The following is a 72,089-nucleotide window of genomic DNA, read 5'->3' as shown; positions in this document are numbered from 1 at the left end:
TACTGGCACGGCACCACAGTTAGTGATCTATACCAAGGGTTTTCAAAGTGATTGACAGGGCACCCTGGGCCTGGGGTGCCGCGACAGCAGTCCAGGGGTGCCGCGAGATGAATTGATAATATTTGAAATGTATTTGGACCCTAAAAAATATATTTAGTATCATTTTAAACTTGAAGTACAAAGTTATTTTCAGTCAGTTCTAACCAAAATGGCTATTATCTCGCTTTCCTCTCAACATAATCGCTAAAATATGCAATAAATATAAGATGCTGGGAGAGAAAATTAGGAATATAACAATATTTATAGGGGTGCCCAGAGCCAAAAAGGTTTCGGAATCCCTGATCTATACTGTATATTATGTACAGTATATTAGTCTGACTGCATTTTACCGCAGCATTCATGCTTTAAATTTATAAAAAAACAGACCTATCCATTTCTGTACATCAAAGACCTGTTCATTTCTGTACATCAGATATTAATGAGTGTGTGAAGGACCCCGACATCTGTGGACCCAATGCAAAGTGTACCAATGCAATCCCCGGTTACAGCTGCACCTGCGAGGATGGTTTTAACAACTCTCGCGGAATGACGACATTCCATCAGGGCGACAACGTTGCATGCTCAGGTGAGACAGTAATCTGTGCAGTCTGGCTGCATAGATGTAGTAGGTGTACTTTCCAAGTCCTTTACTGACATATCTCTGCTGTCGGGCCAAAACCTCCTAACTCCAAAATGTTCATTTTCGGGAAAATGAGCGCAAGTGGAGTTAGGAGGTTTTGACCGAAGTGCTTTTTACTACTTTTCTCTGGTTCAATATTATTTTAACCAACACTCCGATATAAAGGGTGTTCAATAGCCCTGATTTAGGCAAAAAAATCAAAAACCTCAAAAATGGAGCTAAGAGGTTTTGGCCAGACAGTGACGATTTGATATAGATGTATGTTATAACACATTGCAAGCATCAATTCAACAGTAATCTGCACATTTTGTCACACTGGCTGCATTAATGTAAGGCAAGGCAAATGTATGTATTTGTATAGCACATTTCAACAACAAGGCAATTCAATGTGCTTTACATAAAACATGAAACACATTATAAAAGGACATTTGAATTCCATAAAAATGGGAGAAGGACAAAGAGAGAAATTAAACACATATTTCCTTAATTTGAAACACCTGTCCAGGACACAGAGCAAAAACACAATATAAAAGTGCATTTGAATATAGATTTAAAAGCAAAAACCTTTTTTGTAATTACAGTGTATAAGAATATAAGTAAGTAAAAAACTGAAATGTTTTAGCTGTGATTAACTAAGAGTTGTGGCTGACCTGCGTCTTCAGGGAGTTTGTTCCAAAAGTGGTGCATAAAAACTAGATACTGCTTCTCCACGTTTAGTTTTGTTTCTAAGGACATAAAGCAGATCTGAGAGGTCTGGATGGTTCATGATAGCACACAAGGCCCTAAAAACCATGCAATACTTTATACAGTAGTATTATTTCCTTTGGCCTACAGGGAGCCATTGTACATTTCTAAGAACTAGAGTGATAGGCTCCACTTTCTTGGTATTAGCAAGGACTTGAGCAGCAGCATTCTGAATCAACCAAAATGTACTATTAGTTTCCTACTTACAGATTGACGTATGATGTTGCTGTATGTGTCATAACACATTGCAAGTTATGACTTCCTTTAGCATCAACAATATTCTACACTTTTGTTGTGTTTCACAGGATGTCTTCTTTTTTACCCTTGTTAGATATAGATGAGTGTCAAGATGATGGGCTTTGTGGACAGCATGCAGCATGTCATAATACAAATGGTAGTTACTACTGTGTCTGCAACACTGGGTTCAAGCTGAGATCTGGCGAATCTAGGTTTATCAAAGATAACGAAGGGCCGTGCGAAGGTGAGGGATATGACATTTACTGGATGACAGTATGCTTTAAATCATAAATGAATGATGGTAAATTGTAGTAAAGTAAATCTTTTGTTGTTTACTTCCCACCGATGTCTAAACAACTTTTTGAGTAGTATCTGTACCACAAAATATGCTATTCCATTATTGCCGGTATGAAACCTACTAAATATATTTTCCTCTTATTGATTAATTTCAAGACATATGCAAGATTGATGAGACCATCTGTGGAAATGGGACCTGCCGTCGCACAGACAGTGGCGGCCATCACTGTGCATGCTACGAAGGCTACACTAATTATGGCAAAAACGAGTCTCGTTGTGCAGGTGAGACTTCACAGATGCATCACTTAACATCATGTTAAACACCCATTCCCACTGGGCCAGATAAACAGATAAAGAATATCTGTGACAGATATTTTTATCTATCTTACCATCCACTTGAATGGAGACAGATATTTATTATCTGTTTATCTGGCCTAGTGGGAATGGGCCTTTAGCCATACTGTTTCTAGTTTCTAAACCATACTTATTTCACTAGGCACATTTTAAATGTTTACGTAATCTGATGTTACCGTTGGAAAACCCAACCAATCCTTTTGTTTCCACAGAGCTAAAGTGTGATGTGTTCGCGAGGGGAGAAAATCTCGGAAAGGTAACTATATATACTGTATACGTGACACAATTTCACCAGCAGTGTTCATACAGTATACAGTGTAATCAAACAGCTTTGTATAACTAATTAACATGAATGTGTTCATTCCCAGGAACTCCCAGTGCTGCAGGACATACTGAAACAACTGAAGGAGAGTTGTCTGGATCTGACTGAAAATGAAACTCCAACTGCAGCAGATTCCGATGCAAGCGTCCTGCTGGAGGTATTACTGCTTAAACCTGACAGATAGAAACGTGGCTTTTCTTTTTACAAGCATAGAAATCAGAGGTTGCTGCAGTGTCCACCAGTTCTGTAATGTGATGTAGAGGTGCTTAAACAAAACACTGTACTCTGTATATACATACACGGAACAGAAATAGCATGGAGACAGAAAGTCTCTGATTCTTCTGATTCTGTTTCCTGAGTTCTGTTCCTTCCGCCTAACATGTCTGCTCCTCCTCCTCTGTGCCAATAGAAACTGCTGTCTGCACTGGACAAGCTCATGTCTGGTGGCGACATCAAGGATAACAAGAAAGTGACCACCGTGTTGGACATAGTGGAGAATGCTCTGAAGATGATCGCGCCCCTGATCAAAACGCCCTACACTGAGAAATACAATACTCACACAGGTAAAACATTAAACATTAAAACACAAGACAATGAGAGATCTCTGCCAACCTACAGTAGGCCTATACGTCCTACACCTATACTTTACATCTAAATACAATGTAATTGCAGCTAACAAACAACAGCTAACAAAATTACACCCACTGCTTTGAAAACTATCCCCATAACCATTCCTATATGAAGCACCACCCTAATATTGGTTCTGCAAAGTTAAAACATTCCTCTAAATATTCTTCTCCATGCACTGTAGTTTACTCTTTTAAATTTCAAATTTAATTTCTACTTTTTTATTTTTAATCTATATTCTAATGCACATTTATATTGTGTTTTTGCTCTGTGTCTTGGACAGGTGTTTCAGTTCTTTTTTTTTTATTATTGCCTCAAAATTGTTTCCACTCAATGTTAGCAACTCTATTAAAGTTAGCTAGCTGTCATCGGACGTATCAGATTTGCTGGGTGGAGATCTCTGATTGTCTGGCTATGCAATAATATCCCTATATTCACTGAGAAATACACAGTACAATCCAGTCATAATTGTTTATTCCATTCAAAACAAAGCTTGTTCTTCCAATTGGACAGTTGTGTAACTTTTGTTTGGTTTTGTTTTTTTCAATGTGTTTCATACACTGCCCCACAATACCTTTATGTAAAGATCTGAAATCTACTTTATTGTTTTGGTGCAGAGTTGGAGATATTGATACGGAGGGGCATTGCCCCACCCCAGGGACCTCAGCGCTTGACTACTGCCCATGCCCACCTGGATATACAGTGGGAGACAGCTGCAGGAATCGCCTCCTCTTACCCAGGTCATTATAATCTTGATTTATCACTTTATTTATCACTTTTCTCCACATTATCACTACTACCGTCATAATATTTTGTTACCAGTATGAAAGAATGTCATATGTTATGCGTCGTTTACTAATTTGACATTGGACGGGGTAACAAGGATGGATACATGGTTCATGTACAGCAGTGGTCCTCAAACTTTTGGGGCTTCAGTACCCCCTTTTCCTGATTGCTGAATCCAAGTACCCCCTTTGATCGACAACAACATTTTGATTAGACAATATTACAAAAGTCCAGTTTTATGTCCATATGTTTAAAATAAAGTAGCCTTTTGTTTTCTATTCAGTAAGAGTTGTGCTAGTCCAAATTTGTTCTTAATTTGGTTTACAGAGCAACACATTTACATAAATATGTAAATGTTTTATCATTAAACATAACAGTAAAATACATGTTTCCATTCTCTCTCAAGTAGTAGTACCTCTGCGTACACGTACCCCCATTTGAGAAACACTGATGTACAGTACTAGACAGGGTGTACTGCGACAGCATAACAGGACTGTGATATTAGGTTAACAGGAGGCAAGGCTTGAGTATTCCCCCTGCTATTGGGTTGGTTTGGTAAGTCGTACAGTACGGCACTGTGACAGAGTGATAAAATATCATCGTTGTCGGGTGGAAACCTTGTATGTCCAAAACTGTTTGTTTTGTATTTATCATTTTAAAAAGGATTTAAACTAGTGAAAATAGCCAATCTACAAGCACACAACGCCTCGCGATGCAAGGCGTTGTGTGCTTGTAGAGCTGCTGTTTTCACTAGTTTTGTGCTTCAGTCTTGTATGATGATAGGGCTATACTTCACGAAAGAAACATACAAATTTGAAACTTGGAGATAGGAGGTTTCTGCCCGACAGTGGCGATATTACAATGAGTCCTCCCCATACTTTCATCAAAGACTCACTAGGGCCCCTATATGAATCCAATGATAGATGTCACCTGAATCATGTATGTTGTCATGTGTGGGATTGTTACAGGCTTTGCCGCAGTGTCTTTGCTAAGCTACAAGAACCTGGAAAACGTCACTGGGATGAAGCCAAGCGAAGGCTTCCATATCAACTCCAAAGTGGTGACCGCCTCCGTCAGTAACAGAGACACAGACCTGCTCAAAGATCCAGTGGTTTTAACCTTCAGCCACCTGACACAGGCAAGAAACATATACGCCTGGCCTTCACTGTTCAAAATGAAGGACGTGTACAGTGGTGGTAAAACCATACTCACTATTCTTTTTCTACAATGTAGTCCAGAATTCAAAATGTGCTTCAGTACAAGTACAAAAGTATTGGCATCAAAAGCAGTGCTGTGTTCTACCTAACGCACGTATACGGCGCCTGCTGTCGAAAAAAAAAATATGAATAGCTTCTGCCCTCGTGAACCTTTCAAAGTAGCGTATTTGATAGGCATTATGCACTGGAGTATGATCTGGCTGCACGAATAGCCGCGAATCATAGATTATAGTATGCCCTCAAAAAAAGTCTAGAACACACCACTGATCAAAAGTACCCATTATGCAGAATGTCCCGTTTCATGAATAAGATGTATAGGCTAAAGATATTTAGAAAATAGCAGTAGATCGTATATTTTCAAATAGCCAAAAGTTTAAAGGAGCTATAGTCAACTTTTTCTTGAAAAACGGACGCTAAAATAAAAATAATGTTTTGAAAATATTTTATAAAAAAGATTAAGTTATGTTTTTCTATTAAAATATGACATATGATATATGAAAAGTGTAAAATAATCATAAAATAATCATTTTGGCCATTGTCAGACCGACTTTGTTTATATCCCTTATCAAAAAGAATAGAAGAGGGATATAAACATGTCAGTCTGACAATGACCAAAATTATTATTTTATGCTTTTTGTGGTCATTTTTGAATAGAAACACATATATGAAGCTGAATCTTTTTTTATAAAATATTTTCGAAACATTTTTATTTTAGTGTCAGTTTTTCAAGAAAATGTTGACTATAGCTCCTTTAAATAGTGCTGAAGAGGTTCATGTATGTTTTTTAATAATAATCCAAATCTACCAAGTAACTAGTAACTAAAAGTGTTCATATTATTGTAGTGGAGTAAAAAGCACAATATTTTCCTCTGAGATGTAGTGGAGTAAAAGTATAGAAAATTGGAAATAGTCCTGTAAAGTAAAAGTACCTCAGAATTGTACTTAAAGGGGCACTCCACCACTTTTCAACCTATGTTCATATTTCATTTTTCATTTTTTGAGCGGTGGTCACACCGTCTCCATAGCGTGGCCGTGTGTGTAGGTATGTTTGTTTGTTTGTTTGTATGTGGGTCTGTATGTAGCCTCAAGCCTGTGGTGTAGTACCTTTTCTGACCACACATGTTAAGGGAGGGGCGCTGTTGTTCAGGCCAGGCCACCCACACACACACACACACACACACACACACACACACACACACACACACACACACACACACACACGGGGGGGGGGGGGGGGGGGGGACCACCGCTCAGTTCACACGGGTGTGATTTTTTTTTATCAGAGGAGGGCTGTGGGCAGGTCAGAAACCCATCGTCTTGTGACATCATCGATTGCCAATCCAGCTTATAGAAACTGCAGGCTTTCTATTCCTGAAAAGTTGTAATTTTAAAGTGGAAGCCATTGTTCTCGCGATAATACAAATCTAAAGAAAAAATTGGAAAATGATGATGCCACAAGACGATGGATTCTGAACTTCCCACAGCTCTCCTAGGAGACTTGGACTGAGTAGAAAAAAATTGTGACATTTTATCATGAACATTAGTGAGGACCTATTATATGAAGACAGGTTGAAAAGTGGTGAACTACTCCTTTAAGTACAGCACTCGAGTAGATGTACTTAGTTACTTCACACCACTGATCGATGTCTGCAGGATGACCGTAAACCCTGATAAACTGTTATGCTAACGTCTGATGTGTTTAACAGGAACATGAATTTTACCACATCTGTGTCTACTGGGATTTGACGGAGAGCGGTGGGGCCTGGTCCTCTCGTGGCTGCAGCGTTGTGAACAGCACCCCGGACTTCACTGTCTGTTCCTGCAACCATCTCAGCAGCTTCGCTGTGCTTATGGCCCTCTATGATATTAGTCCCGAGGTGCATAATTATAGTAAAATCCTGAGTGTTTATTTAATTCTGAAAGTGTAAAAATGTAACTGTTAGTATCTGGATATAGGATTGAATAGAAGTCTTTTTGATTGATGATTGAATACTTTATTAGCAGTTCGCATAGGAAAAGACGTTACAGTAGTACAATTTGGATACAATGTCTACTAATAGGATTTAAACCCAAGAAAGCACTATGGCTTGTTTACATTGGGGTCCTTTGTACTCAATTCATTGAGACATTAAATGACAGACAAATATACAGCAATGCTATACAACACAATCATATAACAGTCAGGAGTCAGAAATAAAATTAATATATCATGTTGTATTAAAGGGGTCATTACATAAAAAAAATAATGTGGTTGTAGGGAAGGGTGTATCACCTTTGATGTTACTTTCCACTGTACCATCACCATAGATTCCAATGCACCATTTACCATTTACCAGTTCAGTTGTTGCGTTCACCCTCACCTACAACCACATCCTCCCCTGGATGATGATGCGCACGTCCATGAACCCACTTTTCTGAGCCTAATTATTCCAAAAACTACAGATTACGTTGAATGTTCATTTTTTTGGGGGTGTAATTGAGGTCAGGAAACATAAAAAAGGCAGCACAAAATATATTTTTTATATATTTTTTTGATATCATGACCCCTTTAATAAAAAGTCCAGAGTTTGATCCTCGCCTATGAAGTAACCCCCTGCCCCTGTCATTCTCCCAACAGGAAACATTTAAGCTGGAGCTGATCACCTGGGTGGGACTGTCCCTGTCGTTGCTGTGCCTGTTGCTGTGCATCCTCACCTTCGCCCTCATCCGCTCCATCCAGGGTCCCCGGAACACCATCCACCTGCACCTCTGCATCAGCCTCTTCATCGCCAACCTCATCTTCCTCGCCGGCATCTCCCGCACAGAGAACCCGGTAAGTACACAGTACATCCTACTGCAGGGGTCTTCAACGTTTTCAGGCCAAGGACCCCTTAGTTGAGAGAGAGAGAGATGAAGCGGGGACCCCCACAACCTTTTCATAGATTCCATTATAGTTTCATTGTTTGGCAGCACAATCATCAGTGTATTTTGGATTCATGTCAATTTGACATGAATCCAAAAACTTGATTGCTAAATTTGACCTTTCATACTGTACTTAGTCTGCTCTTTTTCCCCTCTACGCCAAAGCTCTTTGCCGAAAATATTTTTGGCTAAAGTTCTCAGAATATGGACGCTATGGTTCAAGTGGTTAATATAAAAAAACTCAAAGATTTGGAGGACCTCCTGTAGTAACTCTGGGGAACCCCTAGGGGTCCTGGATCCCCTGTTGAAGACCCCTGTCCTACTCTATGTGTTTCTGTGTGAATCAAACAGACTGTGGAAACAGGCTGTGTGAACAGACTGTGTAAACAAATATTCCTACAGGGACGATGAAAGTCAGTGAGTGATCAGTCATTATGAAGTGTTTAGCCCTGTTTGGCCTAGCTCAGACCTACTCTAGAGTGGATACTTTTTAGTACCCTGTTTAGTACCACTTTCACACCACTCTACCCAGGTCCTTGTAGTGGAAAACCTGGCACAAGTGGGCAGTGTGGTGTGGAGTGGTGTGGAGTTGGGCCAGTGGAAAATGGGCTTAAGAACGTCACAAGGGTACTGTCAGAATGCATGTCAAACTCAGAGGGGTTGTGCACTGGTGCTGCCCTTATGTGCTCACTGTGTTTCAGGACTAGCCATAGTATCAAATGGAAGAGGGTATACAAGGAATAGAGAAGAATATTGTTTTTTGTATTAGAATACTATTTTAGAGGGGGGCATGGTGGCGCAGTCCGTAGTGCTGTCACCTTACAGCTAGCCTAGAAGGTCCTGGGTTAGATTCCTGCCGGAGACACTGTGGGCGCTGGGGGCGTGTTCTCTCCTCCGCGTCATCAATGCCCATACCCTAGGTAGGGTTGGCAAAAGGGCCTTTCTGTGTGGAGTTTGCATTTTCTCCCTGTGTCTCCCGCAGTAGGTACCCTCACAAACATGCAGTAATCCTGGTCTCTATACTGCCTCCCTCTGGCCATCTGGGGTGCCTGATGGAGGGGAAAGGAACTGGTTGGAATAATGTGTTCCTTACACCCACTTTGTCAGTTGAAAAGAAGTGACTTGGACTCCTCATACATATAAGGAAGCGTGAGGTCAGTCCGTCGTCTCCCCAGGTTGGCAGAGGGAGTGTAGCAACCAAGATTACATTAGATAATTGACACCGGGTGAATAATGGGCTACAAAAGTCGTGGGATAAAAATTAATACTATTTCAGCAGCATCAATTTCAATGTCATAATAAAACACAAATAACTGGTAAGTATATGTTTAGAAAAACAAAATAAGTATAGGCTAATTAGTGAATGGTAGACAATCTGTTGCATTTAGTGTCAAACTTGAAAATAAAACCATAAATAACAGAGTTTCTAAAGGAAGTGTGTTACTTACGTTGACAGAATAACTGTAACTGATTTCTAATATTATTATACAATGGGTTGCCTGCCTCCAATTACTGTAAGTAAACAGCACAGCAAAAAGCACTCTTTGGTTTCTGTCTCAGTATGTTTTGTTTCTCCTGACCACCTCTCTCCTCTCAACCTCAGGCTGGCTGTGCTGTGGTAGCAGGTCTTCTGCATTTCTTCTACCTGGCAGCACTGTGCTGGATGTGTCTGGAGGGGATACAGCTCTACAGAATGGTGGTCCTGGTCTTTAACACAGAGTTCAAGCGCCTCTACATGATGGCGGGAGGTTATGGAGTCCCTGCCGTGATTGTCATTATCTCTGCCATAGCAAATGCCGAAGGATACGGGACTAAGGAATAGTGAGTTTCCAATACTGACACCTGTTTGATACATTTTTTCCTCTGCATGGCATTTAGCTTCTGTCCCAGCACCAATGTGGTGAATTCTCCATGTGTTTTACAGCTGCTGGTTAAACTGGAAAACTGGAGTTATCTGGGGTTTCTTTGGCCCTGCCTGTGCCATCATTATGGTGAGTAAATAAAAACATACGCCAAATTGAATAACCACGCAATTAAAGCTCTATCTTGTGCCAGAAATCGTTGCTATAGCGTGTTTGTTCAGTAGCAGCCTAGGGTTTCTCTTGCTGCCTCTCCACATCTTAAGAAAAAAAAAGAAAAACATTTTCAGGTCGAGATATCTATTTGATCTAATCAGGAGAGAGAACCCCCACAAAGATATCGGTTAGCATTTTTGTGTTGCAAATTTGTAATTACTTTTTGGTTTGTTTAATTTACAGTTTCACTTGTGTAAATAGCAATGATTACTACCAGAATAGAGAGCAACTTTACACTTATGACTGTTTCTTAAATAATCTTGTCAAACCTTTCAGATCAACGTCTTCTTCTTCCTCGTCACTGTGTGGAAACTGGCACAAAAGTTCTCCAGTTTGAACCCTGACCTCGACAAGTTACACAAAATTAAGTGAGTTTGCAATGAAAAGGCCCAGTCATTTTTAGATGGCAGTTGCCTCATTGTTCCTGGAACAAAGTATCATGCAACGTGTTGCTCAACAAAGATCATCGAAGTTATTTTTGTCAAAGGACACATTGCACAACACACAGGGACGTGCTGGGCCCCTGATTCAGCCAGGGAAAAAGAGTTGGAGAGGCCCTCATTTTTTTTTCTTTTTTTTTCTTTTGAGTTATATTTCGTCGTTGTCGGGTGGAAACCTTGTATGTCCAAAACCGTTTGTTTTGTATTTATCATTTAAAAAATGATTTAAACTAGTGAAAACAGCCGATCTACAAGCACACAACGCCTCGCATCGCGAGGCGTTGTGTGCTTGCAGATCTGCTGTTTTCACTACTTTTGAAACTTGGAGATGCTAGGTTTCTGCCCGACAGTGACGATTTACTTTGTTGGCCGCACAGCCCCGAAAATGGAACGAAGGCCGACATTTTATTATTATTTTTTTCCTAATGGCCAGCCTGGACTTCATTCCCGGCCGTTCGGGAGTTGTCCCGCTTTTCCCAATGGCCAGCACGTCCCTGACAACACATCACTGAAGCATACAGTAAATGAGACTTTCTTGTACCGTTTCCTCCTGCAGGGCCTTCCTCATCACTGCAGTGGCTCAACTGTTTGTGCTGGGCACCATGTGGATCTTTGGATGTTTCCAATTCGACGAGAGCACGATAGCTATGTCGTACCTGTTCACCCTCTTCAACGTCCTGCAGGGCTTTCTGCTGTTCGTCATGCACTGCCTGGTCTCTAAACAGGTTTGGCACACACTTAATCCGAAACAATTGAAAAGCACTTTGGTTTGACAAGCAATGAGCTGTGCAGTGACTGGTGATGATGTCAAACCATGAATGCAGATTCATTAGTGTGCTCGATTCTGCCCCCTGTAGGTGAGAGAGGAGTATGGGAAGTTAATGCCCAGCATCAGTTCACCCCAGAAGAAGTACTCAGATTTCACCAACTCCCAGTCAAGCAAGGCACAGGTAAGCAACCTGACAAGATTAATATTATGAATCACAAAGCTCAAATTTCTGAAACATTCATATTTATATTTAGAATGACAAATAACTTGGATAATCCACAAAGTAATCCAACAGCACCATATTAACCACTTACACCCTATATACTTTGTTGACTGGGGTCCCTTAGGGGTCTATACTTGGCCCCTTCTTTATTCTCTCTACACCAAATCTATTCAGCAGAAATAGCCAACCTACAAGCGTACAACGCGTCGTAGCACTGTTATCTTATAGAGTAGACTGACTATTTTCACTGAATGTCCACCTAACATGCCCAGAATAGGGATCCCAGCCAGCACGCCCACGTGGGTCCCATATGGTTTCAAGGCGGGCTAACTATATGGGCCCCAAGTGGGCAAGTCATATGGAGCAACTCGTTTCTCAGTGTCTCAGCACAGCCAAATCTGCATCACAAATGAACAAGGAATGAGCCCTTTTATACCTTCTTTAATCCACAGTCATCCAAGAGTGCAGGTCAGAACACGGGTGAGTCTAATATCTGAAGAGCCATAGACCTACAAGGTGTTGTGACCCAAGAAACATCCTCAAGGTTCAAGAAGACGAATTCCCTGACATGAGATCTCCAGGAAGAATTATGATTAATTACTGTTCTCAGCTTTTCATTACAGATGCTTAGTACTGTCTTTTACTGTAAGCTGGCCTTTACGTTAGAAGCTAAGGAAAGAAATAACTGTTTACTGTAATATTTTACATATCTTTTGTTGTAATTTTAAGTTGAAAAGGACCACTGGGACGATATTACCACAACCTGCTTGAATCGGGTGCACTTAGCATGGCTTGTTGAATCATTCAGGTACTGAAAGACAATCCTTAAGGCTATCCATCAATGCAGCACCTTTCCTCTATCTGTAGATTCTGTACAGTATGTCTTATGTTTTTGTCCATGTTGTGTATATTGTTATGCTGTATTTAATATATAGTATTTAACCATCACAGAAGGAAATGTATTAGATGGATTTAATGTGTACATTTTTGTTTATAATGCTGCGTATTTCTTCATGAAGCTGAGCTAGAGCCTTGCCTTTAAGCGTGTTAGTATGAGTATACTGTGTATAGTAAGAGTAATGTTAACTCGTTACAGTAATATTTTCTTTGAAGCCTGTGTCTATGATGCATTACAAATATATAATGCAATATAATCTACTCATGATCCTTGACCCTATATGGTCAAGTATTATGACACTTGAGCTGAGTAATTATATAAAGCATTATAATGTGTTATGGTTATTTTTTTTAAAAAGCATTTGGTTTATTTATGAGTGCTTTTTAACTATAATTACACAGTGATATTGTGTTTAGAAGGCATTTATAGACATGGGCTTCATAAAAAGTGTTATCCATGAGGGGGAAATAAATGTGTCAACAGCCTTTGATACATACAATGTAATTAGAGGTTGAGACTTTTGAATGTTCAAAACTACTGTTATTATGACTTTTAGAAGATTGCTCAAAACAATCCTCTGCTAGGCATTCCATATACTGTACATCTGTACTTAGAGTTGTTATTTGTTATACGTTTTTATAATGCATACTTTTTATAAGCTGTTTGAATAAAACATTTTAAGTAAGTTGCTGTTTTTCAACTTAGACTGAGCCTTCAAATTCTTGAAAAGATTAAACTTTTTCATAGATTTCATAGATACTGTAATTTCACCTACTATCGGTCTTGTGTAAACCCTCTTCTATTTTCTGCTAATATTAACCCTCAGAATATACTCCAGTATCTGGCCTATACTCCTGTTCGCAATTTGGGGTGAGGGGAGTTTCTCACCTGAACTGAGTCATGGGTCCCTAGACATGAAAAATCACCGAGGTGCTCGTCCACCATAGTGCCACGAATGGCGCAATGGCCACATCAAATATGGCCACCATCGGCTATGATAAAAATCCAACTTTTCTGTTTCTGGGTGTATATGCACATGTAATACCTCCATCTGGACTAATTTGGGTGTGGGGAATTCATTTCTGATATTGCTTTGACCATTTTGGGTGATTTGGACCTTGAAAGGTCATGGTCAAGGTCATTTTGTAATTCCGAAGACCATGGCCACAACTTGGCCATTGTTAGGAGTAAAAACAGGTGCTGTAGGTCTAAATCAACTCATTCTGACATGTATAATTCATTTCTGGTATTGTTTTGACCATTAAGGATCATCTTGTCTTTGAAATATCAATGTCAATGCCATTTTTCAAAAACGATTTTGTCTTTACTAGCACTTTTATTTTATTTTTTTATAATAGTTTGTTTTGTTTATAACAAAATACATACTAGTGAGAAATACAAGAAGTAAAAATCCCCATTTAACTTTAAAGAGGGACTTTAAATGGGTGATTAAATTAGCAAATAAGACTATTTAAGAATACAAATGACAAATAAAATCACAGAACAAAAATCACACAACAAAATCACACACAAAATTAAATATCAATTTCCCTCAAAGTGCACCATATTGTGATTCTATGTATGCAAGTTAGTGTGATGTGCTTTTACAGGATGGATTTGCCATTGTTCCATCACAAAATATGATGCACAGAACTCCATCAGCAAGGCAGCCATAACGTTGAGTGTCACGCTTCAGACATGGCAGGACTCGGAGTGTACTAAAGCCAAAGTGTTCCTTCCATCCATCAGGGCTTGACATTGACTTTTTGAGGCACTTGTCCTGTGGACAAGACATTTCCCATTCACTTGTCCGGGCACAAAAGTCACGGATAAACAAATAACATTTCTTTCTTTATTGCATGCATAGGAGTCAGACATTGAAATAGAATGAATAATAAAAGGACTGCTAATGACCCTCCTTGCTCCCTCCACTCCATAGTATGGGCAGTCTATAGTCTGCATACAGGACAATAATATTATGAACCAGTAAGACTCCCTAATCGGCGATTGGTCGCTTATCTCCACCAGTAAGACTCCCTAATCGGGAGATAAGCGACCGTTGGTCGCTTATCTCCACAAATAGGCCAAAAGTTTGTTTTACCAATTATTACACTCTATGTGAACATTTACATCAACAAATCCCAAGTACTATGCAGAACGACCCATTTCAAGTTTTTAATGTACAACAATATTTAGAAAATAGGTCTACAAGCTGACAGTCCTCGTCCCTTATATTCCCATAGGTTATATGGAGATCTCAGTGTTTGTCAGTCCTTGTTCATTTATGCCCATATATGGACATCTCTATATCTACTGTAACAGTCCTTGTCCCTTTATGCCCATATATGGAGATCTCTTAACTGTAAGTCCTTGTCCCTTTTATGCCCATATATGGATATTCCTGATGTCATCAGTATATGAACATATATGGGCTTTCTGATATGCCCATATATGGAGATCTCTTAACTGTAAGCCCTTGTCCCTTTTATGCCCATATATGGATATCCCTGATGTCATCCGTATATGCCCATATATGGGCTTTCTAATATGCCCATATATGGAGATCTCTGTATCTCCATATATGGGTATAAAAGGATACTTCAGGTCTGACATCAGGTTTGTTTATATTGGGTTGCTAGGTTTGACATCACAAACTCTATGGGCCATCTGACCTAGAAATCTATATTTGGGCATAGATGACTCATCGTGACCTCATCACACGTCGACCGTACGTGTGACGTGCGGTCGACCGCACGTGTGACCGACGGACGGCCGGTGGAGGTTTTCATACTAAACTGCGACCTTACGGTCGCAATAATGTTATGACCTGATCCATGTTCTATTGGTTCTAGTCTTTCCGCAGGTTCCTTGGCTGTTGCAAGCAGGTGGCAAGAAATGCACTAGAAAGGTGCCTTGTTGGTCTCAGCAGTTGTACTTCTCTACAACCAATGATGTGTCTTGTTCTGTCAAAGTCTTTGCCTCTCAGTCTCCAAAGTTTGTTAGATATATTGTACTCGGTCAGAAGCCATAACTGCATGTTTAATCCCCACCTGGCCCATGCAGTCATATCCAGTCTCCAAGGCATATGTGCCTTGATCACTGTCTTAGCTTGTGGTGCTACAAGATGAGAGACTGCTCGATGCAGTGGAAGCGTATTCCAATTCTCACCAGTGCCATACTGCAGCCAGTGCTTGTAAATATGGGGTATAGTATAGCAGTTACGCGAAAGAGACAACAACTCTCTGGGGTCTGCCATAATTCCGACATCCCATTATTCAGACCATTAGGTTAGTGAAGGTTAGGGTTGGTTATAATGGAGTCAGTACATGCACCATGTGTCAGCCTCCTCAATCCTATTCAAGATGTCTGGGATCTCTACTCCACCTTTGTCATCTTCATCAGAGACAATGGTAAATGGACTGCATTTACAGTATATAGTGCTTTTCTCCAAAGCACTTTACAATTCACCCATTAACACACACATTCACACACCATGAAACCGTGCAAGGTTCCAACCTGCTCATCGGGAGCTGTAAGGGATTCAGTGTCTTGCTCAAGGACACTTCGACACATAACCAGGAAGAGCTGGGAATCGAACCTGGAACCTTCAGATTTCAATGCAGGTGCTCTATACTGAGCCACTGTCGTCCGACAATGATGGTAACATTGCCACAGGCTTGATTGGACACCATATTCCGAACACAGCTGGAGAACTGTTTGTTCTCCTCAGACACCCAGAATCTGGAAAGTTGCTGAGGGATGGGGGTGCCCTAAAGGGTGAGGTCGTGCCAATTCTTGGCCATCTGGCCAGTGATGTAAATGGGACCAGTTACTCATATATGGAGACCCCTGCATGATAGTCAACAATGTTATGTCAAAACATGCCCATATATGGGCATTACCAAATATGGGCATTCCCAGATATGTCCTTAATATTGATGACATTGGGACAGGGATCTCCATATAGATTGAGGAGGCTAGTGTTACATGTGGAGTCAATTGGCCCCATTATAACTAAACCTATCCATAACCCTAACGTCAGGATTATGAGCAGACCCCATAGAGTTGTCGTAGTCTCCTTCGCATTAATGCTATACAAACATCCAAGCACTGGGGATGAAGGAGATCTGGCTGCAGAATGGCACTAGAGGTGCACTATGGCACATGCTTCCACTGCATCAAGCAGTCTCTCATCTTGGAGCACCACAAGACAGTGATCAAGGCACATATGCCTTGGAGACTGGAGATGACTGCATGAGCCAGGTGGGGACTAAACATGCAGCTATGGCTTCTGACAGAGTACAGTACAATATCTTGAAAACTTTGGAGAAGCAAAGACCTTGACAGAACATGATAGCAGAGAAGTACAGTACAACTGCTGAGACCAACAATGGCACCTTCCTAGTGCATTTCTTGCCACCTGCTTGCAACAGCCAAGGAATCAGAGGAAAGGAAGAAACACTTTGACTTTAGTACACTCCCATGTCTAAAGCGTGACACTCGTCGATATGGTTGCTGGGCTGGTGGAATTGATGGGTAGCTATGCCCCTCCCAAAAAGCTTTTGTCCAATGCTAGCTTAGCACCCGGCAGCTTGCCAAGGCTGTTGCCAAGGCAAGCCTTGGCAAGCAGGAAGTTATTCTAAGCTAGCATTGGACAAACGTTTTTTGGGAGGGGCATAGCTACCCATCAATTCTGTGCATCATATTTTGCCATGGAACAATGGCAAACACATCATACTAACTTGCATCATAATACACAACCACAATATGGTGCACTTTGAGGGAAATTGTTATTTGCTTTTGTTATGTGATCTTATTTGTCACTTTTATTCATAAATAGTCTTATTTGCTCATTTAAAACCCCCCTTTAAAGTTAACTCATTCTGTGCCTATCCCGAACATGTTCGGGATATGTTCAATCCAAAACATTTTTTTTTTTATTAATTGACTTACCCTGAGCTGCTTGTATAGTCGTGGGTGGTCCTGGCTCGTCCTACGCTAGCCAGCTAGCCATTTTACATGGTCCGACGATATATTCCATTAAAAATGGTTTAAAATAAATTTTTGAGACCCCCAATGTTCACCAAATGTTCAGCGCCGCTTCCGGAACGTAGTCCAGTGTGCCTATCCCGAACATGTTCGGGATATTTAATGAAATGAATAAAATGATCCGAGGCCTTCTGAAGCCTGGGCCTAAATGTAAAATCCAGTGGTCAAAATCCTGGGGAAGCCATGCCGGCCGTGAGCCGCGAACGTAGCCGCGAATCGCCGCCGAATCCAATGAAAAACCACATCTTTGGAGGCCCATATCTCTGGATTGTGTTTTTAGGGATGTGGCGCGAGGTTTATTTACGGCGAAATCGCCTAAAAATGATCTTTAAAATGACTAGATGGGAATAGCTATTCTGTTAACATTAACATCCGGGACCTTTCCATGATGTGCACGAACGTGAGCACGCGCGTCACTGCAACGTGAGCCCCTGGATGCTGAAGCGCTCGCCTATGGGAGAAAGTCTGGCATTCCAACGGCGCCATCTAGGGGCTGGCACTGGAAGCGTTAAATGGGGATGTTTACTTGTGCTATTTCTCACTAGTATGTATTTTGTTACAAACAAAACAAACTATTAAGAAAAATTAAATAAAAGTGCTAGTAAAGACACAATCGTTTTTGAAAAATGGCATTGACATTGATATTTCAAAGACAAGATGATCCTTAATGGTCAAAAACAAATACCAGAAATGAATTATACATGTCGGAATTAGTTGGTTTAGACCCACAGCACCTGTTTTTACTCCTAACAATGGCCAAGTTGTGGCCATGGTCTTCGGAATTACAAAATGACCTTGACCATGACCTTTCAAGGTCCAAATCACCCAAAATGGTCAAAACAATATCAGAAATGAATTCCCCACACCTAAATTAGTCCAAATGGAGGTATTACATGTGCATATACACCCAGAAACAGAAAAGTTGGATTTTTATCATAGCCGATGGTGGCCATATTTGATGTGGCAATTGCGCCATTCGTGGCACTATGGCGGACGAGCACCTCGGTGATTTTTCATGTCTAGGGACCCACTGACTCAGTTCAGGTGAGAAACTCCCCTCACCCCAAATTGCGAACAGGAGTATAGGCCAGATACTGGAGTAATAGGGATGCTAGGGTTCAAATGTTAATGTAAAAATAATAATAATAATAATCCTATCCACAATGCTTAGTTTTAGTTTAGTTTCTATTAGTTTTAGTGTTAGTTTTAGTCTTTTATGTAATATGGGGTATTTGTCAGGAGTGAGATTAAAAAAGCTCCGGAAAAAGTATTGTCTAATAAAGAAAATCAACAAAACATCATCTTGTTGAGAGAGGCATGAATGTTGAGACATACAACTTCTCTCTTTGACCTCACCAACTGGTGTTTTTTATGTTTTATTTCCACAAAAGACGAAAACTAAGGAGATTTTCTCCGTAATTTTAGTTTATTTTAGTTAGTTTTGTAAACACACAATACCGTTTCAGTTAGTTTTAGTTTTTTTAAAAAGCTTAGTTTTTATTTTTATTTCAGTTAACTAAAATGTTTTTCCATTCTAGTTTTCGTTTTTTAGTTAGTTTTCGTTTACTATAATAACCTTGCCTAGGGGTCCCGTGCCCCCTGTTGCAGACCCCTGCACTACTGCATCTATGACCCTCAGTAATCCATTTTTCATTCATCATCAGCTCCCTCTGCTGTTGAGCTCAGCTCACCCCCTACCCTAGTTACAAAAGTAAAAATAAGGTTCTGCCTTCATTACCACACCACATATCAGAAGTGACATCCCACCCTAATTTTTGGCCTGTATCTCATCTGTTGGGATGTGGGAGGATTGGGGCGGTGGGGTGCCCTGTGGCTTCTGTTGGTTCCACTGTGGGGTTGTGATGCCTCGTCCCACAGTACTGGCCATAAGACTTGTGCCCTGTGGTGTGGGCCGAGGTTTTTTGGTGTCTCCAGACCGTCATGGTGGGGGGCTGCAGGGGCAGGGGGCCCTCCTCGCTGAACTGTGACCCTCTCATCGGGGCGGGGTGGTGGGATCTGGGATAGGGGTTTTGCTGGGTCCGCCCCAGTGCCCCTCCCCCATTTCTGAAGCTTTTACCACTTGATTATTTTGTGTATGTACATTGTATGTACTGTAGGTTTGAGTCTTATTGCACTCTCTTTGAGTTGAGTGCAATAAGTATAAATAAGTCAGTGAAAATAAGTTAGTGCAGGTACTGCAGGTCAGACAAGTTATCAGCACTGCCCAGAGGCAGAGAGAAAGAATGACTGGTTTGCCTTGAGCCTTGATCTGAGAGGTGGGATATGTTCCAGATTCAAGATTTCTTATTGTTCATCATTAGACAAGTACAAAAAAATAATTTTGGTTGTACAACTGTTGCAGCAATAATAGCTAGTAAGACGCCTCAGGGCCAATTCTTGGCCACCTGGCCAGTGATGTATATTATTGGACCAGTTACCCATATATGGAGACCACTGGTACATATATGGAGATCCATGTACTGTATATGGATCCATATACCTATACCTCCATATACCACTGTATTTGGAGATATGCTGTGAGAGCCCAAACATGCTTTTTTTTATTAAACATGCTTTAGTTATTCGTTATGTGAAAGTCCTATGATGTCTATGACATCTGACATCATACCCTTCATCATAACTAAGACATAAGTAATAGTAGCAAACTACTAAGACAAAGAAATAAATTAGTCACAGTATAATGAAGTGCTTGAAGGTGTTGGTGCATTGTTCCTATTTCTAAATATTAACTTTATGTGCTAACTGCACAGTATATATGTGTATACCGGTAACTGTATGTATCTATTGACCTGTAGATGTGTGTCCATTTATGTGTGCATATGTTTGTGTGGTGTAGTTAATGTGCAAAGTGTCATGAGCCAGTATGTAAATACTGAGGTAGGGATGTTGTGTGCGTAAATATTTGCGTAGATATGTGCAATGTGCGTAGATATGTTCCTTAATGCAAGTGAATTTACTTCCCTTTTACTGAAAGCACATTTTGTCCAAATGTGGTGTTTGTACAGTATAATGACACACAGTGCCATGGTGTCCTTGAAGGGGTTCCAGGAGGTCCAAAGCACATTTTGTCCAAATGTGGAATGTGTCCAAATAATGAGACCTCACACAGTGCCATGGAGGGGCTCCAGGAGGTCCCCAGAGCAAAAATAGTTAATATAGCATCAAAGTCTGTTTTTAATCCACTTGGCAAGGGCTACACAACTTAAGATGGCTCAGGGGCCACTCAGCAAAAAACAAAAAGTCCAAGGGCCGCAAGCTAAAAATTACGGCCCTATTTTGGAAAATGATTTTGTAACACACTACAGTACATGAGTAGTTTGAAAATTAAGGAAACACACTTGAAAACAGCCACATTTCCATCTGTAAGGCCAAACCTCATTTAACAAAAAAATTATCATGGAATGATTAATGATGAAAAGATGTTTTCTTCTTTTGGGACAAACAAAATAGCCAAACAATTCTTGTATAAAGACTTGAAATAAACAGTTTCCTAACGGTTTGGGAGAGAAACAATTACAGAAAGTATTTGTCCACACTGAAAGTAAACAAAATATATTTTTATTGGTATGAACATGACGGGCTGCGTATACATGCCGCAGGGGCCGCATGCGGCCCCCGTGCCACAGGTTGAATAGCGCTGCAGCTGCACTTGGCTATTCAAAGATGTAGCTGCTATGAGCTGCTGTTTTCGAAACATCTGTAATAATCTTTTCTTATCTTATCTGGATCCCTCGCACAATGCAAACAATATTTTCAGAGGGGTGTCCTAAATACATATCAATTTGAAGGTCCTCTACATGATTTTTTTTTAGAACCACTGGTCAAGATCATGCACCGATTGACCTTTTCATGACATTCTTTTCTTTTAAGTTTGTTTCCGGGACTTTATACCTTTATTGATGGGACAGTAGACTGACAGGAAATAGGGAGAGAGATGGGGAGTGACATGCAGCAAAGGTCGTCGGGATCGGGACTCGAACCCGCGACACGTCAGGCAACAGAACCTTTGTGGTATGTGTCTGACTCTGGACCACTAGGCCAGCGGGCGCCCCATGACCTCATGTACCTGTCTCCATTTCACATCGTCCAATCGACCAATTTCAAAATTGCAGGTGCTTGACTTATTGCCTGGCTTTTCTCAATGCTATTTTTTCCCCTCTATTGACAACAAGTGGGTGATGGAAAGAATCCATGGAGGGAAAACAGGTTGAAATATGGATTTATAAATCTGTCTCCGGTTACATGCCAAAGCCATTTGATTATACCTAACATCTGTCTTACATCTTTCACTTGCAAGATATAATTATGTGGAAAGAAGAAGAGGATATGTATTAATTTTCCTGGGGCCAAAACAAACAATCTGCTATTTTTACGGGTCAAAAGAAACAAAAACATATTTAATTTGCACACAAGGAAAGTATTGTGGGTCAACAGTTTTACTAAAAGGTTGAGGTGTGTCTTTAAACTAATTTATTACAGAGATTACAACACCTCATTTAACTATACTAGCCCTTACCCGTTCAAAGATATGAGCTCCAAAATGATGTGCAGTGTGTGGGTTATGGGATGTGCACTGTGCATACAGTATATGAGGGATGGAAAGTAACTTTAACTGGTGCTTGCATGATAATATGTAGGAGCATCAATGTAAGAAATACCCGTACACACCCGCCTGCCTGCACGCACACACACACACACACACACACACACACACACACACGCACACGCACACGCACACGCACACGCACACACACACACACACACACACACACACACACACACACACACACACAGAGAGCTGGTTAAACATGTTGCCTCATGCTAGATGCAGAATAGATGTGCCTCATGCTAGATGCAGAATAGATAGTAGATACACCATAAAAATGCTAATATACAGTATATGATTTGTGAAAGTGACAAACGGGCTTCACAGTTATGTTAGGTGTGTTCAAATGCTAATGGTGATGCGATTTCAGATCAATTGCTCCAGCCACTGAGGAGAAACGCTGTTTCAGATAGACAGACACTCACTCACTCACTCACTCACTCAGACATTCGTAAAATTATAGTATAGATTGTCCGCTCATTTTTCTCTCTACACCAAATCGCTTCATCAAAAATAGCCGTTCTACAAGTTCACGTGTCGCGCTGCAATTCGTTGTGCATTTGTATTTCGTATTTATTTATTAGCACACATAGTTGAAATACAAGAAAAACAATACATTTGTATAACATATTGTGCAGGAGAAGTTAAGAAGCCTAAAGGCTTATAAAGAACTTCCCCTAATTTATAAAAACAGACATAAGTATACATATTTTAAAAATAAAAATAAACTATACAGTACGTTCAATAAACATGCTTAAATATAATCTATACATACAATAAAGTACATGCATATATACTACAAACTATCTACAGACCTGTACACACAACCAAATACACATTTATCTACTACATTTTAGCTATGAGCATTTTTTTATAGTTGGCTTTAAAGACCTGTAATGAAGATCCTTTAAGCCTTGGATCGGCGGCATTCCATAACTTAGCTCCTCTGTATCTTATTTCAAACTGCCTGAGGGAAGTACGACAATAAGGTAGGCCTACCGGTATGTGAAGGTCTTTTGATTGCCGTGTAACATGAATGAATATCAGTATTGAATGAAAAGAAACTATTAAAACTATTTGGTAGATTGCGTTGATCATAGATACATTTATACACAAATATACATATCTGTAAAGAACTAACCTCGGACACAGAGAGAATGTTTAGTTTCTTGAAGAGAGGAGCAGATGGTTCAAATCGATCGGAGGATGTTGCCAGTCTAACAAATCTTTTTTGTGAGCTTGTAGATCTGCTGTTTTTGTTGCTATGTTCTGCTATTCAAGTGGATTACAGTCACTGGCTCCTTCTATTGTCCAGCAGAGATCAACTGCTCTGTTGTTTCTGGTCATTAAGGACCAGCACTGTGACCGCTGTGACATCTCCAGCCCCTCTGCTCTGGGCATCCTGGCTAGACAACAGAACAGACAATATTGGACCTGGTCTTTTCACATACTTCCCAGTTCTATAACATGCTGTGTAGTCTGGCATTATTGCATGTTATGTCATTCTTAAATTACCAAGGGTGTTGAGACAAAAGTCTGCATCATCTTTGTCATCTTTTTTGCTTGTTGGAAGTGGAAATGAGTGCAATTGGCAGTGATCGATGCAGTTGTTTTCTATATGTGACGGGGGCGCCGATCTTGTGAGTATTTCATATTTTATTGATTATTTTGGGGGTCCCCAGATGATTTGCTTAATGTGCAACATTGTTTTGTCACTCAATATAAGTGTATACAGGGTATCTGCACATTTATAAAGTGTCAATTAATAATGACTTTTAAGACCTTTTTAATACCAAATTGGCCAAATTGTCATAAGAAAGAGGCAAACATTGTGAAAATACCGATCTACAAGCTCACAAAGCCTCACAGCTTGTTGTTTGGCTATTTTCACAAAGTTTATCTTCTGCAGTGCAGAACCAAGTCAAACTAAATAGAATGCCTACAATTCCAAGTTATGCTTGTGCAGGGTGGGGGTCCCCAGTTCAAATATGGTTCTTTTGGGGGGGGTTTGGGAACCCTTGTCCTATCCTGGAATCAGAGCTTTGACCTCTGGGAGGTTGTCTGTATCCAAGACATCCTCTCAACAGCTCCTACATGTGTGCACACACAGCTTCAGTCTGCAGGCAGGGATCAAAGTCAAACCAAAATCACAACAAATAGCCTACCTAACTATGTTATATTGGACCAAAACCTCTTACATGTTGCAGAGAAGATATGATGCTAAATATACTTTCATTAATTGCATCACATGTGAGGTTCATGTAGGCTACTGTATTGCACGTGAGCCCACAATACTGGAGTAATAGATTACAACAGTGGTTTTCAACTGTGGTCCTTTAGGGGGTTCCAGGTGGTCCCCAGCTAAATGATGGAGAGTTGGTAACCAAATGGACTTTTATTTGATCTTTAACTTTTTTTCTTTTTTGATTTTCTTTTTATCCCACGATTTTTTTAACCCATTTTCACTCAGTGCCAATTGCCTATGTAATCCTGGGCTCTGCTCTCCCTCTGCCGCGCCTGGGGAGACAACGGACTGACCTCATGCTTCCTTCAATGCATGAGTAGTCCAAGTTGTTTCTTTTCACCTGACAGGGCGGATTTCCCTGGGATGGACGTAGCATGTGGAAGGAACACGTTATTCCAACCAGTTCCTTTCCCCTCCATCAGGCGCCCCGGCTGGCCAGGGGGAGGCATTATTGAGACCAGGATTACTGCATGTTTTTGTGAGGGTATCAACCCTAGGAGATACGGGGAGAACATGCAAACTCCACACAGAAAGGCCCTATCGCCAACCCCACCAGGGTGTGGGCGGCTGGGCGCTGATGCCGCGGAGGGAGGAACACGCCCCCAGCACCCACAGCGTCCCCTGGCGGGAATCGAACCCAGGACCTTCTAGCTGTGAGGCGAAGCACTAACCCCTGCCCACTGTGCCCCTTGATCTTTAACTCTTGAGAGCGTAACATGAAACCAAATGGACCTGCATTATTTCATTTACAAGAAGTCTACACATTTTAATAGAGAATGTATAAGTTTTCTTTTTTAAATTGTAATCAATATTTTCCTGTTATCTCTCCTATGGTACTACCAACACAATAGGGCCTACAGCATGGAATTGTGGACACAATCTTATTCAAAGATAACAAAATAGTTTGGGGTCTGAGAGGCTAAATCTCATCAAATGGTGGTCCTTGGCTCAAAAATGGCCATTGTCCAATAAATAACGGACCTTGATATGAAAAGGGTTGAAAACCACTGGGTTACAACAACAGATTCGGTACATGATTTCATAACCAGCATTTGGTAATGACTACATGCCTATTGCCTACTAAACTAACTATCGACAGCCAAGCATCTGCAAAGTGCAACGGCACTAGGGCGGAAACAAACGAAAGAAAGTGGGGGCGGGGGAAAACATCGTCCAATCGGAACGAACGACAGCTTGACGAGCGTTAACCGCGTCCAATGGCAACGCTCGCTGACCAGACACAAGCCCGATGTGGGCGGTGCCCCAGCCTCCAGTTGGTTAACGGGTCTAGGGGCAGTAGGTACCATTCAACATGGAGTACAGAGGATAGCCTGATTCATTCTGTTGTCAAATTCCGGGAAGATTTCGAGCACGTTTTGCTCTCTTTCGAAATTATTTTCTCCCCGTTTTTGTGGAATAATCGAATATCCGGATATCGATTAGCGAAGGGCTGATCTGTGTTTTGTGCTACGTTGTCAAATTCCCCTCGCGTGGAAGCTGTTTACAAGTTCAGCCACGGCGTTGACATAGTGCATTATCACTGAACTGTGAAACTATTGCAACACTTTTAGGAAACAAACCTTGTTGATCGAACATTAAGATTCTTCTGAAGGGTTAGGTCAGTGTAATCGTATTGTTCTCGGTCATTAAACTGCAGCCGGCAGGACGGGTTCCCTTGACTGTGGACGTGAACTTAATTACAATTACATTTTTTTTAGACGGGGTTAGTGGGTGAAAGGTGACATCGCTCTGGTCTGCTGTTGAATAGGTAAGTTGTTGTCTGCTGTACATTAGCTTGCATTTTAGATTTAACGCACTAGTACAGTACAGTACAGTCAGTCAGTGCGATACAGTGACCTGGTATGACATCCATATTATAGGCTGCTTAAATGTGAGTACTGTGTGGGGAACTGGGGATAATCTGTTCCACACAATTAAATCCTCTGTGTTAATTTATCTCAGAGTGTAACCCTGCAAGGGGTCCATTTGGTTCCTCTCTTGAGTTACCTAACTATTAAACCCTGTGGATTTTTACTGTGTGCAGTGCATGCACTCCACGTTTACACAGCTGTGTCGAAATGTTTTGAAATTATTATTTGGTTACATAATATTTTATATAATTGGTTAAATAACTTATTTAAATGTACAATATCAAATGCACCTGATTCATAATATATAGACCCAACGTGAAGCCTATATTGTTTATATGCCCTAAGAAGTCCTCTCTTTATTTTATTTCCTTTATTGCACAAGAATGCGCAATGTGGCAAGTGCATCAGTCTCTCTGGGTTCACTGGGGCTGCTGCGCCTCTTCGGGATGCCCTGGTCCTGGAGCCTGGCAGCAGGCCTCGGGGTCTACCTGGGCACAAGTAGTTGGAAGTACTTCTACATTGCACTGCGCACCGCCAAGAGAGACCTGAAGTAAGTGTTCATATTATATACCATAGTAAAGCAGGGGTGGCATGTGGGCAACCCTTTAGGCCGGGGAACCAGCTGGTTCACCTTCACCCAGCTGGACATGGTGTCCAACTCGGTGGCCCACTGGGCGAAGGGTCAGGGGTGGGCGTCCGGTGACGTGGTGGCCATCTATCTATAGCAGTGGTTCTCTGGTTCTCAAATAATGATATTTGAACTGGCGACCCCCCCTACCCTGACAATCACTTGGAATTGTAGGAGCTGAGGCATTACTTTTAGTTTAACTCGGTTCCACAGATAGAAATTGTGATAATAGCAGATCTACAAGCTCACAACACCTCGCTTTTGTTTTATATTATTTGGTATTTTCCTTTTCTTATAATTTTTTTATGGGTATAACAAGGTCTTAAAAGTCCTTAAATTGTCTTTGACTGTCATTGACCCACAGGTTGAGAACAACCTATATGGCACATGCAGGCTATAGACGGGTTTCTGGTCCACGTTACACTGATAAAACTAGATGCGTGCGCAGGGTCCGTACCAAAATTAGCCAATGAAACCAGCGCTCCCCAAAACAACATATTTGGGGATTGGACGGAATTGATTACATGATACAGTCAGCTGTGCATTTAGTCTCAATGTTTGTTAACAAGAAACCCGTCTATAGGCATCACGGCTGGCATGTTCACCCAGTGCCAGGCAACTTTTATGTCTTATTATAGGTTGCTGTTAAGAATAATACAAGCATAGAAGAATAAGTCAATCATTTAATAATAATACTTGACAAAGAATGAGTCAGTAATTTATGTAAGATACATTTTAACTTATCTGGTAAAGGTTTATGCACATCAAACAATAATGGTTAATAATAATGCTTGTTTATGATCACCTCAATAGCCCAATCTGACTGATTGACTTAGGTTTTAATATTTGTACATATCTGTCAAAAGGATAAAACAACAAAGCCGGGGAGCTCATTTCCACATTGTGATCCTTTTTTTGAGTGTAGGCCTAAGTGTGTGTCACCTGGTAGATCCAAAAGAGGTGGCTGCTCACCGACTTAAAAAATAAAAAGTGCCTTAAAAGGACTGTTCCGTGAGTGCTGGTGTTCTCTTTGAGAATGCTCTTGTAATGGTCACTCACCCCTGCAACAAGGTGTAACAATAAACCTGTAATCACGCATGTGCTTCTCTGGAACATAATGTGCCTGTTTTCATCCTTCCCAGCTGTAACCATATCTAGTGGCCTTTAGGGATGGGACGATAAGCGATATTATCGTTTATCATGATAAAAAACACTCACGATAATCGTATCATGGAGATTTAATTTATCGTGATAGATATCGTCCTCCGTCATGGGCTGGGATCAATTCACCTTTTATTTGCCGAGCTGCATATCCGGTACCACTTAAACCCTCCGTAATTGGTAAAAGGTACTTATAATATACCTACTTGATACAGTCTTTTTTTTCACTCTCTATCAAATGTCTTTGCCAAAAAAAGAGTGAGCTTGTAGATCTGCTATTTTTTTGGGCAGATGTTCCGCCCAAGGATAATGGATTTTGATTATCGCAATTTCTTTTGTCACAATAATCGTGATTATGACATTTTCATATCCTCCCATCCCTAGCGGCCTCTATGTGCTCTTGCGAGTGAAGCTGGCGTTGTGGAGACACATGCGTCGGGCCAGCAACATTCCTTCCATCTTTGCCGAGACGGTGAAGCTCCACCCGGACAAGCCGGCCCTGATCTACGAGGCCACGGGGGAGACGTGGACCTTCACCCAGCTGGACATGGTGTCCAACTCAGTGGCCCACTGGGCGAAGGGTCAGGGATGGGCGTCCGGCGACGTGGTGGCCATCTTCATGGAGAGCAGGCCGCTGCTGGTGGCCCTCTGGCTGGGCTTCGCCAAGGTGGGCATCGAGGCCGCCCTCATCAACTTCAACCTCCGCCGCGACGCGCTCCTGCACTGCATCGGCGTGTCGGCGTGTCGGGGCATCGTGTTCGGGGCAGAGCTCACCGATGGTAAGGAAGGAGAGGTTGAGATTTAAAACATTTAGGGCTACTAGGGATGGGACCATGATCGTTATTATCGTGTAAAAAACACTCAAAATAATTGTATCATGGATATTTAAATTTGTCGTGAAATTATCCTCATGCTCTGGCCCGGGATCAATTCACCTTTTATTTGCCTAGCTGCATATCCGGTACCATTTAAAGCCTCTATAATTGGTCAAACGGACCTGGAAATAACATCTTTTTTTCACTCTCTACCAAATCTCTTTGCCAAAAAAATAGCTGATCTACAAGCTCGCAACACGACTGAGCTTGTAGATCTGCTATTTTTTGTTCCGCCCCAGCATAATAGATGTTGGGGATATTTTGATTATCACGATAATATCGCAAATCGCAATTTCTTTGGTCACAATAATCGTGACATGAAATGTAATTTTCTTATCGTCCCATCCCTATTTGGGGTATGCTATTTGTGTCCATCACATGCATTCTGTGGTCAGTATTGTGTCCCATGATGTCCCACTGTCCACAGTCAGCATTCTGCCAGTCTCACACTGTATGTTGCCAACATTGTGTCTGTCATGGTATGTGACCGATTTCCCTCTGTGTGTCCGTGACATCACAATGTCTTAGATTAACATTCTGGCATTCCTGTGATGTCATATTCTCTGTACATTGTAGCAGTTATTGCATTGGTTGCCTATGACATCAGTCAGTCTTCTGTGGCAGCACACTGTCTTCTGACTAATTATGTTAAAGTTCAAGTTAAAGTTTCCTGCTATTATTACATTTACATGTCTGTCACCACAGTCTGGCTGTGACTGTGTTGCAAGATGCCATTTAGCTGTCTTAATTTGGCTTTTTGCAACCCACAATTAACAATGAAAGGCTCTTCTAAATCCAACCTGTTTACCTTTGCTCATGTATTTCATTGTCATTGTACCTAATGTGCAGTACATTAATAGTAAGCCTCCCTTTTTCAACTACTGTGATGCAACTGAATTAACCAATGCCCTCTCTTCTTGTCTCTATATCATCCTTTTTACGGAATGTCAGCCATGTTGGAGGTGAGTTCGTCCCTGAGCCAGTCCATGGTATGCTTTTGTTCAGGAGAGCTCAGCACTGAGCTGCTGGTGTCTCTTGGTGCCCAGCCCCTGGACCCCATGTTAGCTTCTGCCTCTAGACTTCCCCCTCCTCCCTGCCTTCTCCCCAAAGGCTTCAATGGTGAGTGTAGTAGGCCTGCCTGTCACGCCTGATTGCAATCATTGATAGCAATAATTTGTAATCATTTTCCATTCATCTGTGTAAAACATCCGGATGAAATGTCATATGTAGGGTGACCATATTTTCAGCCACTCAAACCGGGACGCAAAACACTGTTGCCTAAAACTGGGACCCTAAAAGCAATGCGCACGTTACCGGGCACGCGCGTGCCTATTCTCTAACGTTCGTGCACGCGCACACACGCACCGCAGGGTTGCAAACAGGCAGTGAGTGATTGACAAACAGCCTCAGCGTTGAATTCAGACACGCAATGAATTTGTTCCTTTTTTCTGATTGGTTAGGTGAGCATGTTTTCATGAAAAGAACATGATACATGTCTATGCAACCACTGAAAACAGCTACTATTATTTTAATTCTGGCGAACACCGGGACAATTTTGCAGTGAATGTTGAAAATCAGGACATATTAGTGTTTTAGAGATATTTGTCGGGACACCGGGACACGCAGCTTGAAAACGGGACTGTCCCGGGACGTCTGGTCACCCTAGTCATATGTCACAGAAATGTCCTATTTCCATCATAATTAGCCCTTCACTATGCCCCTCCCAGCCTTGGCAAGCAGGAAGTTATTCTAAGCTAGCATTGGACAAAAGCTTGCTTGCCTTGGCAAGCAGGAAGTTATTCTCCGCTAGCATTGGACAAAAACTTATTGGGAGGGGCATAGTGAAGGGCTAATTTCGACGCTCTTTAAAAAAAAATTCAACTTGCCGTTATAGCCGATTAGCCGTCCCTGGTTTGGGCATTTATGGATATTTCTTTAAAAAAGAAATGAAAATTGCAAATCTACAAGCTGAAAACATGTCACCATTCAACACATTGTGAGCTTTTAGATTGTCTATATTCGCTATCTTTGAAAGTAGAAGTTTGTTTATGGCTTGTTTTTGGCCATAATACATCATTTTATTTCATTGGTACCAGTCGTTGTCAGTCATTTTCTTTTTATTTGCCATATCTGCCCTTCATTTTTGTTTACAAAGCCTGAATTTTATTTTATTTACATGTTCCAATACACAATCTCTTTAATAGTCCAAATTCTTATCATATTCAAACATTCACCACGATTTGGCTGTATTGTAACCTTTTACTTATTACCAGCTTTGCACACTGATTGTGCTATTTACTTTGTATGGCACAAAGTATGGAAGGAATCTCAGGGTTTCCTGCAGGAAACATTTCTAGGCTAGGTGCTACTAGAGTAGCTGCACAATTTGGAAACAAAATTATACCTCAATATTTGTGCCAAATATACAATATGACTATGGGTTACTACTGTGTTACATACTTACATTAATGTTAGTCTGTTTCAGCATGGTGTCACAATCACATTCATGATGTAAAACACAACTACATTATGTCAGTGGTATGTTCTTCTGACGTGTAGTCTCGGCGCTGACTGACAGCTGACTAATTCTCTCGGTGGTGCGCCTAGAACTTGTTTGGCAGAATGCCACACTGAAATTCTTATCATTCTTCTTTTTGAACTGAATTCTCTCTTGTAGTTACCTAACTTGTGGTAGGGTTATAATTAGTCATTTTGTATTCAGAATCGTTCTTGACCTTTTTTCTCTTGTAGACCTGGATAATCGTTTGTTGCTTGTGTGCTCTCTGAATCACAAATGTCTTGTTACCTAGACCAGTGGTTTTCAAAGTGGGTGACGGGGCACCCTGTGGTGCCGTGAGATCATTTGATAATATTTGGAATTTATTTGGACACTTGAAGAAATATTTAGTATCATTTTAAACTTGAAGTACAAAGTTATTTTCAGTCTGTTTTAACCAAAATGGCTATTATCTCAACATTTTCCTCGCAACATAATTACTAAAATATCGTCACTGTCAGGCAAAAACCTCTGTCGCACAAAACTAGTGAAAACAGCAGAGCTACAAGCACACAACGCCTCGCATCATGTGCTTGTAGATCGGCTGTTTTCACTATCAGCCGACAATGACGATATGCTATAAATTTAAGGTACTGGGAGTGAAAATTATAATGTAGGGGTGCCTCGGATTAAAAAGATATTCATGGGGTGCCCTGAGACAAAAAAAGTTTGGGAACCCTGACCTAGACATATCTGCTTGTTTTCCTTTGCCACGCCGTAACTCTCATTTATTTATCGTTTAGGAGGTGATTGTTTTCTATACATACTGTAGTCTGTAGTGTTCAGGAGAAAGATTATATCTTGTGTTTTTTTTTTATTCACGAACAACATGGGAAGACATTTTATCGTTACTGTGTTCACCAAAGATTATTATACCTGGCTGTGTCCAAAATATGTTAAAGTACAGATGATATAAAGGTACATACTGTACTGTTGTTGTCCGTATTTGGGAACAGTAAATTCCCATCCAGATGTTGGGTACAAAGTGTTCGTGCTTGAGGATCTCAGCACTTTCAGTGATTTACACCATGTTTCTTTCTACAGATCGCCTGTTTTACATTTACACTTCAGGCACCACAGGACTTCCCAAAGCTGCTATTGTAGTCCACAGTCGGTAAGCTCACATTAATCCTGGTTATGGTGTCCCTATTTTTTTTTTTAATACATATGTTCACATTTTTGTATTTAGTTATTTCTTAGCAGATTCACAAGCTCACAATGTGTCGCGATGCAAAGCATTGTAAACTGGTAGAATATTCTTATTTTTTTCACTAAGTGTTTTTTAAGTGGTTAATCTGATTTAAATGGTTCGCTATGTAGGCTTTGTTTGGCTACTTAAAAGATAATTGAGGAGATTATAATAGCTCACATGTCTGTCCATCTCACCCACAGTTATTACAGAATTGCTTCTTTTGGGTATTATGCCTTCCGCATGCATTCTGACGACGTCATCTACAACTGCCTGCCCCTCTATCACTCAGCAGGTATGGGGTATATAAGGCTAGTCTGACTAATTCTATTTTCTTTATATGTTCTTGTACTATTGTATCCATTAGCATTTAGTGTTAACAGATGCTAGGTTTGAGGTCAATTTGACCATTGACCCTGTTGCTGGTCGACTAGGGTTCCTCCCGGTTACTCTGACCTTGCTTAGTTCATGTAAGCAAGGTCTAATTGTGTCTTCATGTCGCTGGCTTCCACTGTATGTGTGCCACTGTGTGTGAACGCAGGAAGCAGCATGATGCTTCATGTTGGGTAGATAGATTATTTTTGTATCTTTTATTCTTTGAAGTGAAGATCCATGCTTTTGTCCTGCTCAGGTAATATCATGGGAGTTGGTCAGTGTCTGATCAATGGCCTCACCGTGGTTGTGAAGAAGAAGTTCTCCGCCAGTCGCTTCTGGGAAGACTGCATCAAGCACAACTGCACAGTAAGGCATTAACTACATTGTCACTCTTCAGCAGTATCTCTTTTATTATGAGCAGTAAACAGTATCTTGCTTTTGTCATGAATGAATGCCCTATACCAGGGTTCCCCAATTAGGTTTCCCCAAGGGCCGAATTATGTCTAGGGTACCAAGCCGAGGGCCACAGCATTGCAGGGGGCGACGGTGGCGTTCCCGCTACTCCAGCGACAGTTCAGATATCGTCGTTGTCGGGTGAAAATCTTGTATGTCCAAAACCGTTCGTTTTGAATTTATCATTTTAAAAATGATTTAAGCTAGTGAAAACAGCCGATCTACTTGTAGATCTGCTGTTTTCACTACTTTTGTGCGACGGCCTTGTATGATTTGCGAAAGAACGTACAAATTTGGAGATACAAGATTTCCACCCGACAACGACGATATACTAGTGTTGTTGCTGCTCTTATACCACCATTATTACTGGGGTTGGTGTGGGCCAGACAGTAGCCCCCCGCGGGCCGCCTATTGGGGAACCCTGCCCTATACTGTACTGTACTCATCTTATACTTGTAAATTGGCGAAAAACCGACATGATTAAAAGCCTTGATTGTTCCGTTCCTCCCTTTATAGGTGGTGCAGTACATCGGGGAGATCTGTCGCTACCTCCTGTCCCAGCCGGTGCGGCCGTCAGAAAAGGGCCACCGCGTCCGCCTGGCCGTGGGGAACGGTCTCCGCCCCAGCGTGTGGGAAGCCTTCACAGAGCGCTTCGGCGTGGCTCAGGTCGGCGAGTTCTACGGAGCGACCGAGTGCAACTGTAGCATCGCCAACATGGACGGCAAGGTCAGTGATGGCCACAATGTTGCCATCAAAATGTACTTAAAGTACCAAAGTACCAGTGTCCCATTTCACAACTTCTTTTCAAGATGTGTCAACATGTTCTAACTTTTTCGAAAACGGCAGATCTATAAGTGACCTATTTGCGACGCGAGCTTGTCGATCTGCTATTTTCAATATAGTATAAAAATGGTGCTTAAATGACTACAGTATATTTTTATATTACAAATCTAAATCCGTAAAGGAACTAGTAACTAATGCTGTCAAATAATTATAGTGAAGTAAAAAGTACAATATTTGCCTCTGAGATGTGGTGGAGTAAATGTATTTGGTTCAATCAATCAAGCTTTATTTATATAGCACAATTCATACAAAAAGTGCAGTTCAATGTGGTTCACAGGAAAAAGAAAAGGAGGCAAAAAAAACGGTGATGCATAAAAATGCATTTAAAATAAATTTAACAAGTAAAGCAGGAAAAGAAATGCAGCAATCTAAGTAAAAGCAATGCTAAAAAGATGTGTCTTAACTAAGATTTCTTTAAAAAATGTCCACTGATTCAGAGAACCGCAGAACCCCCGGCAGGCTGTTCCAAAGCTTGGGTCCATGGTTGTTAAAAGCTGCTTCTCCATACTTTGTTTGTATTAGTCTCTTTGTACTAGTTACTTTACACCACTGCTTGTCTTCACATATTGACAGTTTCTCTCTTTCAATAAAATGTTTGATAGATTTTTGACAAAATTAAATGCATCTTACAAAGATAACATACACGCGAAAAATGTAATAAAAACACAAGACAGAAGTAACAACAAGCCAGCAACCAACAGTTGTTTCAGCATTTGCAATAGAAAATTTAAAAATAGTTATCTAGGAGTCATGTATACTGCCAATTGTGCCAAACAGTGTTAATTTGGTTGACAAATACTAAGATTTTGATATTGAGTCGACTTAGACTAGACAATTTCGGAAGACTAAGACTAAATGTGTTATTCAAAAGACTAAGACTAAATCTGATTTTGCTGTCAAAATGAACACTGCTCCCAAAATCCAGTTAGACTGTACAAACATTCTCATATATTCGTCAGAATGTTTTCTTTTATGTCGCCAGGTTGGAGCCTGCGGGTTCAACAGTCGGATCCTCCCCAACGTCTACCCTATCCGTCTGGTCAAGGTCGACGAGGAGAGCATGGAGCTGGTGCGCGACAGCTACGGTCTCTGTGTGCCTTGTCGCCCTGGTAACCTGCTTCCCATATAAACACACACTGCACCACATCTTCTTTTATACATGACGTAATATCTAAAATGTTGTATGATCCTTTTTTTGGTCTTGTGAAACCGTCTCATTGCTAGGGCTGTCACAATTATTACCTAATCGCAGTTATTTGAGATAATTGCAATTATTTTGCATAATCGTTGTTTAAAAATGTTCATACATTTTCAAACATCTTCCAAAAAAAGCGGAAATAGCAGATCTGCAAGCTTACAACACACTTTGTGCCGTGTTGTAAGCTTGTAGATCAGCTATTTCCACTATTTGAAATGTTTTGGAAAGTATAAAATGATTATAAATGAGTCAGTAACTTCTTTGTATTTAAGTTATTTGTCATATCTGCCCTGTGCAATTTCTGATTACGAAGCTTAAAAGACAAACAGAAATAAAAAAATGTATTCATATGTTCCAATGTTCAATGCCAAAATCCACAAATAAATCGTTGATCGCAATTATTTGTTTGTGTGACAATATTGATAATCAACTTGTAATATGTAACAGTGACAGTCGTACTCATTGCTCTGCATGTTGTCTTTGTCAGGGGAGCCAGGGCTGCTGGTGGGTCGCATCAACCAGCAGGATCCATTGCGCCGCTTTGATGGCTATGCGAGCCAGGACGCTACCAGGAAGAAAATAGCCCACAATGTCTTCAAGAAAAACGACTCTGCATATTTATCAGGTTAGCAGTTGTGCTTATACTGTATGCGAAATAAATCCACTATAAATGGACCTTTACTACTCCAGATAGAAACGAAACAAAACGTACTGTGTAAAGCTCAACCTATCAGCGAAACAAAGCTGTGAGTTAAGATTGTGTGCGCGCCTCTTTAACCCATTTAGAACGGGTACACGGTACTGTGTATCGTTATTTTATGCTTTAACTATTGAAAAATAGCAGATATACAAGCTCACAGCGCGGCACCGAGTGCCGCGCTGCGAGCTTGTAGATCTGCTATTTTTGAAAAATCATGAAAATTAGAATTTTGACCCGATTCTATAAGTGTCTTTTAAATCCTTCTATGTTTTAAAAAAAAAACCTGTGTTTCTATGTCAGCAATCTGGCTAGCCATCGTCAAAGAAAAGGTCCTTTTCACTTAACTGGAGCTCAGTTAGTCTGTTCTTGAGAGACTACTATGTCAGTGGTTCTCAAACCTTTTCATGTGAAGGACCCCCAAATTGATATTTATTTGGCCACGGACCCGCATCTCAAATTATTTAGTTCCAGGGACCACCTAGAAGCAAAATTTGAGTTTACAAACATTCACTTTAAAAATACATATATTCAAAGATTTGCACACATTTTCACGACTTTTTCAAAAATAGCAGATCTACAAGCTGTGCCGCGCTGCGAGCTTGTATATCTGCTATTTTTCACTGGTTCACTGGTTAAAGCAATAGAAGCAACCTTCTATGATTTCAAGAAATGTAACCAATTTGAGTCGTGTCAAGGTTTGGCTGGACTGTTATAAACGTAATTAGTTTTGTTGTTTTGATTTATCTATCGGTGTTTCTTTTTAGAGATACGAGTGACGCACATGCAGCAGGACAGAATGTAGAGTAGATGTTCCAAAAGGAATGATTGAACAGTACCCACACACTGCACGGCTCCCTGTGCGTGATTTAACCCATTTAGGCCTCAAATTATTGAATGCTTTAACCAGTGAAAAATAGCAGATATACAAGCTCACAGCGCGGCACCGAGTGCCGCGCTGCGAGCTTGTAGATCTGCTATTTTTGAAAAAGTCGTGAAAATGTGTGCAAATCTTTGAATAAATGAATTTTCAAAGCGAACGTTTGTAACTCACATTTTGCTTCTGGGTGGTCCCTGGAACTAAATATTTTGAGATGGGGGGTCCGTGGCCAAATACATATCATTTTGGGGGTCCTTCACATGAAAAGGTTTGAGAACCACTGACATAGTAGTCTCTCAAGAACAGACTAATTGAGCTCCACTTAAGTGAAAAGGACCTTTTCTTTGATGATGGCTGGCCAGATTGCTGACATAGAAACACAGGTTTTTCAAAAAACCTTAGAAGGATTCAAAAGACACTAAAGCCCTTTGCACACAGGACAGTTGCGTTTCTTCCGTTTGCTGTATGAATAAAACGCATTGGATTTGGTGTGCAATGCTGTGCGGAATCGGCGCTGCGGATCCCAAAAGGAGTCATAAAAGGAGTGATGAGTTTTTCACCGCATGCGACAAGACGCACGAATCGAACTGGGTTCGATCGAGAAAAAAACGCACGGTGGCAGCCACTCGTCGCACGGCTAATTCGGAGCCGGTGTGCATGTGGTCATAGAGAATCATTGTTTTCTTTAAAAAAAATGATATTGTCCGTTTTATCCGTGCGGTTAAACGCGCCTGTGTGCAAAGGGCTTTAGAATTAGAATTTTTACCCAATTCTAATTTTCACGATTTTTCAAAAATAGCAGATCTACAAGCTCACAGCGCGGCACTCGGTGCCGCGCTGTGGGCTTGTATATCTGCTATTTTTCAATAGTTAAATCATAAAATAATGATACACAAAATGTGTATCCGTTCTAAATGGGTTAATGTTCCAAACACAGTTCCCTTCCTCGGTGTGAGGAAGGGAAGGGCCATCACTCACTTTGTGGTGCATTGACTCACATGAAAGGAGTGTGCAAACATTCATTCATTTATTTTCCATGTTCACTTTCCCAAGAGCCGTTCAATAGTGAGGTTTTAAAATCAGCTTCCTCTCCGTTGTTCCTTTGCCCCAAGGTGACGTGCTGGTGATGGATGAACTAGGCTACATGTATTTCCGGGACCGTAGCGGGGACACGTTCCGATGGCGAGGGGAAAACGTCTCTACCACCGAGGTGGAGGGCACACTGAGCAGCCTTCTGGAGCAGACAGACGTGGCCGTCTACGGGGTGTCAGTGCCAGGTGACTTTGCTTTACATTTGTCTGATGTGTCATTTTTCAGAAGGTCTTTGGCCTGCCCTTGGTATTGTTGTGTTGTCTCTTTTACCAGCTCAGTGGTCTTGTGGTAAGAGTATCCGCCCTGAGACTGGGAGGTCGGGGTTCGATCCCCGGCCGGGTCATACCAAAGACTCCAAAAATGGGACCCAAAGCCTCCCTGTTATGCACTCTCAGTATCAAGGGTAGTATAGAGGGTATGCGTGCGTGATATCACTGTTGCTGGAAGTTATGTGGGAACGCCTACTGAGTGGCAAAAACGTATTTCTGCCATTGACAGCCCATACATCCAAACAGAAAAGTCCTTTCTGATTGTATTAAACAAAGTTAAACTAACCAACATTGCGGCTGTACTGAAAGCTTGAATTATCCTCTTTCTATCTGCAAAGTTTTTGTTTCATATAAATCCACCATAGACATGTTATGAGCACCAGCTTCGACTGCTCTCTTCGCATTCAATCGGACCTTTTCACCATTTATCAGACGTTTGAATCCACGGGGTATCCTGTTTCCGTGCACTTTGATGTACGCATGCGCCGATATCTGTGAATATTATATTCCCCTCACGGGAATCGAACCCAAGCCGTGGGTTTGTTGCATCCGTGCTCTACTGACTGAGCTAATGAACGGATGATGTGACTCTTTTTTTGTGCATTTATCTTTGACGTGGATAGTGCTGGAGACGTGCAGTGGGGTAGACGTGGATAGTGAGGGACTGAATATTTACTATTCTGTCCATAACGGCACATATCTCGGTAACGCGGCTGAGTGGGATTGGTCTCCGTTCCCACCGCTCGTCGCGGCAACTCGGCTCGCTAGCGCTCGCCTCGGTGGCGACTCACGGGGGTCATCGGCGCCCAATACCGCGCCGCTCCGTCGGGGTCTGTGGCGTGGAGCGTTACACCGGGGAACAGAGAATCCATGGCATCTAGTTCGATGCTGGAATTCAGCTCAGTTTTTGTTATTGTGTACCTCTGAGGTTGACCACTAGATGTCGACATTTCACTACTAATCAAGCCACTGTTTCATTGTTTTGATCAACCATCCACTGTGAGATACCGGGATACCCAGAATTGAGTATCCCAGATACCAGACCATTCAAACACTTGAAAACACTTGATAATTTCTCATTCAATGCACTGAAATCATTCGAAACAGGTGGTTATGAGCTACTTTCTGTCAAGACATTCTGTGCAGGGGAGTCAGAGTTTGGAAGCGCTTATTTTCAACAACACAACATCCTGCTGCCTCCTGCATTATGTGCAATTTAGAAACAGGTGGTATGCAGGAGCGTTGAGTGATTTGCAACTAGCACTTCCAAACTCCAATGCTCCATGCTGCTCAATGTTTTGCCACTCAGTCTAGATTAGGGGGGCGGGACCCAGTGGACTTGCATACCCTCTATTGGGGCAAGTCCCTGCGACATACTAGCGTTATGTCCAGGGGGTGTACTTGTACATCAAGCTGCCTCATGCTCAGGGAAATGCTTACTGACCTTTTTTCTACCTTTGGCATATTGTATATAGCTTTAGAACATTGAATTCGTATTTGTTTCAAGCATGAATAAAATGATTCCATGTCCCATACCCAGGTGTGGAAGGGAAAGCAGGCATGGCCGCCATTGCAGACGAGACAGGGAGTTTTGACTGTGAGGCTTTCCTGCGGGGGGCTCAGCAGGTCCTCCCCCCGTACGCTCGCCCAGTGTTTCTACGAATCTCCCCACAAGTAGACACTACAGGTAAGCTGCTCTATTCCTCCTTACATCATATATACAGTATGTCTTTGTTGTCGAGTGGAAACTTTGTATGGCCGAAACCATTACTCCTTTATTTAATAGTGAAAATAGACGGTCTGCAATGCACACAACAACCCGTCGCATTGCACGACTCATTGTGAGCTTGTAGATCTTCTATTTAGCTGAGTCAGTAGATGTGAAGTACTGCGTTCGGCTGCGTAGGTTGGTAGGTAGGAAGGTATGTATGTATGTAGCTAGGTAGGTAGGTAGCTGTGTGTGTTTAAGCCTAATCAGGGACCAGCTTTTCTGTCAACGTCATCATTAACAGCCAATGAGGGACCGGTATTCCTGGTGATGCCAGTGGTGATGTAGTAGGCCATGTATGGCCTACTTGTGCACAAGAGGCAAGTTGGCACCAGAGTACAGTTCTAGTTTCATTTATTTTGTGTGAAACTTGTATGATGATGTATTGGGCATTCATTTAAAAAAAAAGTTGGAATATGGAGGTTTGTGCCCAACATTGATATACTTTGTCTTTGTTTGGACGGACAGGAAGACTAGCTGATTGCTACGGCATCAGCTAATGGGGAATCCTTTTCAAATAAACAAATAAATAAATACTGTATGTGTGTACTATGTACTGTAAATCAAAGTGAATTTCAGGGAGTCACTAGGTTCCTTTGTGGAGGTCTAAATTGACCCCTACAAGTCTGTAACTTTGGTGTACAAATGGACCCTAACGGTTCCATTTGTACATTGTCAAAGTTAAGGGGAACAAATTTCAAAGTTTGAGAAACACTGCTGCCACCATCACTCAATTGTCTCAATTGTTGATTTTTTTATTCTGTGTTTCCGTCCAGGCACCTTTAAAATCCAGAAAACCAGGTTGCAGAAGGAGGGGTACGATCCACGCCTCACAGCGGACCAGATCTATTTTTTAAACTCCAGAGCAGGGCGTTATGAGCTGGTGGATGAGGAGCTGCACAGCGCTATTGTGGAGGGAAGGATGTCTCTATGAGATGTACTGTAGACCAGCCCCTGGGTGCAGTCAGGGCGCTGCAGATGAACAGGGGATGGAGAAAGAGGGGACACCGACCGACCTTATCGGTTCACGTCCTCCTTCTCTTGTACCTCTTCCCTGGACTTTAACCTTTCAGGGACCCTGTGAAAGGGCTACTTCAAAAGGCAGCCATAGTACTGTTAACGTTTTAATGAATAACACCCCATATGACATAGTGTGAGTGCGTTCACGGCAGTTTTATTTCACCGCTTCTGTTCTGTGTAGCTTTGCAAAAAATTGAACACCTCAAATCCGCCAAGCTCTAAAAGCACAGAAATATAGAGCGCAGTTTGTTTATTTGGAACCAGGATTGTAATGTTACAATTGGAATATTTGTCTTCTGGTTAAGATCATGAAGGAAGGAGTCACATGCAAAGTCATGCACAGAATAAGCTATTTCTTTTTCTTTTTTTATTTCTTTTTTTTTCTGCAAAAGTATGTTGCAAAGCAAGTGTGCAGAACAGTTATGTCTGTCTGACTGTGTACACAGTGAGTCCCGGGTGTTATTTTGACTCTGCAAGTGTGCAATTGGACCCGAAAAGGGTCCATTTGCACACTCGCAGAGTTAATCTGACACTCAGGGATTTGACGGTGTAGTTTCAAGCAATACTTGAGTGTTGGTTTTGGATGGTGTTACTGCTGTGTTAGGATGACACTGAGGCTGAAGAGTGGAATGCACTGTGCAGTACACGAGCCCGCTAGGTCAAACACTAACTGTAGAAGGGTTTATTTAATGCACTGTTAAATGCTGATGAAAAACTAAACCTGCTTAACGATGTTTGAAGTATTGAACAATATGCGCCGGCACAGGTTTTCAAAAAACAAGCAACTTGTTCCTGTTATGTGCCTTATATATGAATATTTATATGAATATGAATATTTGTATCTTGTGTTCCACAGCATTTGTGTGTAATGAATTTCCTGAACAATAGGAGCTCAAGAATGTTGAAATCATTAAATGATTCTTTACCCGTGTCTTGCATAAGCGCAATTGCATACACCGTGGTTGTTACCCTATATAATAACATGTTTTATCAATAGAGTAATATTGTAGATGTACATAATCACGAAACTAATCATCATTTTTAAATCTTGTGGCACACATTTGTTTGGGAGTAACAAATAAATATTTTAAAATATGTGGCTCTTCCAAATGTACTGATATCTGTCTAGTAATTCAGTTTGCCATTCATTGATGCAGCGCTCTATATCTGATAAGATGTGACTTGTTCTTTATTACAAAACGGGGACTGCCCCATAGGTCGAACTCCCGTTGGGAGCGTCGGCAGGTTAGATAATCACCCGCGAGCGACGGCAGGTTAGATAATCACCCGCGTCACGGTTTAGAGTCAGGGTTAGAGTAGAGTTAGGCATAGTTTTACTGAGGTTAGGATTAGGGTTTGGGTTAGAGTTTTGTGGTCGATCCAAAGGGTGTTCTAACCTAATGACATGTTACCTTACAAAACATCCTCCGATATTTGCGTTCAAAAATAGCAGATATACAAGCTTATACTGTACATCTGCCATTTTTTTTATATTTTTGAAAAATCTTGAAGTGTGAGAACTACTGATTTATACGGCAGTTGTAGGATCGGCCTCACCAATCAGCAACGCCCATGTAAGTCACAGTATAATTTAGGCTTAACACTGCTCACAATATCTATCCCAAAGACAACTAGTCGTCCACTGACACATTTATGGTCATGGGCAAGACCCTCAGTGGGTGCTCTTTGCATGCGGTGCAGAAGTATGGGTAGGCTTTAGGAGCAATCACGCCAGTGAACGTGTACAGGGGTGTTCTCTCTCCGGGGTCATAGAAGGTCACCTTGCCTCTTTCCATGTCCAGCACCACTCTGACCACATTGAGACCACGGTCGTGAGTCTCTTTGCTCATGGTCAGGGGTTCCCATGGTGCCGTGCAGGCCTTGTGCTCTCCGTTGCGAAACCTTATAGTCCAGAAGCCCTCTCCGGGAGTCAGGACGTGCTTGCCCTTGCGGTTGATGGACTCGCTGGCAATCCCCAGTACCCAGTAGGTGTTGTCCTTCACCCCCACGTCCCAGGTGTGGCGCCCAGAGGAGTAGCCCTCGGCGCCCAGTAGCTCAGCGCTAATGTCGAAGCGTTCGGGGTTGTTTGGCAGCTTGAAGATTTGGGAACAGGACTGCACGTCTGTCAGGTCCTCTGACAGGATGAAGCAGCTTGCTGCCGTGTTGGGATCCAGGACCACAGGAGCTTGGGATGTGAAGGAGAAAGGGGAAGGAAAGAAATACACATTATGGAAATACATGGTAAATAGCATATTTGTGGGCTCGCCTGAAAGGTGAGAACACTATGTTATCTTCATTATTTATAGAGTTCTGCCGCAGACAGTACAAAGGCAGGGCCCTTAGCCAATGAGGTGCAATTGAGGTGTGGAAAATCTGGGAGTGGTGTTAGCTGGAGTATTGGTTGAGCTTCACATGACAGTTAGCATGCTGTAGAATATAGTCACGAGCGAGCCCACACTGTTTCGTAGGAACAGTATCTCTAGTTAAACAATGTTATTTGTAAAGCACTCACTGTATTTAACAATTCTCTTCATCTTCCTCCACACTTTGTACCGCAAAGAACCAAGGTGTGTTGCCACATCAAGTAGAGCATCAGAAATCATCTCTGGATCCAAGGGACGTTTCCAGGTTCTGAAATGATAACCTTTAAATTACTATCCTAGGTTGAGTGACTATTTACAAACAAATACAACAAACCAATTTGATTGATTGATTGATTGAAGAATGTATTAGAAAGTTGCATAGGAAAATGTACAGTTTCATGACAGTACAAATCACTATCATCCCACAAATCATCCTCAATTCCCAAAAGTATTGTTTTACCTCTTTATTGTGTCCTTGTAGTTCTGAAACATAGATAGATTACATCACCATTTGATATATTCAGGTGTCACAACTTCAAGTAAAGATCAGTGTTTTCAGACAAAGCGTGGCACATAGTTTATTTACCAGCAGAAACGGGATGTCTTGAGATCTCAATTCTTGCTCTGCTATTTTAATAGTGTTGGTGATGGATGTCACTTCATTGTCTATGTCCTCGATGGTCTGGCGGAGGACGTTGGACTTCTGTTCCTCCTCAGCCTTTAAGGCAAAAAGCCTGGTTTCCTCTTCCTCTCTCAGGAACAGGTGAAGAGCTTCAAACTCCTCTTTGATCTGCCTGGCGGTGTGCTCCACCTGGTTCTGGGGAGGAAGGCGGTGGAAACATAAGCTCCTACATTAAGGAACATTTGGGCCTTTTTTTATACGTCTCCATGTCGTCACTTTCTTAGAATAATGGCCTACGTAATCTTTTGAGGACATTTTTATTTTTGCCTAAATCAGCTCTTCATGACACTGGCCACCTCTGGTAAAATCGCCTATATCCTAATTGAAAAGGATCACGCTGTTCCCGGGGCCTTAAACTCAAGAGTCTGACGTTTTGACATTTTTTTTTACATCTGACTTTTTTTTTTATGTTTTGTGTCAACAAATATATAGTTTTTTTTTTTTGTTTTTTTTTTAATCAGTTTTTCTGTTTCCTGAAAAACTTGGAAAAAAAGGACTCACGGGCCATTATTTTAAGAAGCATCCATTATTTTGGAGGCGGCCATTGCTGAATGGTTAGTGAGCCTGCCTAGGCAGCGGAGGTCCCAGAGGTCCCAGGTGTGATTCCAGCTCCAGCTATGTGGGCAGCACTCAGCTGGGTTAAGCTGAAACGGAATTTCCCCGTGGGAGAATATAGGTAATTATTATTATGAAGGTGACGATATATGGGTCGTTCTCACTATCGTGCACTACGGGACGATGCCAGTTCAGTTGACACCCAAGGCCAGTCCATGATATCATATGACCTTGGCAACGCATAGACGAGTAGACAGATGCTCAGTGCTGATGTCATGTACTGACATGGCCTAGACTGGCCTCCTGCGCCTATGTATAACCGTCTATCCAATCTATTTGTTCTTGAGGGCCCAGGTGAGTGCAGTGTCAAAAATGTGCCTACCAATGACATCGTCACTGGTCATTTCAAGAATTCAAACCTTTTATTGTTTTTCGATGAATGAAAAATGGCTTCTATTTCAGTGTGCCATCCAAGTAAACAAAACAAAGGTTGTAGTTTCCAGTTAGCTTGGATGATGCCACTGATGATGTCATTGGTATGCAGGTTTCTATACTTTCCACAGCCCACCTCTGAGATGCAGAGCGAAAGAGTAAATTGTGCTATTTATTTATACAATGACCAGGTTGAAGGTGGTTAAAGTGTGTTGCACTGCTGGAGATGATGGAGTACCTTCAGATGCTCTGCTGTTTGCTCGTGGACCTCCTTGACCTTCCTGTACCGCTGCAGCTTGTCTTTCAAAGGCTGCAATGCATTCTTCAGCTCCTCCTGTGGAAGGTCAGTGACACAAGGCATCATCACTTCAGTATAGAGTCAGACCGATGGGGCGTGCATGCTGTCAGCACAATGTGACTGACTCTGACCTCTAAGGACCTTCAGGGAGGGTGCTCACCCTTTCTTGTTTTTTTCTTTATTTTTCTTTTTCTTTTTTTATCGCACTGACTTTTGGACACTCTGCACTATTAGGTTGTGTTAGTAGTTTTGAGTATTTTGCTTGTGTTTGACATGATGGTCAAACTAGCATTGACTGTATCATTCCCTTTCTTGTTTGCGCTTTACTGTACTCTGTTCTTGTTCTTCTTTTATCTTTTTCATACTTCTCTGTAACTTTGTAAATAACCTTATACTGCTGTGCTGCCTCTGGGCAACTGATTTTCCCCCTTGGGATAATAAAGGTATCTATCTATATATCCATATCTATCTATCTATCTATCTATCTATCTATCTATCTATCTATCTATCTAATGTGGCCATTTCTAGTGATAACTAAGTACATTTACTTAACAAGTACAGTACACCATTTACTTAAGTACAATGTTGAGGTATCTATCTTTACTTTACTGGAGTTTGCAGCACTTTACTTTTACTTCTACTCCATACAACTCGTATTCAAATATTGTACTTTTACTCCACCACAATTAATTAAAAACTTTAGTTACTAGTTAGTTACTAGATTTGTATTATTATTACAAAATATACAGTAACCACTTCAGCGCTATATACATTTTGGCCATCTACAAGCTTACAATGTGTCGCATTGTAAATCTGCTATTTTCAAAAGATTTCTATACATTTGAAAACTTTAAATGGGACATTCTGAATAATGAGTACTTTTACTTTGTAAGTACATTTTAATGCAAATACTTTTGTACTTTTACTAAAGTACATTTTGACTTCTGGACATACTTGTAATAGAGTTTTCTACATTGTAGATTTCTACATTGCAGTATTGAGTACTTAAGTAAAACATTTGAGCACTTTTTCTACCATTGCTCATCACTTCAATATAGAATCAAACACAATCTGTCAGCACAATGTGGGCATTTCAGCTGCCTCACAATGTTCCACTGCACCCTCCCCCCCCCCCCCCAAGTGCAAGTGTAAAGCTGGAACAACACAGCATTGAATTAAAGAGGCAAATCTAGGGCTAAGCAATGTTGTGGCAACGTCGGCGAGGTCAAGATCATGTGCCCAGAAAAGGTAAACAGGTGGCATCTCGAATGTCTCTCACATTAGCCTTGGCTTAAGCCAAGGCTTCCGCGTTCTTTAAGATGTGTCAAGGAGGGCAGGTGGGGAGAGTGGAATGCCTACTGTGACAATCTGCCAACCCTCATGGGAGTCAGATTTCATCCAGGAGCCCGATCAGTGGCTGAACAAAAATATACCTCTATTATTAGAATGTAAATCAACATTTCTGCATACTATCATACGGCACATTCTTTTTTAGGCCGTATCAAGGGGAGATCAGTGCAAGGTTGTCCATCACAAACAACAGTGCATTTCCTACTTTGTATCCGTTTTAAATTCATAAAACTGAAAGTCAGGTGTAGTTTATCCTAGGTCTGAATTATATACACATATATATATATTAGGGCTGGGATGCGATTAAACATTTTAATCTAATTAATTACAGGCTCTGTGATTAATTAATCGCAATTAATCGCATTTTAATCGCACATCGATATTTGACCTGAGAAGCATTTTTTTCAAGTAAAACATATTTTGTTGTACGAGTGAATCAACAAGTGAGTTTTTTAAATCAAAATTTTGCATCCACTGGGCCAAGCAAAGCGCTCTGATCGGCTACTTCTCCCTTTGCGTTTGTTGTCTCTTCTTGGTTGGTGCATCGCTATGATCGGTATGCCTGAAACTGAAGGTTCTGTGGTGCAAAAACTAAGTGCGATTAAAATGCGTTAATTTTTTTAATCGCGTTAATTTTCTGTAATTAATTAATCGCAATTAATCAGTTAAAGTCCCAGCCTTAATATACATAGTATATACATTATGTGTGATGTGTCCATTGACACCTTTTAAATGATAATAATAATCATAGGCCAGATGCTCAATGAATAAAGAAAACAATGGGAAAGGTACAACTCTAATTTAAAACACAAGATGTCCAATGTCATACAGATCACATCAAAGTGACCTCAGGACTTTTTCCATTCAGTCCCCTTCTGTCTGCATGCTGATGTCAGGGATTGACAGCTATACAGGCACACATAAAATGAAGAACCAGATGTCCTGACAAGAGTCATTTATCATTCTGTAATGGTTCCAGTCACCTTTATGTCCCTTATGCCTACCTTACAGTCGTGGGCACCTTCCCTAATGGGGTAGAGCTTGTGTCCTATGTGTGCAGCGTCTTTCTCACACAGGGCACAGAGAGGCTCCAGGTCTTGCACGCAGAACAGTCTGAGCTTTTCTCCGTGTCCTTTACAAGCCTCCGGGTCGTCCATGATTCTGTCCTTCTTGAAGGATTCACAGGTCCTCTGCAGTAAGGTGCTCACTACCAAGTGCTCCATAGACGACCTGCGGCCACACAGAGGGCAGCTGCGGGAGTCACCACTGCCCCAGCTGTCTCTGAGACAGCCCTGACAGAAGTGGTGTTTGCACGTAAGCACCACCGGCTGATTGAGAATATTGCCACAAATGGGGCAAGACAGGTCATCCTCACGACTGCGTCTGGTGGCCATTCTGCCTTTGAGGCTTTTTAGTAACAAGATTGTGTGTCAGCTAAGGTTACGATGCCCCTCCTAGGCCCTCTGCAAGGCAGCCTTATACCGTATGAATATGGCCTGGAAAGAAAGAGTGTCAATACCTCAGTGACCACAGGATTCCACTCTGTGTACTGCGTTGCATTGTTAGGCATGTGCACTGCAGTTACCCACATAAACACCACCATCAGATCCAAATCCCACAGGGATGAGGGATGACAAAGAGAAAACTGGTGGCACTGAAATATGTCCACTAAAAGTGTGACAACCTCAAATAGACTGGAGTGCAGACATACAATGATCTCATCCACCGGTATGTTAGATGAACATACTTGCAGCAACATGTCACAGAAGAACGGTAGGACTGATAAAAACAAAAGACTTCCAGGCAGGATATAAATAGAAACGGTATGCGTCGACAGAAGCAACCCATCTGATTTAGGCTAAGGGAATGTCCTGCTTTTTGCCCTGTCTGTAGCACAGATAGCCTATCTGTATCAGTAGTGACTGTGTGGTTGTCCTCACATAGTCAAGGCCCAACTTGACCTGAAAAGAACAATATCATGCAGTATATAACTTTACGCAGTGTCAATGATTTTTGAGAGCAGCTGATTGCTTACCCAGAGCGTAGGCCCGCACTTCTGCTCAACAACTAGACCTTGAACTTAGTTCACCTAACTATAAATGCAATTAGCGAATATGGCAAATATGGCAATTCAATATTTTGTTGGGGGAGTACGTTTACAAGGATGCCATTACTCCAGAAATAGAGTGTGTAGATGGATATAAACTCTAGAAAGTAGTCCACTACCATTGCACTGCACTCCACTACCATAAAATAAGATGCTATTTTAACGGCCTGATTTTATAGATATTTTTATCTATGTGATACAGAGACAAAGGAGGGACTACTACTATACCTTTACCTACTATATTATATACAAATTATGTTGCATGATATAATCACATGACACGTCCCTATTCTGGAATGAACATTTGGCAAAAATGGCAGATCTACAAGTTTACAACACATTGCTATGTGACACGTTGCTAACTTGTAGATCAAATATTGTCAGCTTTTTAGTGTAGAGGGAAAACAGGAAGGGGCCTAGTGGCTCCAGTCAACTAGGTTTATAAGGTGATGCCTTTCATGCTACTTGATGAAAGGATTTCAAAACTAGCTCACCATATTTCACTGACTATCTCATCAATGTCTGTTGATCATTGAGGGATTTGATACTATCATATGTTCGTCCTTGGCTTGAAGATGACAAAGTGACTTCACAATATCTTGTGGGTGCGTAGATGGCTGAATGACGAGTTCCCTTCAAGTGATGCTGCAGCTTTGATGGCTTTATATATATTCTTTTAACAACACTATCATCAGAGATGTGTAAATTAAACGGTTTTGATTATCTGTTTACACAGCTCAGTTTGTTGCTAGCTCAGTTGGTAGACCACTCGCCTTTGGAGTGCAATGTCCTGGGCACTGTTAACTCAGCGTATGAGTAGCACAGCTCGGGTAAATAAGTCGTGGGGTAAGCTGATGGTGTTGTACTCCACCTAAGCAAAACATCTACCAGGGGTCTAGTGCACTGAAAAGGGGACACCTTTGCTTTCATCCGACACAGACAATAAGCCACTCTGAACTACTTATTTATATTTGCCAATAATACAGTATATAGTTGGATTCATGGTTTAAGGTTAAAAAAATTGCCTAATGTGTATTTTCAAACATTTAAATTTTTTGGGGGGGAAAGAAAACTAAAATAAAAGATTAATAATCGGCAGCCCCCTGTAGTAAATCAGAGGACCAGCCGGGGGTCCCTGACCCCCTCTTGAAAATGCATACACTAAATATAGCTGATCTACAATAAGTGCTGCATCCGCTCTACCCCAAATTTTAATCACCCATTGAGGGGCCTCTAATGAACAACAACCAAATGTGTTTTTTCTTACACCCATAGGGGGGCGCCACAAACGCTACAAATGTCACTGCTGCATAGGCATAATTGACCTCAAACAGGGTTTTAATACTCCATCCATACCCTTTTGCCTGTTTAAAGGAAAAGGTAGACTGACAGGAAATAGGGAGAGAGATCCTGAGACACGCTGGCAGGCATCAGAGCCTATGTGGTATGCGCCTGGACCGGTAGGCCAGCGGGCACCCCTTGCTGTTTACACCTACAGTATAAACCTGTGATGTGACAATAACGTTGAATCTGAATCTGTATAATTGGCCTGAGAGAGAAACAGATGCTCTGGAAGTATTTTTAAAGTGATCAAAGGCCAATTTGGTCACATTTCTGATGTGGGGAATGTAAGTCAAATTAGAGTCAATGACGACACATCTAGGTTTTAGTGTGGTGCTTTGGACCGCAAGTGACTTTTCATGTCATTTTCTCTCTGTGGCTGCCTGCAATAGCAGGTATGGAAAGCATCAATAGGCAATGTGTCACCTTTGTCACCTGTCAGCTGTCATGACAATGAAATAAGAATCCAAACCAATTAAGAATAAGTTAAAAGTTAAAAAGATCAGCTTGTTCCAGCTGTGTCCTACATGGGAGCTTATTTCCAATGTAAAATCACCATAATTTAACTCTGAAGAGTGTACAAATGGAACTGTAAACACTTAAGTTAACCACTTGAACCCTAGCATCCCTATTCTGGGATGAATATTTAGTGAAAATGGCAGATCTACAAGCTAACAACCCATAACAGTACATGCTGCAAGTTTGTAGATTGCCAAAATAGCCAAACTCTATACTTAGAGTTTAAGAGAATGCCGTAAAAAAGGATTTTAGTAGGCTCTTGTTTCCCAAATATACAAAGGGCCAAGGCCCATTCCCACTGGGCCAGATAACAGATAAAAAAAATGCCACAGATATTTCTTTTATCTGTGATAGATATTTTATCTGTATCTACCATCCACTTTGAATGGAAAAATATCTGGAGAAAGAGATTTTTTTTTATCTGTTATCTCATCTGGCTCAGTGGGATTGGGCCTTCAGTCCTGAATGAGGACTTTAAATAGGAGCTGCAGACAGAATTCACCATAAATCACAGCACAGAAGGCCAGTCACAGCTCATTGTTCAGTCATTATGAGTCTGAGATGTGCATCTATAACAGGCCTGAACATCATTACAGACACAAACAAACCACTCAGTAAACAGGGCAGGGGCATAAAGCCATTAATTTGTATTCAAGATTTGCTAATCGTGCAAGAATTTAAAGAGGTTAAATTTACCATCACTAATGAATTGAAATCTAATTGGGTTTGTGTCTAGGTCACCCATATAGGTTTTTCTAAGCTTCCAACCGCAGCTAATCAAATTCTGATTAAGTTATATGCAGATGTTGACTTTTCATTGATACATGTTGATTTAATCTGCTCGAGTTCAATTCAGCTATAGGCAGCTATGATCTGTGTTCTTAAACACATTGTGAAAATCATTGTTTCTTCTGCTCCTGCATGTCCTCTTTGACTTGCTCCATGTATTATCCTTAGCAATATGTTGGTATAAATGCTCAACCATGGACTTGATTTGTGTAAATACAGTTAAATCAAGAGTCAGCTTAAAGAAGGCCATGGCCTATAAATAAAATGAACATATTTATCCTCTCTGATAACAGCCACTGTCCGGTCCGCCAATGCCTTCCCCCCCTTTTCGACTGCAGCTTTAGCACCACCACACCACACTACACCACACCACACTGCATGACTGCACCACATAAAAGTATCTACATTTTCCATTACACAAAAGTACCCTTATCGGTAAGAAACAAATTGACCCTTTTAACTGTGATTATAATACAATATAAATTTGTATTACAACTATCCTAAATTATAATACACTATAATGGATTATAACTGTGATTATAATACACTATAAAGTATTAATGTATTATGATAATTATAATACACTATAATAGATTATAATAGTGGTTATAACACAATATAATCTATTATCATGTATTACAACTATATCCTGGTGGTCTAAATGAAAAGTCAGTGAGTGATAAGTCATTATGAACTGTTTGGCCCTGTTTGGCCTAGCTCAGACCTACTCTAGATTGGTTACTTTTTAGTACCACGTTTAGTACCACTTTCACACCCAGGTCCTTGTAGTGGAAAACCTGGCACAAGTGGGCCGTGTGGTGTGGAGTGGTGTGGTGTTGGGCCAGTGGAAAAGGGGCAAGTAAATACAAGTTGATTTTTCAACATTTAAAAAATGAGTGCTTTTTCCATTCCATAATTTGTAGTCTGGATTGAAAGACTTCAGCTCACATATTCAGTATATGCCGGATACATTTTCAGAATCTCCAGACTTGCGAGAGAATACAGTATAAACCAAAGCATGCACGACAAAAGCACAAAAATGGCAGTCTAGTGCGTTTACAGAGGAATGATAACTTACCTTACAATACTCCAAGGCATCCTTAATAGTAATACATACGCCGTGATTCTTATGCCGACCTAACTCATAGCATGTATAACAAATAGGTTCCAGGTCAACTACGCAGAAAAAAGACAATTTCTCTTGGTGCTCCTGGCATGTTTTCTGTGCTGGTGATCCATGGTTCTGTTTTAAGCATAGAGGACACAATTTAACACCATATTTCCCCCAACACGTCTCTAAACAGGAGCTACAGAAGCTACTGTTGCAAGAGACACAGCTCAGGACAGTCGGAACCAGGAAGATTTCTCCACACACAGCACAGTAACTATCGTCCCCGTCCGAGATATCATCCTCCATTCCTTCCTCGAACTGTGTCTGTGACTGTAACTAATGCAGACGTGTAAGCCATATTCCTCATGTATGTACAGTATGTACCATGGTTCAGCTTCAGCTAGTTAGTCACACCAAATGGGGGTCACATGGGGGTGGGGGTGGGGCACAGCTTTAAGTCTCTAGACAGAAAACCTATTAAAAGTCCTGCAGATTTACTTACGGTTCATTTCATTTAGTAAAGCTGACTTGCCCCTCTTTACACTCAAGTCACTGTATGTATCTGAAATTAATAAGAATGAATTACCACAATATCAATAACTTTCACAAATAGCGTTGTTGCTTGGAATATTTCATATACTGTAGCATTTGAGAAATCTTTAGACTAAATTGTGTTTGAGGTAACAAAGCAATGAAGAAATTAAACTTAGAATTAACACCAGTAGTATGGTAATTAATATTTTTTTCTATTTGTTTTCCATTTTCAGCATTGACTACATTTCCATTAACTGCCTACACAATATTAGACGATCATGGCAACTAAGTTTTTAACATGATCAACTTTATTGGATTTCACACAGGTATCACAAAAGTGCTGGTCTTCCTTGATAATGTGACACAGGCACAGGCACAGTAATGAAAATAAAAAAAGAAAGGGAATGTAATTTTTGGGAAAATAATCAGGAAAACAATGGAATCATCACATGGAAAGGATCAGGTAGCATTTCTGACCAACAAGCTTTAAGCACTTAAGCCCAGCCTATATTATACTTTGGCTATTCTTCTAAAATAGCTGATCTACAGTATCACAACGCGTCATGATGCAACATGTTGAGATGTAGATCTGATGTAGATCTGCTATTTTGTATCATTTTATATACTATAATCTTTTAAAGTAATGTGATTTCTACCTATGACATATTCAAAGTAGGGCGGTGCCAAGGTTTAAGTGATTAAAGGACAGTACTAAAGATTAGGCATCATCACTAAAACACAAGCACAATCATCCATGCCTTACTAGGTTGACAATTAAAATTTGGCTAACAAGGCCTTATACAGGACACTGACACAGAAATAATATATTCTCTTTCATAATATTATCATAAAAGATAATGAATGTTTTGAGAGAAGTGATAATTAGATTACAATTCAGCTGTGTACATTACATTATCAGTGCTAATATTTGATTAGGCCTTCTATTCATACAGTTCAAGACAGCCCACTATTACAAGTGCAGATTAAGATGACATTGTAAAAGACTATTGAGCATAATACTGAGATGTTGTTCAACTTTACTTGAAGCATAGTTCCTATTTCAATTGTGTGATATAGACTGGTAGAGACAGCGCAAAATGATGAGTTATGCCTCCGGCATAATGGTAACAAGAGTTCCAGTGGAAATCAAAATTGCACAAAAGTCCATGTGTACTCACAACATCTCTAGATAAAGTTGTATGCTGCCTTTAGCCTTGAGTACAAGGATGTGTTTCAGAATATTTAACTGTCTGTAACCACGTGAGATCACTCTCATGATGAACACCAGACAAGAAATGTACATGTGTATTTTAGTATATAATTAGTGCTGATCTGTTAACCAACATTCACCATCAAATTTCATCTTTAAGCTTCTTCTTTCATTTTTAAGATTACCCAAAGAAATCATAAATATCCTTTTTAAAAACACTTTTGTCTTTGTACATTTTTGTCTTCTCAAACACTAACCTTCATTCTTTAATGCTCTTCTAGCTGTCCTCAATGGTCAGAGGCCACCGGTGGCACAAAAAGAAAACCAAGTCACATCAACTTCCTGTCGGGGTGGTCTGTGGCGCGCCCAGAGCGCAGGTGTCGGACTTCCAGGTGCTTGCTCTGGACCCGGTCAAAGTGCTGCAGCAGATCATTGTAGTCTATCTGGGCGTTAGGGGACCGGACCGGGCGTCCGGGGCCGTCGGACGTCACTTGGCGCCGGTCGGCGCTCGCTGGGGTGAAGACACTGATGCCCTGCTGTTTAGACTCCATGTACTTGGACTCATCAATAGTCCTCATGAGCTCTGGATTGGGGACACAGCGCAGGCGGTGAGAGAGCAGCTGAAAGGCCTGGCTCTGCGGCAGCAGCATCAGCAGGCCATAGAGGGCTTTGATCAGGTAGGGGTTGTTCTCCACGTCTAGGAGCTGGAGACGCAGGTAGGTGAATATGGGGCTCTCGATGAGCTGGACCAGCTTGTCCACTTCCATCAGGAAGTCCACGGTCACCTCCAGGTCTCCAAACTTCTGGATGAGATCATACGCGTGTTTATAGTTCTGGGTGAGGAAACACAGCGACACGGTGGCCACAGGGTTGTGGCACCAGGACCGATACAGGCAGCAAAACAGTGAACAGCTCTCTTGCGTGCGCAGGTCTTTCAGCTGGTTGCGTAGCTGGAAGAGCTCGGCAGAGGTGAGCAGGATGGTGTTTAGTGTCTGGACCATGGTGGAGGCGAACTTGAGGTCCTCCTCCTTGAGCAGGATGTCAGCCATGGAATGGAAGATGTTCTCGGCATGGAGCAGCAAGCACAGCTGCCTGATGATGAACGCCCCTCTATTCTCCAGCAACTTTCTCTCCAGGCTGAAGCGTTTCAGGAGATTAATCATGAACTTGTAGAAGTACGAGTTCATACTGGGAGTAGAGGGGGATGTGTCCGCTGCTTTGGAACCGGGCGGCTGGCCTAGCTTTGGCACTTTGAGCTCCTGCTTGTTATCAATGTTGTCACAGGAGCCCGCTGGGTCCGACTGACCGGCTGGCGATGATGCTATCTCGGCCAACACCTCCAGATCCTTCAGTATGACCTCGTCGGATTCATCGGACAACGTTTTCAGCAGCATAGGAAACAGGCTGTCTGTGTGACGGAACATCTTGCGCGGCGTCTTGATGTAGAGGTGGTAGAGCCATTTCAGCACAGCAATGCGGGTCATCATGCCGGTGGAGACATCGCGAAGGTGGCGGTCCAGAACCTGAACGATACCGTCCAGATCCAGCGTCACCTGTGGCCGGTCAGCGGTCGCTGGGGTGAAGAAGCTGATGTTGCTCAAGCCAACAGACTCCTGCGACGCACTGAGCATATCGTTGCCGTCGGCTTCCGTCTTTGGCAGGCCGTCTTCCCGGGGAGGCGACTCCGCGTCTCTCGTGGTCACCTCGTCCTCATCGTCCTCGGGGGTGACTAGCTTCATCAGGCTGTGGTTACACGCGCTGGCTGCTTCTTTGGTGCTCTTCTTCCTGTCGTCGTACGAGAGGCAGGGCAGCACCGCTGTGAGGATGCCAGAGGAGTAGGGAAGCACCACCCTGCCCGCCAACTGGATGAACTCTCTCATCCAGGTCATGGCGGTCAACTGGATGAGGTCATTGGTGAGTTTGGTCTCGTCTGCGACCTGACAGTGGATGACCAGGATGTTGGCCATCTCAGCAAATTTCACGCTGGAGGGTGTTTTCTTGATCTCCTTCAGAAACTCTCCCAGCACCACCTCGCACGTCCGGCGGATCTCTTTGCTGTTGTCGCCCAGGATCTGGAACAGTCCGTCGAGGATCTCAGGGAGGTAATCCAAGAGGTTGATGTCCGGCACAGACTCCAGGACCAGTATCCAGGAAATAATGAACTGACGAGCATACTGGTTGTTGGAATATATCCTCTCTCTCAACAAGGGGACAAATGCCACCAAATCAAACTTGTTACTCTCTGTCACTATGTCCTTCAGCAGTCTGTCTAGGAGTTCAGATCCACTTTTCACATTAGGGTCGGGATCCGCGGCCAGCTTGCTGAGCCCGTCAAAAAGCAGATTGAAGTGGGGTAGTACGGCCCCCCTGGCCACCTTAACTATATTGTAGAGGGCCTCGCAGGCGTAATAGCGCAGGCGGCTGTCAGAGTCATTGAAACACGTGAGCACGGGCTCGATCAGCTCCTTGAGATACAGACCCGAGTCTTTGCCGAGAGCGATGGAGCATGCGGCCAGCCCGATGAGACCTCCTTTGCGGCTGTGGGGGTGCTGGGACAGGGCGAACTCCGCCGCCAGGATCTGGATCACATGCCTGATCTGAGTGGAGTTGTTCTGGGCCACGAACTCGCGCACCAGCTTTTCTATCTCCAAGGCAGCGACTTTCCTTTTCTCGTACAGTTTGTCGTTGAGCGCCCTGACGATGTTGGGCGTCAGCGGCGAGAAGTCCTTCTCCTGGTTCATGGTGCGAGGCTGTGGCGGCGCTTGAGTCGGCCAGAGAACTGCGCTGTATCAAACGGCAGCTTTTGCACTTTTATAAGAAGAGCCCTTTGAAAGTAGTAATTCTCCTCCCCGGCTTCGCACAGCTCGACCCCCCGGAAAATGTTTTCATTCGTCGCAGCTGTCTGAAATGCCAAGGTTGAGTCAAGCACGTCAGAATGTATCACGTGATTAGCCAGTAGTTTAAATTCATAACGTTACGCGGTCGTATGATCGAGCGTCTTGATAAGAAATGTGCGTATTTTCAACTGAAGTGTACTCGAGCTTTGGACACTCTTTAAAAAGTTGAAATTACGTATTGTTTTGCAACAAAGGGGTCGTGCTACAAAATTAGCACTTCTGCTAGGTGACGCGTATTTGAGACGTCACTGACGAATCCTTGGAATATTTCTCTAGAGTCGGGTTCCTGCCTTTTACGGAACTGGCGTAAGTTGTGTTACGTTTATTTGTGTCCCCGTGGCAACAAGCTGTTGTTGTCCTTGTTGTCGTGTAGAGCTCGGTGCATTTTACTTGTGGTCTTTCTGCAATTATTTACTCATTATTCGTCTTTTAGTGAAGACATTGTTGTGTCCCTCACAGCTTCCCCGTGGTCGCCAGAGTGGTAAGAGAAAATAGAAATGGACTAACGTTGATTCCACAGCATTCCTTCATGGAAGCAAGGTGAGGGAACCAATATTACATTTAATCAGCATTCTCAATAAATCCTTGAGAATGCATGTATAGCAATCTACAATAAATTAAATTGCTTGATAATAATTGCTTGCTAATTGGTGGGTAGCATTTGATTAAACGAGTTGGATTAGATATCAACCAGCTACAAAGAGGAAACACACAAATAGAATATTATCAAGTAATATTCACAGTTTCAGTGCACAGTGCTCTTTGACGTCGTCGTGCTAGACTGGATACAAGTAACGGTAGCGTGTTGGCGGTCTGTAGACATTGTACCGACAAAGGCATAGACGGAGGGGATGTCAACCCAATTTGTGCTCAGCCGTACCACGGCATCGTTCGCGCGACAAAAACAGACGATCTGCAAACCCACATACAGACCAGTCTGGCGCGCGTCGTGAGCTTGTAGATCGGCCACCGCGCGACGCTTGTACGGCGACGTATGGGGATAAGAACGGCAATAAACCCACGTCACTTCCAGGAGACGCAGGAACCAGTTGCGTAAAGTAACTAAGTACATTACTCTGTAGTTAAGTACAATTTTAGGTACTGGTACTTTTACTTTACTGGTCTGGAGTATTTCCAATGTTCAGTACTTTTACTTCTACTCCACTACATCTCAGAGGCAAATATGATATTGTACTTTTACTCCTCTACAATTATTTGAAAACTTTAGTTACTTGGTATTACTTATATTATTGTAATAACAAATAACTTTGTTATTACAAAGTAACACATAGATTACCCACATCATCAGCCCTACATTTCGTCCTTTTGGAAATAGACGATCTACAATGCGGCTTATTGTTCTGGTAGCTGGTAGATCTGCTGTTTTCAAAATATTTTTATACATTTGAATTTTACTTCAGTAATAAATATGAGTACTTTTCCCACCGTTGCCAGGAACCCAGAGGGTGATATTGTATTATGGCGATTGCCCCCTAGCGTCTATTTATTTACAGTGCAGATCTGCTGTAGTGAGCTCATGTCTTGTTGCATGAGGTTTACAGGTTATGTGGATTGTCATGGTTTCGGATTTTGGATGGCCTCTTGGCCAGAGTCACAGATGCTCTGCTCATCCAAGGTTATCATACATGATTATTAAAGGTTTACATATTTTTTTCTTTTAGAAAACAATTACTCACACACAATGTGTGACACATCTTTAGTTTTTGTTATGGGATTGCTTCTCCAAAGTGAATACATTTCAATAATTAAAGATTAGCACAACTACTGATACATTCAACCCTTTGACTTTTTCATGATTTACAGGATAGTGTTATGATACAGGCTATATCTGAAGAATACTACGGTATCATACCATCTGAAGAAGATGAATGCTGTTTTCCTCAAGAGTTATTATTCCAGAGTTTCCTTTCTGTTTCCATCCATAGCTCACAAAACAAGGCATACTCCTTGTTCAAAGAAATTAATTTCACCGGTAAGTAAGATTCACAAGTTGTTATTTCACTCAGTCTATGTGTAACTCAAATGTAACATAGGCCTACTCCTTGGTTATCCAAGGGAATTTGTTCACTTGAAATTCATAGAATTCGTGAATGTCCTCTGACTTCAACTCTGTTTTGTCTCCTGTGCACCGTGACCACAACATTTGGCATTCATTTCATTCTCTTTTCATAGTGGTTTACAGTAAATGAACAGACTCCAGTCTCCACATGAGCTATTTAAGTATTAAGAATGACTCAGCTAATAATACAAAATATTATAAACAGTTTACACCCAAAACATCTTGGTCCTGTTATTATTGACATTGGCTGGGTGTATATGTCATAGTATATTAGAGAAACAGCACATTCGAGACGCGGAGCACTCGTGGTGCGGCACGGGGCGGAGCAAGCGGTCGCCACAACAACGTACTCCAGGCGGTGCGCCGCTCTATTGTCCACGACACTGCGAGCGGCTACCGAAGCCCCCCTGTATCCACGAAGCCCAAACGAGTTACGAGGCCCCCCTGGGTCCACGAAGCCCCAAGCGGCGCGAAGGCCAGCGGACCTTGGTCCTGCTCTTCGCCCCCGAGCGCCGCAGGCGCGAGTGGCCGCGAAGAGCGGGCCAGGGCCGGCCGCGCGAGTTACGAAGCCGTGGTGAATGCAATCGTTATATTTATGCCCAGGCCGTAAGGCCTGGGCAAGCGCATGTTAAACGCCCTGTCCAAGTGACTACAATGGAGCTAATGGCTAGGCTAGGCTAGGCTAGGCTAGGCTAGGCTAGTAAATAAAGAGTAAACACTTCCGGTCTGCGGCGAGTTCAAAGCGTGACGTAACTCTCTTATATACACTCTGGTGAATGGCAGAGCAGTGGCTGACGTCGCCATCTGGTGGTGATTAGTGTGTGGTGAACGTCAAAACGAGTGCTCCTTGACAACTTTTACTGGTTTCTTGAACATACTGTAACATATACACTGTATGTAACATCATGCTGTCTGTGAAACACATTCAGAAACATTGTACTTTACTCACCGGCAATTCTGTTTTCAGGGAAAATAATGACAATGCAGGACAACTTCTTAATGTTAAAAAAAAGAAAAATCTCAATTCAATATTTATTGAAAATATGCTGGACAATTTTACAACACTGTGCAATGGATATATAGAAAATAACTATAAGATAAACTATCAAACCTAAGTTATCTCAGAAAGAAACTTTTCTCTTAAGTCCAAAACTAAGATCTAAGAAGAAAATTACTACTAGCCAAAAATGTTATTTTTTCCTCATCCTCAAGGAACCGTTATATCCCACTCCTCAAGACCACCTTCATTGGGGATGGACCCAACTTTAATGTCCTGTACTCTCAGGTGATTGGCAGAGAACTACAAAGGGAGTGTCAGGACACAGGATACTCACCAGGAAGGAGGGAGATTTGGGGGAATTACTGGTGGTAATTTGATGACAGAGAGTGGTTCCCTATATCCCTGTGGGCTGAAGAAGACAAAAAACAGCAACAGGTCAACCAAAGGGCAGAGTCTGGATCTGGTCGAGAGCATGGGGGGTGCGCATGAAAGGAGGGGGTTACGGGAGAAACAAAAAACGAATAGGAATAGGAATGAATGTTCATTGTTCACCCAACAATTTCTGGCAAAGCGGCCCGTCATATCACATCCAGTGTAATGGTAAATGCATAGTATACCATGATAAATAAACTGCAGAAAAATACAATGCATCCACTTATTTGAACGTGAGGATTTCATGTTTTCAGCAATGTCCACAGCCATGACCTATTGACTGGACCTCACCCCAAAATAACTTTTAACTAATTTCTTGTGGGTCCATGCGCAAGTTCCCTCTAACCCTAACCCTAACCTTAACCTCAGTGAGGGAACATAGGGTCGAGGGAACATAGGCAGGAACCCATTTCTTGTTATTTTTCCAATTAAGGCCCAAGTTTCAATGTTGAAAACTGGACACTGATCAAACTGAAATAGTAAGTGAGCCCGTTTAGCTCACTTACTATTTCATTACATGTCTCCAATTTGGTCATTCCAATTGCACCCCTGGTTTATAGTCGACGTTTATCCCTTAACAATGTCTGGTATGGTCCTTTAAATGTTTAATGAGGTCCTCCGACTTCGCCACATTTACCACAGTGGTATGGTCTCTCCCCAGTCCCCACTGTGTAAGCAGAAATGGCCTTCAAGTTTTCATTTCAGAACCCTTTACCACATATTTATATTGTACATATGGGCTTTGGTGTACCATGTCCGTTTCCCACATATTGTAGGCCTATATGGCCTTATAGTTTCTCTCCTGTATGGACAAAATCATTATTCTTCAACGCTGATTATCGCTGGTGGTATGTGACCTCTTTCAATCATCATTGACATGGATACTTGTGACGGCTGGTCAGCTGCTGTCTGGTCAGCTGACAAACCACCAGTGTCGATCATTAATGAAAGGCTTCTCTTTTTTGTTTTGTTTTGTTGTGTTGTCTCTCTCTCTTCCCCTTGTTCCCCTGCCAGGCTGCCTTCTTCCCCTTTTCTGGAAAAAAACAATGGAGCTTGCACAAAAACACATTAGGCCTACCCACTGTTTTACACCTGTAAAGCTGTTACGTGAAAATAAAGTTTGTTCTGATAGTCTGCTCCTTGGCTCTTACACTCTTCCCCTTCTACTTCACAAAAAAAATACAGGACATGTTGAAGTGACATGATTCAGGCCCCGTCCAGACGACAACGTATTTTTAATCCCCGGGGAGATAAAGCCACGAACGCCCATGGGTGTCCACATGCAGACGCATGCAAACGGAGGACTAGCCGAATAGTTTCCAAAACTCCGGCTGCAGAGCATTTTTGTTACCCGGGCGTATTTCTTTTACAATGTGGACACTGTAAACGGAGGTTCTGCCTGGCTACGTCATTTTGCGCGCCACTAAAACGTCATATTACCACGCCGGAGTAGTCTCCCTCTCTCTTTCCCCGCTTTCTACTTCCGTAGCAGCACGTGTTTTGATGAGCAGCATAGCATTTTTTAACAAAGCAGTCATTACATTTACAGAACTATGGATTTTAAGAAAATACTTGTCGTTTTAAACCTATTAACGGGACTTTTATCATGTTTACAATTATACGTTCAGCTGCTATTTCTCCACGGCGATGAACAGACCCGCAGAAATGCACATATAAGGACACTGCTAGCCACAAGTAGCCGACGCCGCAGACTACGTGCAGGCAGGCCCCGTGCGTACTGGATTCAGCCCGGTCGGACCGCAGATTGGTGGGAGCAATTTGTGAATGAAGTGGTCCCCGAGAAAGAGTGGCGAGACAACTTTCGCATGTCGAGGACAGCGTTGTTGAAGCTGAGTGAGCTGCTTCGTCCATACATTGAAGGACAGACAACAGTCATGAGGAGGCCGGTAGACGTGGTGAAGAAGGTTGCACTCACGCTCTACTATCTCGGCGACATGGGGAGGATGCGAAAAACTGCGAACGCCTTCGGACTCTCAACTCAGGTGGTTTCAAACATAATAAGGCAAGTGTGTGAGGCAATAACTGTACATTTGGGCCCGTTGTATATACAGTTACCGTTAACAGAGGCTAGTGTAGAGGAGCTTGCATCCGGATTTCACGCTAATCATGGTATTCCACAATGTATCGGTGCAGTTGATGGCACCCATGTTGAAATCAAACCGCCGCTAATAGGTGCCATGGATTACATGAACCGAAAGAGTAGGTTTTCGCTTAACATACAGGCCACGTGTGATTATAAGTATTCTTTTATTGATGTTGTCGTTAAATGGCCGGGTAGTGTCCATGACGCCCGTGTGTTTGCTAACTCGCTGCTGAGCACCCACCTGAAAAACGGCACCATCCCATACTGCAAAAAACAAATAGTGGAAGATGAGGACCCCATTCCCGTGTTCCTTCTGGGTGACCCAGCGTACCCTCTACTGCCCTATCTAATGAAGGAGTATGCTTGTGGTGGCAGGACGGTCCAGGAGCAGTATTTTGGGCTCTCTCTGTGTCAAGCAAGGATGGTAATAGAGTGTGCTTTTGGACAACTTAAAGGACGTTTTGCTGCCCTTAAAAAGCCAATGGATATCAACCTAAAAGACCTGCCATTTGTCATATATGCCTGTTTTGTGCTCCACAATTACTGTAAAGTCAACAAGGAGACATTGGATGAGCATAGTTATAACACTGCAATTCAGGCTGATCGGACCAACCAACCTACCACAGAGCACCATTTCAGCACTGACAGCTCCAAAAGCGAAGGGAAGAGGGTCAGAAGAGTTTTAACAAAATACCTTGATCCTTAAAGGTAGGAGCAGTATCCTACAATGTTCCATCCAGAGCTGCCCCCCCCCCATCTCTCTCTCTCTCTGTGTGTGTGTGTGTGTGTGTGTGTGTGTGTGTGTGTGTGTTTGTGTTGTGTTGTGTGTGTGTGTCAGAGTTGGTATGTTAGAGTGTTAGTGTGTGTGTGTGTTAGTATGTTAAGAGTGTTGGTATGTTAGTTACTATGTTGGTGAGTGTGAGAGTTTTCTGTCTCTACAGGGTAGCTTTAATTTCAGGGTGGGCACCAACACATTAATTGGCACGACAAGAAACAACTGGGCACTTGGGAAGATTGGGCATTATGAAATTCAGGGCACACGATAAAAATGGGGTCGCTAGGGGAATCAGGGCATGAAAACGGAGTGGGCACCAGGAAATCTGGGCACCTTGGAAGTGTGTGCACTGGGGAAATGTGGGCACCAAAACAGAGTGGGTACTAGACCTCAGAAGGGTGGGCACTAGGGGGAATCCAGGCACCAAAAATGTGAATACTTGGGTTTGTCTCCACAGAATGTGTTTTGCATCTGTCTGGCATGTGTATTACTGGAATGGAAATGCATTCAAATTATTATTTGTTTTTTTCTCAGGTCAAGATTAGGCATACTTAGGTGAGGTTAGCATAGTTTTACTGAGGGTAAGCATAGTTTGAGGTTAAGGTTAGGTTTAGGCATAGTCTGAAGTTAGACTGAGGTTAGGATTAATGTTTAAGGGGAAGGCAGGTTAGGTATAGCGATAGGTACTAGGCCAGTGTTATGGTTAGGCATAGTCTTACTGAGGTTAAGGGAAGGCATAGTGTGAGGTTAAGGTGTGTAGCTATAGCTTTATTAAGGTTAAGGTTAAAGTAAAACAATGTTGGGCTTATAGTCTTACTTAGGTTAGGAGTAAGGTTAAGGCTAGGCATAATTTGAGGTTAAGGTTAGGTATAGTGATAGGTACAAGGTTAGTGTAATGGTTAGGCATAGTCTTGAGGTTGGGGTTAAGTCGAGGCATAGTTTGAGGTTAAGGTTGGGTGTAGCGATAGGTACAAGGCTAGTGTAGTGTTAGGGTTAGGCATAGTCTTAATGATAGGATTAAAGTTAGGGGTATGCATAGTTTAATTGAGGTAAAGATTAGGTTTAGGGTTACTGGTATGGTTAGGCATTGTCTTAAGGGTAGATATAGTTGGAGGTTAAGGTTAGGTATAGCGATAGGTACTATGCTAGTGTAGTGTTAGGGTTAGGCATAGTCTTAATGATATTAAAGTTAGGGGTAGGCATAGTTTAATTGAGGTAAAGATTAGGTTTAGGGTTACTGAGTTTAGATAGGGGTTAGGGTACAGGGATAGGCAGGCATAGTTAAAATAATTTGAATGTAATTGCATTCCAGTTAGTACACATGACGGACAAATGCAAAATGCGTTCTGTGGTCACAAATCCAGTGTTCCGTTTTGGTGTCTTGATTTCCCCTAGTGCCTACTCTTCAGAGGTCTAGTGCCCACTCTGTCTCGGTGCCCACATTTCTCTAGTGCCCACTCTGAGGTGCCCAGATCTCCTGATGCCTACTCTGTCTTCGTGTCCAGATTTCCTTGGTCCCCATTCTAAAAGTGCCCACTTTTCCTTCTGCCCACTCTTCCCAAGTGCTCAGTCGTCCTCAAAAATGATGCTCAGATAGGGACAGATTTCCCTTTTGTCCACCCTTCCTGTTGTGTGTGTGTGTGTGTGTGTGTGTGTGTGTGTGTGTGTGTGTGTGTGTGTGTGTGTGTGTGGGGTGTCTGAGCGTGTCTGTTTGTGTGTGTCTGTGCGGGTTCGTTAGTCCCTCCCTCCCTCCCTCCGCATCCCACATTGATGACCACAGACATCAGGACGGTTGGGACCAGCAACATCCGAGGGAACATCATTTCCGTGTGTGTGGGCCTATCAGTTCTTGGGCATCCCACATTGATGACCACAGTCAAGAGAGATGAGACGAGTAACTTGCAAGGGAACCCCCCACCCCACCCTGGAGCAATCATTGTACATTATGGACAGCTGCATAATGGAGATTGCACAAAGAAAAGGTGCTCAGCTTCGAGTTAGCAAACATGGAGAGATACACACACTTGCGTTACATAAAAAAAAAAAACACACACACTTGCCTTATTATTTTTGAAACCACCTGGGTCTACTTCTGGCCAGCCAGACGACTACTTCCACCAACCACTCAGGTAATACAAGACAGCTATAAAGAAACACAGTTCTATAGAAATCTTAAAATTTCTACTGAAAAAGACTCATTCATTTCATTCATATCACTTAAGCCTTGTGGTTCTCTTTATCTCTCCCTCTCTCAAGGAATCCTGTCCCTGACATCGTATTTGCGTTCTTGGGTCCCATCAGCGAAGATCTATGGAAGATCTACTAGAGCCAGGTGTCCTTAGTTGTGCATTTCTGCGGGTCTGTCGCTTCCACTGTGAGAAACTCAAGGTGAGAGTTTGAATGGCTCACAGTAAAATAGTATCCCAAAGAGCTGTGTGCTGTGTTCAGGCCGCTGTGTAGTATGACACTTTAAAAAAGCTTAATGTCTACTGAAAAATACGTATTTATCGATTAAGCCTGGTGGTTCTACATATCTCTCCTTTCTCTCTCAAGGAATCCTGTCCCTGACATCATCGCCTTTGCCGCCTTGAGTCCCATCAGTGAAGACACACAGTCGCCCTGTTATGTTTTTAAAAAAAAAGTAAAAAAGTTTAAAAAAAAGAAGAAAAAAAACATAAAACTAAAAAAAAAAAACACACACTTGCCTTATTATTTTTGAAACCACCTGGGTCTACTTCTGGCCAGCCAGACGACTACTTCCACCAACCACTCAGGTAATACAAGACAGCTATAAAGAAACACAGTTCTATAGAAATCTTAAAATTTCTACTGAAAAAGACTCATTCATTTCATTCATATCACTTAAGCCTTGTGGTTCTCTTTATCTCTCCCTCTCTCAAGGAATCCTGTCCCTGACATCGTATTTGCGTTCTTGGGTCCCATCAGCGAAGATCTATGGAAGATCTACTAGAGCCAGGTGTCCTTAGTTGTGCATTTCTGCGGGTCTGTCGCTTCCACTGTGAGAAACTCAAGGTGAGAGTTTGAATGGCTCACAGTAAAATAGTATCCCAAAGAGCTGTGTGCTGTGTTCAGGCCGCTGTGTAGTATGACACTTTAAAAAAGCTTAATGTCTACTGAAAAATACGTATTTATCGATTAAGCCTGGTGGTTCTACATATCTCTCCTTTCTCTCTCAAGGAATCCTGTCCCTGACATCATCGCCTTTGCCGCCTTGAGTCCCATCAGTGAAGACACACAGTCGCCCTGTTATGTTTTTAAAAAAAAAGTAAAAAAGTTTAAAAAAGAAAAAAAAAAGAAAAAAAAAAACATAAAACTAAAAAAAAAAAACACACATTTGCCTTATTATTTTTGAAACCACCTGGGTCTACTTCTGGCCAGCCAGACGACTACTTCCACCAACCACACAGGTAATACAAGACAGCTAAAGAAATACAGTTCTCTAAAAAGGCTTAAAATGTCTACTGAAAAAAGACTGATTTATCATTTAAGCCTTGTGGTTCTCTTTATCTCTCCCTCTCTCAAGGAATCCTGTCCCTGACATCATCCCATCAGTGAAGATCCTGTCCTTAGTTGTGCATTTCTGCGGGTCTGTCGCTTCCACTGTGGTGTACACGCCTGGTAGGGCTGCAAGGTGAGTTTGAATGGCTCACAGTAAAATAGTATCCCAAATATCTGTGTTCAGGCTGTTGCCTAACACAGCTGTAGTATGACATTTTAGAATAATCACTTGCCAATTCAGGCCCTGTTAAAAGTTTTCAGCAAACACTTAGCCCTTGTGTGTGTGTGTGTATTTGTGTGAATATACACACACTTCTCCCTCCCCTAGACTGCAGACTGACTGCACTGGAGAATGTAGGGTCTTGATTAGATGAAAGTCAAATATATGATGATTGACGTAAAGGGTAATCTCGTCATCCTACACACACGCTGTGTCTTCCCTCCCTGTCTCTCCAGTCTGTCTTGGCATCCTAACACAACAATTGCATCCAAAGGAGAACAGCTGGCCAGAGCTTCTGCCCCAGCTCTGTAACTTGCTCAATAAGAGGACTGTCATACCTGCAAGGTTAGACATGCTCACACGTGATGTGGACAATACCTTTCAAATGCTTATGTTAACTCTCCTTGACCTCCATACTGTATGACATGACACATTTTTGCTCGGCTGTTACTGCTTGTTGTGTAACTGTTTGTGTTTACGTATGTGCACAGGTGTGTGAATATATCTATTCATCACGGCTCTCTCTGGGCACTGCAGAAGATCTGTGTGGATTCATAAGCTGCTGCTGAACAGGCCACTCAACAGTGCAGCCCCGAGATCAGGTCAGTGAGAACTGTCATTCATGCTCAGTGTTTGCGTTGTCCTTGGCAACCCTCACCCAATGTGTCACTTGTTAAAGTAATCTTTCATATCCCATTTCATTTATCTCTCTCTCAGGTCTCACTCCATCGTGTGTGTGTGTGTGTGTGAACCAGTTTATCATTGGCTGAGCTCTGGCTCTGATGGATAACATTTCCGCATTCATTAAGGCGATCTCCAAATCCATCTGCTGCTACACTTTTTCTTTTTTGTTCTTTTTTCTTTTTAAAGCTTTGGTTAGGTTTAAACTTAGAAGTACAAAGCAATATATTTCTCTTAAAAGATCTGCTTGTTTTTCCTCAGGTCAGTCCACAGGTGTCTGTGGACTGACAGCGAGGTGGAGCGCCAACAAAGCCGATTCTTTTCTGGTCTGACAGCAAGGTCCAGTTATTACTGAATGTAACTTTAGAATATAAAGTTAGTCAAGCTTATGAAAACGTGGACTGGGACACAAGTAGTACCAAGTACCCGGACATCACAGCTCTGTTCGTGGAACAGTATCCTTCTGAGACCAGCCCAGACTTTCCTCATGGAAAGGAGGATATCAACAGAAACATAATCACCAAGCTGATGGCGTTCCGGACGAAATATAGGGCAGCCGTGGACCAAGGTCGTAAGAGCGGTCATTGGCAGAGTGATCCTGATCTACTTCGAACTCAGATCTGGTACAGTCCAACTCATGTCTGTGTTACTAAGCATATTGAAGTGATGTTAATTTCAAAATGTTATCCATGGTTTAAAATGTTATATTAAAGCCAGCCAGTCAGTCATTTGTATATCTTCTTTTTTTAAAGGCTAGACTGGATGGACACAAGCAAAAGATGAAGAGAAAGCTGACATCTGAGATCACCCTAGCTGAAGAAGAGATCCAGGTTAAGAAGAGAATGCTTGACTTGATGGAGACATCGGAGAAGAGGGCTTCAGAGACTTTCGCTCAGTTGACACAGAATATTGACAGACTGACAAACTCTCTTGCAGACGGTTTCTCACTCAGGTCCTTCCTTGATGCCCTCAGCTTCGGTGGTCAAAGAAAGACGAGCTCTACTTCAAGCACTTACAAGTGAGTGTTTATATCAGGGTTTTTCCAACTTTTGCTCTCAGGGCACCCCTGTAAATAACCTTTTTTTTCACCCACGGCACCACTGAATTACACTGTTCATTTTTAGAATCTTAATACATCAGATTACGCAACATAAATGGCCACATCTTTCCACCTGAAATACGGTAGGCTATGTAACGGAGAAATATCCGTTTTATGACTAAATAAAAACTTGACATTTGACATTTAACTACAAAGAAATGAAAGAAACAAAATGTCACCTTAATTCTTTGAACTTTCTTTGAGCTCAAATAAATTAAGGGAATATTTTTTCCCCTTCATTTCTTTGAGCAGTATACTTGAACCCTAGCATCCCTATTATAGAGGGAAGGTCACCAGAAAATTGACCATCTACAAGCTCACATCGCGTCTCAACGTCTCTCTCAGCTTGTACACCTTTTTAAAATCATCTCACATTATTTGTCTCTCTCAGGTCGCATCCTTCATAGCCTCAGCTCTGCCAATGATAAACTGGTTCACACACACTATTGCATAGCATCGATATCTTCATTGAGGTGAGAGTCTTATTGATATTGTGGATTAATGCATGTCGTTTTTAACGTTAATATTCATTCATCCCTGGACTGATGACCACTCTTTTACAAATCCGTCTTTACAGGGCTCCATATCATATGTGCCCCAGCAGGCCTGGATCCAGAATGCCACTGTAACACAGACTGTTTGGCTGTGAAGAGCAGAAGACATGGTACATGGTCTGCGCTCTGCTGCCTGCTTGACCTACTACAGTACCTGCAGGGGAAGCCACAGCAATTGGAGAGAGAAGGTATGAATACCGTATCTATATATTGTACTTCCTATAATAAAGTATTGTCTTAAGAATTTTCCTTGGGATGATTTTTGGTATAATTATATAAAAAAGGAAGTACGAGATGGAAGGTTTGAAGGTGAAAGGATGGAAGGTGCCCGACACCAATGCTATATCATATTTTTGTCCTTGCAGGGCCTGCAGCTCTCAGGAGACCAGAAGCAGAGGGAGAGTCTTGCCAGGACAGTCTACAGGAAGGCTGACGTCTGCTGTGGATGCTCATGTTCGTCAACACATCTTTGACAAAGTCATTGGGCTTAAAGGAGTGCTGAGGGACATGGTAATTCATGATAATAATACACCAATAACTGTCATGAGCATGAGGCACATTTTTAGTTCTCCCTGTCGTCCTGTACTGGACTGGTCAACGGCTATTTGGCTGACTTTTTAGTTGATATTTTTGCGTTACATTCTGGTGACCTACTAATTTCTTTGTACCCTTTTGCTAATTTTACAGACGTGCCCCCCCCGCCCCCCCCCTGGAGAGCGGCTCCAACCAGGAGCTCCTTAGTCGCCATGTGGCCTTTGGTGATTTCATCAATACTTTTGCAAGCACAGAGCGTGAAGAGATCACCACACAAAGAGGTAAAGGAAACTCAAAATCATAAACAATCATTTTAGTTGTATTGTTCACATCAGTTCTGCTCCGTTCAATAATAAATGTTTTAAATTTACACTGGAAAAAGGGGAAAATCCAATCAATGATAGCCTGACCTGAAGAATTGTGCTTGTAATGCAGCCGGTGCCAGGAGATCCAACGCTCGACTCAGCATGATTTCGCGCCATTCTCCAGAGACTTCCCAGTGAGACTGCAGCTCATCGGGTAAGAAAACTAACATGAATTTTGTCAACATCAAAAGCATTTTTGTCATCCCCGTCAATAAAATGTACCTTTTGGCCTGTGTTTCTCAGGGGTGACACCACAAACACAACCTATGTATGACTCTGAGGACATATCTCTTACTTCTTGAACACGATCCCGTTACAGCTAAACCCCACATTCTCTGGCCCTACCTAAGCAATACATTTGCCACACACATCCTCTACACCCAGGAACCAAGGCCAATATGTGTATACATGCGACCTGACGGTCGTTTATCTCCCGATTAGGGAGTCTTACTGGTTATGTATTCAAAATAACAGTTTCTCTTTAAATAAACATTTTCTCATGAATCTTTTCAAGACACAGTACTGATCAATTTGTTGAGATGGTATACCACAGGATTTCTCCTACCAAATTTTGCACATGAGCTGAGGTTGCCTTGTGTTTTTTTTCTACTCTGAAACAGGTGCAGTGGAGATGTGCTTGGGGTACTTGGAGACCATTGGGCTGCCTATTGCATTGGGCATCGAACTGCTGCATGTGCTCCATTCCCAGATGTCCTTCGTCAAGTGCATGCCCAGCGGCAAACTCTACCGTTCTTTAGATGTATGCCATTGACTGTATGATCCCTGATGGACTTAAGATGATGCAGTGCTATGTGCCTCAGCGCATGATGGCGACACCCATTAAAGTATTGGTCATCCTACCTTGTCGTCTTCATTATCTGCTCTCCTTATGTATTACACGATTCTTCGATGCACAGCTGGTAGATCTAAAAGATAAATACTGTTTGTTTGTCTTATGTTACAGTACCTTTTCTGTTAACCTACGTTAGCCATTACTTTTATATCTTCAGCTACTTTCAATAGGGAGCTAAATGCTACTAGTACAGTAGATTGTAACAGGGAGGCTATATCCTTTGTCAAATGCCAAATAGAGTTCATGATTTCAGCATGTTTTACCTCCCATGCACACCTTTGGTTAATTGAAGAACATTCTGGGTCTTGTCTTTGTTCCA

The 72,089-nt window shown here is 41.9% G+C and overlaps 4 protein-coding genes and 1 long non-coding RNA gene across 5 annotated transcripts in view; 3 read left to right on the top strand and 2 right to left on the bottom strand.

Annotated features, from left to right (window-relative positions):
* LOC308282944 (adhesion G protein-coupled receptor E5-like) overlaps positions 1–12,901 on the top strand; it is a 12,957-nt gene extending 56 nt beyond the window's left edge. Inside the window, exons 2-17 of the mRNA XM_080723333.1 lie at positions 473–625; positions 1,755–1,904; positions 2,114–2,239; positions 2,524–2,567; positions 2,680–2,790; positions 3,043–3,196; positions 3,878–4,000; positions 5,015–5,184; positions 6,970–7,140; positions 7,881–8,075; positions 9,768–9,985; positions 10,089–10,155; positions 10,516–10,607; positions 11,236–11,404; positions 11,537–11,629; positions 12,124–12,901. Coding sequence (XP_080579459.1) covers positions 586–625; positions 1,755–1,904; positions 2,114–2,239; positions 2,524–2,567; positions 2,680–2,790; positions 3,043–3,196; positions 3,878–4,000; positions 5,015–5,184; positions 6,970–7,140; positions 7,881–8,075; positions 9,768–9,985; positions 10,089–10,155; positions 10,516–10,607; positions 11,236–11,404; positions 11,537–11,629; positions 12,124–12,168 — 1,968 coding nt within the window. The 5' untranslated portion in view covers positions 473–585 and the 3' untranslated portion in view covers positions 12,169–12,901. The remainder of the gene's footprint in view (positions 1–472; positions 626–1,754; positions 1,905–2,113; positions 2,240–2,523; positions 2,568–2,679; positions 2,791–3,042; positions 3,197–3,877; positions 4,001–5,014; positions 5,185–6,969; positions 7,141–7,880; positions 8,076–9,767; positions 9,986–10,088; positions 10,156–10,515; positions 10,608–11,235; positions 11,405–11,536; positions 11,630–12,123) is intronic.
* A 12,916-nt stretch (positions 12,902–25,817) lies between these two features.
* slc27a1a (solute carrier family 27 member 1a) lies at positions 25,818–42,429 on the top strand. The gene is made up of 13 exons (XM_080723952.1): positions 25,818–26,258; positions 26,744–26,911; positions 28,535–28,929; positions 29,977–30,144; positions 32,627–32,696; positions 32,975–33,066; positions 33,403–33,512; positions 34,116–34,325; positions 35,425–35,551; positions 36,128–36,265; positions 38,330–38,494; positions 40,119–40,265; positions 41,123–42,429. Exons 2-13 carry the CDS (start codon positions 26,745–26,747, stop codon positions 41,278–41,280), a joined length of 1,947 nt encoding a protein of 648 aa, XP_080580078.1. The 5' UTR covers positions 25,818–26,258; position 26,744; the 3' UTR covers positions 41,281–42,429.
* Positions 42,430–42,997: 568 nt separating this feature from the next.
* trim35-13 (tripartite motif containing 35-13) lies at positions 42,998–48,440 on the bottom strand (the record flags this gene model as incomplete). The annotated part of the gene is made up of 6 exons (XM_080723332.1): positions 42,998–43,551; positions 43,879–43,997; positions 44,190–44,212; positions 44,316–44,546; positions 45,637–45,732; positions 48,051–48,440. 6 exons carry the CDS (start codon positions 48,438–48,440, stop codon positions 42,998–43,000), a joined length of 1,413 nt encoding a protein of 470 aa, XP_080579458.1.
* Positions 48,441–54,986: 6,546 nt separating this feature from the next.
* Positions 54,987–57,398, bottom strand: vac14 (vac14 homolog; the record flags this gene model as incomplete). The annotated part of the gene is made up of 1 exon (XM_080723595.1): positions 54,987–57,398. The coding sequence occupies one exon, from the start codon at positions 57,396–57,398 to the stop codon at positions 54,987–54,989; it is 2,412 nt and encodes an 803-aa protein (XP_080579721.1).
* Positions 57,399–64,390: 6,992 nt separating this feature from the next.
* Positions 64,391–71,719, top strand: LOC308283689. The gene is made up of 16 exons (XR_013961954.1): positions 64,391–66,074; positions 66,202–66,333; positions 66,499–66,719; positions 66,847–66,978; positions 67,144–67,373; positions 67,490–67,597; positions 67,921–68,029; positions 68,176–68,286; positions 68,402–68,988; positions 69,118–69,383; positions 69,856–69,937; positions 70,042–70,206; positions 70,384–70,528; positions 70,706–70,833; positions 70,988–71,071; positions 71,538–71,719. It is a non-coding gene; the product is annotated as an uncharacterized lncRNA (long non-coding RNA).
* The last annotated feature ends 370 nt before the right edge of the window (positions 71,720–72,089 follow it).

The sequence above is a fragment of the Nannobrachium achirus genome (genome assembly GCF_963921795.1).
Source record: "Nannobrachium achirus genome assembly, chromosome: 4".
Taxonomy (NCBI): Eukaryota; Metazoa; Chordata; class Actinopteri; order Myctophiformes; family Myctophidae; genus Nannobrachium; species Nannobrachium achirus.
The sequence above is the reverse complement of the archived record's forward strand: the minus strand, read 5'-3'. Positions and strand labels throughout refer to the sequence as shown.

Coding starts and splice junctions, on each gene's coding strand:
- slc27a1a (XM_080723952.1), top strand. CDS start 26,745: ATGCGCAATGTGGCAAGTGCATCAGTCTCTCTGGGTTCACTGGGGCTG. Junction 33,513..34,115: donor GCATCAAGCACAACTGCACA/GTAAGGCATTAA, acceptor CTCCCTTTATAG/GTGGTGCAGTACATCGGGGA. Junction 36,266..38,329: donor CGACTCTGCATATTTATCAG/GTTAGCAGTTGT, acceptor CTTTGCCCCAAG/GTGACGTGCTGGTGATGGAT.